We start from the raw sequence: 50,884 nt of genomic DNA on the forward strand, positions 1-50,884 counted from the left end.
ACCTAACCATGTCAAAACACATCTGTTGCACTCGGCTAACTGCCCTACATAGTACACAAAGCTTCTTTTTTCCAAAAATGCACTATTTGATTTTATATTATTTTTTTACAATTCAAAAATGCTATAAATCTATTATGTGCCTTTACCTTTCGACCTACCCATGTCAAAACACATCTGCTGCACTCAGCTAACTGCCCTACATAGTACACAAAGCTTCTTTTTTCAAAAACGCACTCTTTGATTTTATATAAATGTTTTACTATTCAAAAATGCTATGAATCTATTATGCGGCTTCCCCTTTCGACCTACCCATGTCAAAACACATCTGCTGCACTCAGCTAACTTGCCTACATAGTACACAAAGCTTCTTTTTTTCAAAAACGCACTCTTTGATTTTATATAAATTTTTTACTATTCAAAAATGCTATAAATCTATTATGTGCCTTCCCCTTTCGACTTACCCATATCAAAACACATCTGCTGCACTCGGCTAACTGCCCTACATAGTACACAAAGCTTATTTTTTTCAAAAACGCACTCTTTGATTTTATATTAATTTTTTACTATTCAAAAATACTATAAATCTATTATGCGACCTGACCTTTTGACCTACCCATGTCAAAACACATCTGCTGCACTCAGTTAACTGCCCTACATAGTACACAAAGCTTCTTTTTTTCAAAAACTTACTCTTTGATTTTATATAAATTTGTTACTATTCAAAAATGCTATAAATCTATTATGTGCCTTCACCTTTTGACCTACCCATGTCAAAACACATCTGCTGCACTCGGCTAACTGCCTTACATAGTACACAAAGCTTTTTTTTTTTAAAACGCACTCTTTGATTTTATATTATTTTTTTACTTTATAAAAATGCTATAAATCTATTATGCGGCTTCCCCTCTCGACTTACCCATGTCAAAACACATCTGTTGCACTCAGCTAACTGGCCTTCATAGTACACAAAGCTTCTTTTTTTCAAAAACTCAGTCTTTGATTTTATATTAATTTTTTACTATTCAAAAATGCAAAAAAACAAGCTACCTCTTTGTATGTAGACATACATCATTTATATTTATTAAGTTAATTATATTTTGTTTTCCATCCAAAGTTCCATTTGGCTGTGTAAATAAACTGGATTTTTTTATATTTTCAATAAATGTATAATATAGATTTATAGCATTTTTTGATAATAAAACATCGGTAACACTTTATAATAACTACACACAATTCATCATTTATTAAGCCTTTGTTACTTATTAGTTAATGGTTTGTTCATCATTAGTAATTTCTAATTTATCATCAGTAAAGCATTTGTTCACACAGTTATAAATAGTTTGTTCATAGTAAAAAAGCCTATATCTAAAATATGTTTATACATTATTGTTAATACTTAATAAATGATGCACTAATATGTTTTTGATTAAGTAATATTTCCATTATTTAACAGTTGTAACATACACATGCACTAATGATTAGTTAGGGTGAGGATACATATTTTATAAACCACTTCCTAATACTATAATTCATAATTAACTCAGGAGTTACAAGTGGTAAGTTAATGATATTTTGTGAGCTCATCTAAAGTGAGGACTTTTTATGCCTTGCAACACATTTCATGCATTTATTAATTTAGCCGACACTTTCACCCAAAGCGACACATGTCAATGAAATTAAAGGGCAAGGCCACATTGGTGGACGCCGGGGTTTGAACCCCCAACTTTATGGATTACTGCATGTTAACCCAGCTCCCTATCCACTACACTACCTCTGCCCAGTGGTATTACAACAGTCAATTCAAAAATATAATATAGATATGCGTGTTTTCTATGAACAAACCATTTTTAACTGTGTGTAAACATGATTTACAGATGAGAATTAATGTAGGTATAATGCTTTACAAACGAAGAATACAGCATTTAATAATACTTTACAGATGTTTAATAACAGTGTGTAGTAGAAGAAAACAGAAACTCTTGCATAGTTGTAGGGGTTTCTGTCTGGGCCAAGGTAGTGTAGTGGATAAGGAGCAGGACTAGCATGCAATAGCCTGAAAAGTTGGGGGTTCGATTCCCAGCTTTCATTGTTATGTCAATGGCCTTCAATTTAATTGACATGTTTACGTCGCTTGTCTGCTAAATGAATGAATGTGAATGTAATCTTTACAACTCATTTGAAAATGTGTTGCAAGGCATAGAAAGTCCTCACTTTAGATAAGCTCACAAAATATCATTAACTAACCACTTGTAACTCCTGAGTTAATCATGAATTATAGTATTAGGAAGTGGTTTATAAAATATGTATCCTCACCCTAATTAATCATTAGTGCATGTGTATGTAACAACTGTTAAATAATGGAAATATTACTTCATCAACAAAATATTATTGCAAAATGTATTAAGTATTAACAATAATTCATAAACATATTTTAGATATAGGCTTATTTACTATGAACAAACCATTTATAATTGTGCGTACAAATACTTTGTTTATGAGAATCAACATAGGAACAATGCTTTACAAATGATGATCAAAGCATTTTGTAATAGTTTGCAACTGGTTTATAATAAGAAAATGATTTCATTATAAGTGGTTGTTTCATTACTTATTAAGTATAAATCATGTACTTACAAACATATTTTTGGATAGGCTTATTTACTATGAACAAACCATTTATAATTGTGTGAACAAATGCTTTACTGATGATAAATTATGTATGAACAAGAAACTACTAATGATGAACAAACCATTAACTAATAAGTAACAAAGGCTTAATAAATGATGAATTGTGTGTAGTTATTATAAAGTGCTACCAAAACATCTATAAAATCAAAGAGTGGGCTTTGGAAAAAATAAGCTTTGTGTACTATGTAGGGCAGTTAGCTGAGTGCAGCAGATGTGTTTTGACATGGGTAGGTCAAAAAGTGAAGGTGCATAATAGATTTATAGCATTTTTGAATAATAAAATATTAATATAAAATCAAAGAGTGAGTTTTTGGAAAAAATAAGTTTTGTGTACTATGTAGGGCAGTTAGCTGAGTGTAGCAGATGTGTTTTGACATGGGTAGGTCAAAAGGTGAAGGCGCATAATAGATTTATAGCATTTTTTAATAGTAAAAAAATAATATAAAATCAAAGAAATAGTTTTTGAAAAAAAATAGGCTTTGTGTACTATGTAGGGCAGTTACTTGAGTGCAATAGATATGGTTTGACATGGATAGGTCAAAAGGTCAATTCGCATAATAGATTTATAGCATTTTTGAATAGTAAAAAATTAATATAAAATCAAAGAGTGAGTTTTTGAAAAAAAGAAGCTTTGTGTACTATGAAGGCCAGTTAGCTGAATGCAACAGATGTGTTTTGACATGGGTAAGTCGAAAGGGGAAGCCGCATAATAGCATTTTTGAATAGTAAAAAATTTATATAAAATCAAAGAGTGAGTTTTTGAAAAAAAGAAACTTTGTGTACTATGTAGGGCAGTTAACTGAGTGCAGCAGATGTGTTTTGACATGGGTAGGTCAAAAGGTGAAGGCGCATAATAGATTTATAGCATTTTTTAATAGTAAAAAAATAATATAAAATCAAAGAAAGAGTTTTTGAAAAAAAATAGGCTTTGTGTATTATGTAGGGCAGTTAGCTGAGTGCGGCAGATGTGTTTTGACATGGGTAGGTCAAAAGGTCAGGTCGCATAATAGATTTATAGTATTTTTGAATGGTAAAAAATTAATATAAAATCAAAGAGTGCGTTTTAAAAAAAAAGAAGCTTTGTGTACTATGTAGGGCAGTTAATCGAGTGCAGCAGATGTGTTTTGATATGGGTAAGTCAAAAGGGGAAGGCACATAATAGATTTATAGCATTTTTGAATAGTAAAAAATGTATATAAAATCAAAGAGTGCGTTTTTGAAAAAAAGAAGCTTTGTGTACTATGTAGGCAAGTTAGCTGAGTGCAACAGATGTGTTTTGACATGGGTAAGTCGAAAGGTCAAGCTGCATAATAGATTTATAGCATTTTTGAATAGTAAAAAATGTATATAAAATCAAAGAGTGCGTTTTTGGAAAAAAAGAAGCTTTGTGTACTATGTAGGGCAGTTAGCTGAGTGCAGCAGATGTGTTTTGACATGGGTAGGTCGAAAGGTAAAGGCACATAATAGATTTATAGCATTTTTGAATTGTAAAACAATAATATAAAATCAAAGAGTGCATTTTTGGAAAAAAGAAGCTTTGTGTACTATGTAGGGCAGTTAGCCGAGTGCAACAGATGTGTTTTGACATGGTTAGGTCAAAAGGTCAAGCCGCATAATAGATTTAAAGCATTTAAAGCATTTTTTTTACATTAAAAAATATTTATAAAATCAAAGAATGGATTTTTGGGAAAAAGAAGCTTTGTGTACTATATAGAGCAGTAATCCGAGTTCACCAGATGTGTTTTGACATGGGTAGGTCAAAAGGGCAAGCCGCATAATAGATTTGAAACATTTAACATTAAAAATTGTATAAAATCAAAGAGTAGGTTTTAGGGAAAAAGAAGCTTTGTGTACTAGAAAGGGCAGTAAGCCGAGTTCAGGAGATGTGTTTTAGTATGGGTAAGTCAAAAGTTGAAGCCGCATAATAGATTGAAATCTTTTATCAGCCTAAAAAATTCATAAAATCAAAACATGGGTTTTTGGACAAAAGAAGCTTTGTGTAATATAGGCAGGCCTTGTTTAAACACATTAAAGTTGGTTTGACACAAATTTGACCCTCGTAGTCAGTGCTAAATAGATTTTTCGAATGTGTCGAATATCCAACGTCCAATATAAAACCAACTTTACCACGGTGTGACAATTTGTGTTGTGTAATAGGCCTAGCATAGGGCCTACCTTATATAGCTTATAGTTTGTTAACAGTCACGGTTTTGTCATAACTCCCTCTATGCATTTTTGCATTTAGAATAGCTCTAAAACCGGGGGGCGCCAGTGCGTGGATATCTCAATCGCAAAATTAAACAATATTTCTATCGGGCGCCTACCATGGACTAGGCTGGGTGAAAATCAAAAGATTGCGTCAAAAGATTGAGCTTAACCATGGACCTCATGGTTGCAAAATGCAAGGGAACATGAATCAGCATATTATTTGCACAAACAATAACGGACAGTAGCTCTTCAACTTTGCCCGTTAAAATGTGTATGAACAGTCTCGCAACGCATTTCATGAAGTCCCTTTTGGACATGTCAGTTATTTGCACCACTGGGTAAAACGGCATTTTGTTTTAGACTACTGGCATTTAATTTGTGCATTGACAATAAAGCTGAATATCATTTGAACTAGATAACTAAACTTATGCATATGTAGAAGAAGAAACATTCACAAAAATCCATGACATGACCTCTCTTCTTGATAGCTGTTGAAAACTGCATGGAACTGACAGGGATTGTTTTGTTTAATAATAAATAAATACATTATGCTGCTACCTTCTGCTTTTCCCAAATACAATGTAGCCTACAGGTGTACCTTTCATCAGTCCAGTTGCAATGGATGGACTGTGATGAACTGCCCTACTTGTGATTGTTTAGAGATTTTAAAGGTTTTATAACAATGTTACAGATTTTTTGGCCCAGAAACAAATCTATTCACCTTTGCAGCGCCAGTAGGCTACTTTGTGTGCGGAATGTGTGCAAACACACATTCCAAACAAGCATACACAAAAGTTTCAAGAGTGGGGGATGGAGTAGAAGATGGAGACAATTTCATTAATATGATTTATTTTCGCGGAATGGATGTGCAGGACTGAGCGGCGGTCATATTTTGTACCGCTACGCGGTACATCTAGTTTCTATTAAAGTTCCTATGTCATCATTGTAAACACTACTGTGATCTTCAGAAAAATATGGTTAGGTCAACTTCCTATCATCTGTGAATTTCTCTGAATTCCAATGGTAGTATTTCCTCTGAAAATATTTGTTAGCCTACAACATAAAATTGTCTTTTTCTGTAGACAGTACAGAATTTAAATTTTCAGTACAATGTCTGATCTTATCCTCTGGCCATGAATATGTTTTGTGATGATCGGGATATAGAGAAGGGAGACCAATGTGGATATTACAAGTCGAAGATTCATTAGTTGTGTCCTTAGGCCTACCTTTTCAGGTCAATGCTTTTAAAGCAAACATGAAACGGTCCCATAGAGAAGATATAGCCTACAATGAATGGTTGGCTCTTGGCTTGACATGGGTGTTAGGGTGTCATGGGGTCTTAGTCATGATAGTGGTGATGTAATTGTAGCCTACCCTAGGATAAAATTCAATGTTTTGTGAATGTTGGATTGAGGGAGGCATCTCTTGCGTGTGTGGATCTAGTCCAGGGGTGGCCAAAACTTTTGAGTCATTAAATACAATCGATAAACTTCCTCCTACCAGAGGGAGGCAGCAATGTATCCCCATAGCATTTGTCTGCCGGAAACCATAAGAAGAAGAATATTACGCTTTCAGCCATTGGTCTATGATTGGTCGTTGCTCGTATATCCCACAATGCATCGCTAAACTACTTCCTTTTCTATTCGGCCATTTTCCGCCCCGAACGGTATGTGTTTTATACCCAGGTATAGGGACAAATTAATCTATGATAATCCGAGGTGTTTGTTTTATTACAGATATGCATAACCTCATTTACTGAAAGTATAACGTGTCCTGATAACATATGTGTAATTATTTCAGATTTAGCATGTGTGACAATGTTGTACTTGTAGAGTCAACGTTGAACAACATCAGTGGTCCGCTGCGTGTCTGGTCATGCATGAGTTGTACAATTCGTTGGGTTATATAGTTTCATATGATTTTAGAGAACTAGAGTAGAAGACTTTTATGAATTATCTAATCTGACAATCTGTTACGGTACAACAGAACAGTCCCATCCTAATAATGGCTCTTAAGTTACCTTCGTTAGCTAGCCAGCTAACATTCGGTTTCAAATGCATCCACGAACAGTCAACATGGCCTCGTTTGACGCGTGGTGATCATAACACGAGTGGTTTAGGATAGTGTCTACCTATACTAGTCCAGATGGTCAGAGTACTTAGTTGTAATAGTCTTCTGTTGTGGTATATTGAGTAGTAACTAGGTCTAGGAAGTTGAGCCAATAGTCTAGCCTGGTTCCTCCGCTTGCTGCTCTGTTAGCAGTCAAGTGATGTGTAGTGGTCGAGTGAAACGAATACATCTATAACGATGAAATACCTTTTGTCTGTGTAGGGAAGTAGGCAACCATGGCCCCCAGTCGGAATGGCATGATATTGAACCCTCACTTTCACAAAGACTGGCAGAAGAGAGTTCGAACATGGTTCAACCAGCCTGCCCGGAAACAGCGCAGGTAAGTGTTGACTCCGCTTACTACAGAGTGAAATTGTCGGCTTTACATTTACTTTGAATCATGTAGTCACTGTGTTTTGATAAAATGTAAATATTAATAGGCCAGACTGTCAACGGTTCCTGTTTTGTTTGAACTACTGATGAGGGATCATTGAAACTGTAGGCCTAATAGATTTTGTACAGTCAACACTCCCTCTACTTTACAGACGTAAGGCTCGTCTGGCAAAGGCTCGCCGCATTGCACCTCGCCCTGTTGCTGGACCTCTGCGACCTGCAGTGAAATGTCCAACAATCAGATACCACAACAAGGTTCGGTCTGGACGTGGGTTCTCGCTGGAGGAGCTGAAGGTATTATCAACATTGTTGGTCTACCTGTATGACTTATCTGTCCTGATTGTGGGTCTTTTGTACTGAAAAGGAGAATATTACAGATTGAAGGAGCTATACTGTCTTGTAATGGATCACTGGGAGTTCAGTTGGCTCTTGGTATGATTGTTCAATGTGCATTGTGCACACTTGTAAGTCTTAACGGGCCAGTGGACTAGACGGCTTAAAACAGTGACTTTTACCTGTGTCCTGCTCAAACTGTGGCCTTGGTGAGCAGGTAATTGGGTGGATTGGTCTTAAGACATTAAACTGTGCTGAAGAAAGTTCTCTTCAAAGCTAGAAGTTAGAGTTCTTCTTGCGCAATTAGTCAATTACTGTTGTGGGTGTTTGTACTTTATGGTCTCATCTTAATGTTAAGTAAATGTAAGGAGCATGGGACTGGGACAGTTGCTCACTTCAAGAAAAGCATCTTATTTAAAAGCTTTGTTTAATTGCAAAGTTGAGTATTTATGTGAGTTTGAATAATGTTAAAAATATACATATATATTCTGTTGTGCTCAACTCTTGTGCTCTGCAGTTGAGCATCAGTATAGAGGTAGTTTCTGCATACCCATCCAGTCAAAAAAATGAACTGAGCTATTGACCTAAGTTAAGTTTAGAATTTGTCATTCACATGCATGTTTGTATTTTTCAATCTGTAGTTGACCCTATTTTATTTCATAGTCTTACATATACGTTTTTTGTGCCTGTATTCCAGTCCAAATTAGATTTATTTAATCTCTTGCATATAAACAGTTTGTAGCCAGTTTTGCGGTCTGTGTTCAGCAGTCAAGTGATGACAAATCTCCGGAATCTCTGTATCTCTTTGATGATACCGAACCCTTTTATCTGATGACTGCCTGAATTTCTAAGACATCACAGAAGATGGCCTTCTGATAATCATTGTGATTACACATGTAGTGAGCATACAATTACTGGAACATGGTGCAAATCAATCATGTACCTCCTCTTCACCTCATCAGGCTGCTGGAATTAACAAGAAGGTGGCCCGCACCATTGGCATTGCAGTGGACCACCGCCGCCGTAACAGATCCACAGAGTCCCTGCAGCTGAATGTGCAGAGGCTGAAGGAGTACCGCTCCAAGCTCATCCTCTTCCCCAGGAAGGCCTCTGCTCCCAAGAAGGGCGACAGCTCTGTAAGTCACTTCAGCACTTTATCTTGCCCAACATCTGAGTGGTCTAAACAGAAACTGATCGGTGTTGCTTTTATGTTATTTTTCTTTTTTGGGGGACCTTGCACTTCATTAACCACTCAAAACATTATCCCTTTTGAAGGAATACAATTGCATTGTATGTTTAGAACATAAATACATCACGCACAAGATGCATGATATTCAAATATCAAAATTTCTCTAGAAAGAATTATTGGGCCCATATTCCAGTTAGAACTGGATTTGTCATCTCTTGCATCTAAGAGCATTTGACATCAAACATATTAGTTTGAGTTTTTTTATGGTTTCTTTTGCTTATTTGTCCTGTTCTTCTTGTATTCTGCAGTCAAGTGATGACAAATCTCCGGAATCTCTGTATCTCTTTGATGATATACTTGAACCTTTTGGCTGATGACTGCCTGAATTTCTAAGACCACAAAACCTCTGGGCCCATATTCACAAAGCATTTCATCTTGTCCCTAAGAGTACTCCTTAAATGCAGTAAAACTAAGTTTTCTCTTTTAAGCTAATCACAGCGATGTTGAGACCAATTTTTTTGTGAGGAAAATGATGACTTACGATAAGAGCTCCGTTATGGTTGGCGTCAATTCTCATATGCATGCTTGCTTGCTTTTAACCTCTGTGATTGGCTGAAGAGTGACAGGTCTGTGTCAGTAAGTAGTCATAACTGCATGAGTAGGGTACCCCAAAGGACGAGAGACAAAAGTGACAGACTACAAATGAAACTGTAACAGGATACACTATACACTGATGTGTATCTTTGCGAATTTTATAAAATTGACCTGTATGGTGACAGGTTTGCCCACATTTAGGTAACATTCTGACAATCAATATATTTGGGGGGGGGGCGTTGGTGGTATGCATTTCTTAACATAGTGGAATGATGCGAACTACTGCCCTTGACAACTACTAAGCACTTGCAGCTGCTGCTTTTAGCTTAAATACTTTGTGAATTGCTCTTTGTCAAAAAAACTAGGATTCCTAAACGACACAGGTCCATTATTCTGAGGTTCTTCTAAATTTGCCATTTAGGAGCTACTTTTAGCCTTAAGGTTCTTTGTGAATATCTGGCTCCCCCCCCCCCCCTGATTGTGATCACTATGCGTTTTTGTTGCTCTGATTTAGGTGGTAAAAAATATTAATATATTGCATCTTCATATTTTCACAGGCCGAGGAATGCAAGATGGCTACTCAGCTTGCTGGTCCAATTATGCCCATCAAAAATGTAAGCATGACTTCATTACTTTATGACTTCATTACTTTGCTCATCTGTGAAGAGGGTTCTCGCCCCTTTAGGGCATACATGAAATTCCACTCATGTGCACTTTCAATATGTACTGTTCAAGTACATGAAATATCATGTTGACTTTAATCTTGATATTTCGTTTTTATTCTCGACAATCAAAACTAGTTAGTGTAGTTATTGCTAAACCCAATTCTGAAGTACAATTTCACCAAATCTAGTCTACACAAGGCATTTTAAGTCGTTGGCCATCTAATTGAGTCAGACTGACTGTCTGGATTCAGTGGCAGCTACTTTGGAGCGGTTGCTCTCTCAACTAGTTTTGATGGACATGTCAAGATGAAATGTCTAGATTAAAGTCTGTATGGTATGTTTCAAATGACACACATGCTCTGGAATTACTGTACATTCTTGATCCTCCTTTTAAATCGGATGACTGGTCTCTCTTCAAACCACTGTTTGTGTGTTGTGTAACCCAGTCTTATACCTTTTCTGCTGTTGTATACAGGTGTACAAGAAGGAGAAAGCCCGCGTCATCACAGAGGAAGAGAAGAACTTCAAGGCTTTCGCCAGCCTGCGTATGGCCCGTGCCAACGCCCGTCTCTTTGGCATCCGTGCCAAGAGGGCCAAGGAGGCCGCAGAGCAGGATGTGGAGAAGAAGAAATAAGAACATTTGTTTGTACGAGACTAAAAATAAAAATCTGTCAACAAATGTGGGCTCTTGCTTGTAAGGTTTTAATGAAGCTTTGAGGTCAAGCTAACAAAGAATACTCTGAAGGTTTCCACAGTAACACCAGAGATCCTTGTCAGACCAATTGCCAAAGACCTAACTGCTAACTTTCACTGTTGGTTACGCCCCCAAGCCCACTCGATCTCTGGGATTTGAGAAGTGGTCTGGTGTAACAGGCTGTTTACGCTTGGTGCATGATTTTTTTGACTTGCTAAAAACATTGAGTCCTCTGTCTTTGTCCTCCTTGTAGTTGCAGATAAGTACAGTACCAGCACATCTGTATATGCCATAGGCATTTCTATTGCAACATAAATGTTTAAAATTAATTTTAAGAGTCTTAACAGGAAATTGTCCTAAAATATGATGCAGAACTGTCACCCATTGAAAAAATACTCTTAAATCGAGCAGGAAAACAGAATTTAATAGGTAAAGTATATACCTTACTGATTAGGCCAAACAAAAAAGTATTCCCTGCAGAAAATATGAAAACTGGAATAAGGATCATCATTCAGATACAGATATATGTTGGGAAGAATGTTAACATTTAATTAATGCTGTCGCCACCAATGAAAATCTTTGCCTTATACAATATAAGCTGATGACCAGGTATTACACTAAGTCCAAAATACATATAACAGAGGGTGGAGGAAGAGGAATCAAAGTTAAGTGCTGCTCTCAGGAAGACCCCATTATACATGTTGTCTGGGAATGTGTGAAGACTCAAAAGATCTGGATGGAAATCCAAAATTGGTTAACAAATAACTGCAGAATGCACGATAAATTAACCGCATCAGAATGTCTATTGCAAAAAAACGATCATCTGAAATACCCAGTGGGATGGCGGGTGATGTTCTCCTTAGTCCTTAACAAACCTATTTTAAAACATTGAAATGACACACAGGCCCCGACCTTACATGAATGGAGGGGACTGATGAGATATTACTTAAACATAGAAAAAGCAATGCATATGGACAGAAATAAAAAGCAGCAGTTAAATAACATATGGCAGGAAATCTATAATGCACAAGTAAAGAAAACTGATGAGCTGGCTTTGATGGGGAACATTTTGTGTTGTGTTTGTTAGGTGTGGGTATGTGAGGGTACTGGGGTAGTTGGAGGGTATGTGGATATGGGTGTAGATGTATGTTATGTGTAGCCTATATGGGTGGAAGCCATATTGTATTGTGTGACAGTGATTTGTTGTAATTGAGATTATGATGGTAAAGATCTAATATTCTGTTTGATATGCATATTGGGACTCCAATGTAATCTCTGAAACGCAAATAAAAACAATTATTATATAAAAATAATAATAATTTTAAGAGTCAGGGTTAGGTTTTGTTTTCCCCTGGTAGCTACTACAGTAATGTCTCAATCGGCCAGTACAGCAAGTAGTCTAGGCAATCTGAGGGGGGGGGGGGGAAATCACCTAACACAAACCTAATTGCAACAGAAATTATTTTTGTTTTATTCAGTTCATGAACCCTTCCCATAACACATACCAAAAGTTCATGAAAATCCAAGTGGTGCTAGTTCTAGAATCATTATGGTGCATGTTATGTGTCATAATCCAACAATGCTCAAAGTTCTATGGGTGTCATGGTGATCATGGAAACATTGAGCGTGTTTACATGCACTTCAGTATCCCGGTTATTATGCTTATCCCGGTTTGGATCTTATTCGGGATACAGTGTTTACATGAGCACAGAGAAACCTGGATATTCATAGAGCGTGTTTACATGATCAGTACTTGTATCCCGGTTACCAACAATAAAGTTCTACTGGCACCGTCTCGAGCGTTAAAGTTACTTAACATGTTATCAGTAGTGTTGTCACAATACCAAAATTATGACTTCGATACGATATCTGCCATAAATATCACGATGCTCCATACTGAAACGATACTACGGCGAAATCCTAAAATATCTGGAAAAGAAAGGACTCATACCTCCTCCAAGTGTATTGAATCATTTGCGTTGAATTCGGTGCACTTTTGTAGTGTGCAGGTCAACTCTGGGTTTTAAACTTCCAACATAATTATCATTTTTTATAGTCAGTAAAATAGTAGGCCTACTTTGTGTGATTAAGTCCTTTGTTATTTGTTATAGTTAATTTACATTGTGTTGTTTTGGCAATAAAGTAGCTTTAAATAGCCAAACTAGGCTAGATCAAGGTCAGTGTTGAAATTACTGCATGCAAATCACTGAATGCTATGCAGAGGGCAGGGTTGGGTCAGATTACTTTGAAATGTAATCCATTACTGACTACAAATTACATGCCAATTTTTGTAATCAGTAACGTAACCAGGATTACCAAAAACATGTAACGTAATCTGATTACTTTAGGATTACTTTTAGATTACTTCAATAAATATGTCCCTTAAGTAAAAGACACCACCACTGAATTGATGAAAGAATTCTCATTCTATTTTTCTGTTTATTATTTCATTACATCTAAGAAATCTCTTTGCTCTGAGTAAAGCATTCCTGTGTGAATTAACTGATCTTTTCTTCCAAAAATCTTAATGTAGCCCCTTGTTTTAGTGTTACCATTTACTTTGAGGTCACCAGGTCCCATTGTCTGAAAAACACCCAAAACTAATACATTTCTATAGCTATTCTCCACTTTGGGGGTGGTATTTTGGTGGTTGAAATTTTACCCATCCCAAAATTGATCACTTAGTCATCATGGATGTGATCATGGATCACTATTCTCCAAACATGCACAACTCCGCTTAACCTTTATAAGGGCACACCTGGACAATGAATTTAGCTTTTGCTGGATTTTTTTGACCCAGGGACATGGCCTGAGATTGAATGACACCATGTCCATTTCAATTGTGGGGGTGAGAAAATTATTCCTTTGGGATGTTTTTCAACCAGGGGGACCTGGTGACTTTCTCAAAGTAAACGGTAACACTAAAACAAGAGGCTACATTAAGATTAGGAGGAAAAGATCAGGCAGTGTGCCGAGAGACCTGCCCCAATAGTAAACTAGATGTACCGCAGAGTGGTACAAAATATGACCGCCGCCCAGTCCAGCACATTTTTTCCACAAAAATAAATCACGCTGAAAGGCCTATATGATTCTAACTGTCTCACTAATTTGCATTAGCCACACTCAATTCTCACTGGTATCTGCTAGACAACAAGTACCAAAACATGATTAGTTCATAGATTTCACATGTAAAATTCATTTTATACAACCCCACCCCCATCTTGCCTGTTCATAATTCTGAGAAATTCTTGAATTGTGTGCATGTGTGCGTGTACACATTTATGTTTATGTGTGTGTGTGTGTGTGTGTGTGTGTGTGTGTGTGTGTGTGCTTGTGTGTTTGCCTGCGTATGTGTGTTTGTGCATGTACATCTTGCCTGTTCATAATTCTGAGAAATTCTTGAATTGTGTGCGTGTACACGTTTATGTTTATGTTTATGTGTGTGTGTGTGTGTGTGTGTGTGCGTGCTTGTGTGTTTGCCTGCGTATGTGTGTTTGTGCATGTGCATGCATGCGTACATATGTCTACTGTGTGAGTATGTGTCATACGTATGATTACTGTGAATGTATGTGTGTGCGTGTGTATCTGTTTATGCACATGTGTGCACATGGAATGGGTTAACATGACCCCTGGAGGCAAACATACGGAAAAAATTGGTCATCCTAGGCCCTACGGTTCTCAAGATATTCACAGAAAACTGTGTCTGCCCTACCCTCCTTTCGGGGGGTCCAGTACAGCGGGGGGGCTACAGTTAAAAACAAAAAATGACGGTTCCATGCTATCCATGTGGGGTTACATGCCCACCAAGTTTCGCGTACCCCGGTCTTTCAGTGTCCCGGGAATCCTTGTTGGTGTACGGTCACTAAATGTACACATAAATTATTTTATTGTAAGGCCCCCCATCAACGAAAGTTCACAAAACTTGGCATGCATTTGGAGGGTGTCATAATGATCCTACACTTTCAATTTCGTGCAGTTTTGACCATGTCAGCCAGAGATATTGTGATGAAAACACCTAATTTTTTGCTTTTTAATTTTTAACTAGGTGGCGCTATACATTAAATAAGTGGTAATGGGATGGGTTGACGTGCCCCCTTAAGACCAACATACAAAAAAAAGGTGGACCTCCTAGGCCCTACGGTTCTCAAGATATTCACAGAAAACTGTCTCCGGCCACCTACAGGCCAGTTGGTGTATAGTAACATAAATTAATTTATTGTGTGGCCCCCCATGAACGGAATTCCACGAAACTTGGCGTGCATTCAGAGGGTGTCATAATGATCCTACACTTCCAATTTCGTGCAGTTCTGACTAAGTTAGGTCACAGATACCTGCGATTACAACACCTCATTTTTACTTTTTTGTGTTTAACTAGGTGGTGCTATACATGAAATGAGTGGTTATGGAATGGGTTGACATGGCCCCTTGAGATCAACATACAAAAAAAAAAATGGTCCTCCTAAACCTTACGGTTCTCGAGATATTCACAGAAAACTGTGTCTGCCCTACCCTCCTTTCGGGATGGTTCCATGCTATCCATATGGGGTTACATGCCCACCAAGTTTCGTCTACCCCGGTCTTTCAGTGTCCCGGGAATCATTGACGGAAATTTGGACATGCGAAAAAAAAAAAAAAAAAAAAATCTGACTAAACCTATATGACCGCCGCTTCGCTGCGCGGCGGTCATAATTATTTTCTCACATTCACTTGTATTAACGATTTTTCAATCTAGAGGTCCAGCGGGGATAGCGGATAGGGCGGGACTTACCAGCTCTATAGACCTATGGCATAGACCTACTACTAAAATTGTTTTTAAAAGCAAGTAGTAGTTTGTATTATTACAAATATTAACATTGCAAACGTAAAGAAAGTTATACTTTGTAGCCTAGAGGCCCTTAAATAAACAACCATTTTATAGATGACATTTAGGCCTACTCTTATCTTAATTTCTGTATGGATAAATGGCAGAGTTATATGTTAGCCTATAGACTCGCTGAGCAATGACAGTAACTAAGCTAAATATTGTACCATAAAAACAATCAACAATCTCTCTTCTCCTAGTAGTTTTCTAATGGAGACAGGACTGAATATGCCTACATGAAAAAAAGGCAGATATAAAAGGTAATTATGAAAAGCTGGTGGTATTGTTGTATACGTTTCCTCATTCCAAAATAAAAGTTACAGTTATCAAATGGTATCATGTGCCATTCATATATTTAGATTTTTAGACCCTGATTTGCTTGATGAGGTTCCAAGGACATCCAAATGGAGACATTGTAACCAGGAGTGTGTTGAGGGTTCAGAGCATGCAGATGAGGACAATGGAGAGATAATGGAGAGAGAGACAATTCAGAGATACTTTTGGACATTCCTACTTTTGAAAATCATCAATTAGCAAGTGATTTGCCCAGATTTTCCAACACAGACAAGTCTATGGATTCCCCTTTATACCCAGGGTCGGATGTGACATTGGCACAATTTATTGTCTTAATCCTAGCCTTTTCCCTAAGACACAGTTTATCTGCAACAGCAATTGAAGATCATCTGAAATTATTAAGCATCCTTTTACCAGCAAATAACATATTGCCACATTCTCTGCATGTATTCAAACAGCTTCTTAAAGACCCATCTGACACCATCAAATTACATTTCTTTTGCCAAGGTTGTGGGGCACGCTTATCAACACAGAACACAAATTGTCTTTCACTAGCCAATCAGATTCGTGACATCATACAGAGAGAAGGTCTTAGTGACTGTACAAATGCTATAGGCAAAACTGATTACAAACCAGGAGATGTGTCCTTATTGTGGAACTGTGACGGTGTTCCACTTTTTAACTCCTCATCCAATTCTCTCTGGCCCATGGTTTGGAGAGGGCAAACCTGATATGGCCACCTTTTTGCATTAGTTTGGCCAGGACATAAAAGACACCAATGCAAATGGCATTAAATGGGTCCATCCTGAAACTGGCATCTCTCAAATTTCTAAGGTTTTCCCTTTTACTTGTTCTTGCGATGCAGTGGCAAAATGTGCAGTTCAAGGTATCCATCAGTTTAATGGCTCATATGGATGTGGCCAAAGGGAGGGGTTATACAAGGGTATATCCTGATGTTGAGGCTGACATGAGAAGTCACAAGCATACTGTTGAATGTGGGGCGAAGGCAGTTAATGAAGGTGTGAACCATGTCCTGGGGGTCAAGTCTGTGTCACCTTTAATCTTATTGCATACTTCTACCGGCTTTGATATGATCAAAACATGCACTGTGTGCTACTTGGAGTCACAAAACAGTTTTTAGATCTTTGGTTTAACAGCAAATATCATAGTGAACCATGGTACATCAGTACAAGAAAAAACAGGATTGATCAAAGACTGTTGCCCATTACACCACCCTCTGATGTGCCCAGGGTGCCACGCACTGTGCATGTAGCACACAAATGGAAAGCCGCTGAATGCAGGAGCAGGTTGCTTTTTTACAGCCTACCAGTCCTACATATGATTTTGCCAAACAAACATCTAAAACACTGGTCAACGTTAGTTAACACAATATTTCTCCTTCTGAAAAACAAAGTCACAGAAATAGATTTGGCCAGTGCTTCAAGTTATATTAAAACATTTGTTCACCAGATCCCAGAAATGTATAGAATGTGCCATATGTCCTACAATGTCCATCAATTAACTCATCTTATTTGTTCTGTGGAGTTACAGGGACCACTATGGTCATCTTCAGCATTTGTGTTTGAAGGACATAATCAAAAGCTAACTAGGTTATGCCATGGAACACAGTCGATACCAAATCAAATAGTGTATCGCTTCAACCTATACTTCAGTCTTTGCCAAGTTTACTTGAGCAGTCAAACAGTTCAGACGACATCACCCATATAGTACATAAGACAGTCAATGATTGGATAGATGGCTATCCTTTGAGGTCCAATGCTGTAAGGTTGCAGGATATTTTTTTTTGGGTTGTCCACAACACAAAAAAATAGGTGAAGTAGAACACTCTTTGTTAGTTCCAATATGGGGACCCCAAGATGTTGACCTAATTGGTGATTACTACCATCGTGCAGTTTTGAGGGGGAAAATATTTACAACAGAGGAATATGGAAAAGGGCATAAACATAATAGCTGTACTGTCGAGTTGAGAAATGGAGACCTTGGAGTGATAACTTCAATCATTAACATACATAAAAACATACCTGTCTTTCTCATACAGCCATCTTAACCATCTTAAATTAGTCTGCCAAACCCAAGTGAGAGTAGCTGTAAAGTACAGTGACATAATCCGGTGGTATTCATGAAAATTGAGAAAAAGGTATATGTATCACTTCCACCGAATGGTACAGAGATAGATTAAGATAGATTATTGTCTTACACATAATATATAATACGATGTATGTATGTATGTATATCTAAGTAAATGTAGGCTGTACGTGTATAAGTCTTTATAGATATGTTTGGATATGTGTGATTGTTTGTTAAAGGTATCACTTCAACTAAATTGTATGATCTAACTGCATTTAATGCAGTGCCATATCTCTTTCCTCTCAACTGTAAAATGTATACAATAATTGAAACCTTTTTAAAAATAGAATACATTTGACATACCATGTGTAAGTTTTTATGTCTTTATGTCTGTGTTCTAGCTCAGTGTTTCTCAAACTTTTTCAGACCAAGGAGCCCTTTGTCCATAAAATAAATAAATAAATAAATAAATAAATAAATAAATCAGGTACCACCTGCTCCCGTTCCCCCTCCCCGAGCCACATGCTGCTACCCTCAGACCCCCACCTCTATAAAGTTTAAGGATATTCTAATTTTTTTTAATATACTGTAGGCCTATATAAATTACTAACCTGCCTGTTTGTATTCAGAGAACAATTCATCTCAATTCAACCACCGTTTTAGGTCTAATCACGTGCAGCATTTAATCATTATTAACCAAAGGCATCAGGCTTTAACGTGATATTCTTTGAAATAGTCTACTGTTTTAATAATACATAAACTAGTAAAGCACTCAGAGAGCGCAGACTTAGCTCTGCCCAAGGGTCACTGATGAAATAAATTACAGGTGTTCAGATCACCACCAAAATCTGTTCGGCCTGGGTTGGCCGTCTGAAAATTAAAATCCTTTCTGAACTTTCCAAGATATTATTAATTTAGGAAAATGGGCATATGACATAAAACGTAGAACAGAACTAGCAGTGTAGAATAGAGAAAAAAAGAAAGAAAGAAAGAAAGAAAAATAAATTAATAAAGAGGACCCCTTTTGAATAAGTTTTTTTTTTTTTTTAATTGCATTGAATTAGCTTTAGGACAACCTGAAGTTTACAGGACTTAACAGGGTAAAAATCCTATAAGAAATTTTGATCTTATTTAAAAATCCTATTAGAATTTTACAATCCTATTGGACAAGTTTGTAATCCTATAGGACTGTAACAATGAACATACAAATCCTATTGGAATATCAAGAAATCCTAAAGGATTCTTACAATCCTGTAGAATCATATTGGAAAAAATTAAAATCCTAAAGGTTTTTTGAGTCCAGGGGCCTCATTTATAAAAGTGTTGCGTAGAAACCATCCTTCATTTGATCTTAGATAATTTCTGAAATGATCGTACGTGTGATTCAGAGAACACGAACGTACGCACAAAAAAACATACGTATGCCACCCTTCCAGATGTGCCCATTATAAATCACAAATGAACATCAACTTGTGCGCAGCCGGATGGTTTTAGGTCTCTGCCTTGTAAACACCCCCTCATCAATACCATTAGCATATGTGTTAATGAAATCAATGGCCTAAAAGCTGTAGTATATGTAAAATTATATATTGAAAACATTGTATAGGCCTAGCCTATGCCATCTGATGTTAACTAGCCTATATGCATCAGTTCGAATAGCTTAACTAACTAGAATTGCGGTTCCGAGGAACTGCAAGAGTGGGTTTGATCAGGGGCATGGAACTCAGCCTCATCCAAGGATTCCAACGGTACCTCATTTATGAAAATCGGGCACACGGATCAAAAGTTATCTGCATTAACGCAACATCCAATAAGCTAAAACGCATAAATATAGTGGTTGCTATGCTGCTTGCTAGGGCAATCATGCTGGTTGCTATGGTGGTCACTAGGTTAGAAGGCCAGGCCTCCTGAGAGGCCTGGAGGGTCAGTTCTGAGGTTGTTGGCTGCTGGAACCGAAAAATGGACTGCATTTTCTTAAAAGACAATGTGACTGAATGTGACTGAACTGCGGGCAAAGTTTGCACAGAAATGTACGATTTTTCCCCCCCTCATCGACCTTGTCATAAAACTTGTTTAAATGATCACACGACGCCTCCTTGCTGCTTTGCCGTCTACATCAGCCTTTCTCAAACTTCTTTGACCTGAGGCCCAGTCAAGGCATACTTTGGAGTCATAGGGCCCACCTACATGAACCCACCCCTCCTCCCACCCCCCCATCAAATTGTAACGATATCACAATTATTATTATTATTTTTATACTATATTGCCTACATGCACTTCAAAACAGTCAATGTTTAAAGTGCTAAGATTGTTTACAAAAGTTTGTGAAAGCATGCACATCAGAGTACTGCTTTACTAATGTAAAATATAATTAGGCCTACACTAGTTTCATTGTTTTTGCATTGTTGCATGATTGATATGCTATTTAATTACATTTCATTTGAATGCCTGAATGTAAGAATTCAGGAAACACAATACCAGCTTTTAACATTTCTGTTGTTTACTAGTTTATGTAAATCACATAACACATGAACTGTTTACATACTACTGATAGCCCATTACTGTACACAATAATACTGTGCCCATTCATTAACATATATTAAACATCAGGCGTCTTGTTTACACATTTAAACCATATTTGCACTTCGAATTTCGCTTCCAAATTGTAGTAACTACATCTACGAAGTCTAAGGAAGATAACCATGTAGTCCGTTCATAGATAAGATACATTTTGACAGAACTACAGACTTCGTGAGCCTAGTAGCCCTACCTAAAAAGACTTCATTCACTTAATTGCAAAATCGCGGTTGGTCTGTTTACACATTAAAACCATATTTACACTTCGAATTTCGCTTCCAAACTGTAGTAACTACATCTACGAAGTCTAAAGAAGATAACCATGTAGTCTGTTCATAGATAAGATAAATTTTGACAGAACTACAGACTTCGTGAAAGTAGCCTAGTAGCCCTACATAAAAGGCTCCATATTCACTTCATTGCAAAATCGCGGTTGGTCTGTTTACACACTAAAACCATATTTACACTTCGAAATTCGCTTCCAAATTGTAGTAACTACATCTACGAAGTCTAAGGAAGATAACCTTGTAGTCTGTTCAACGATAAGATACATTTTGACAGAACTACAGACCTCATAAAAGTAATACCTAAAATGAGTGTGATAAATGGCCATCACGTAGCCTAAAGCATATAGCACTAGCATATGACAACAGCAAATAGCTAACGTTTACGTTAGTCTAACTTACTTATCGTTGACGTTGACCCGTTGACGTTCTTTTTAATAAACTGCCTGTAGACTTACACAGTTCTGAATGCTTTGGTTTACATGTAGATACCCTAATTATGCTACGGTGTAAGTGTGTTGCTATTTGGAGCCTTGGTAGCTATTTATTTTTACTACGTTTAGTTCAAGTGCTCTGGTTCAAGCATCGTTGTGTTTGGTGGGTCAGGTGACGAGCCGTCGGATCACAGCACAGCACCCAGAATGCATTGCAACACACCGTCTTAAAGGGACTCATCGTTAGGTCGGCTTTAAATAGCATACAGAACCTATAACAATATAACGTTGTCTGTAAGCTCCACAGATCGTGGCAAGACAATTGAATTGATTGTGGACTTCTTGCCGGGCAATGATGAGTAACTTAACTTGATTAGTAATGATGCGTGGATGTGCATAATATCTGTATGAAAGTGTGATTGTCAATGTAATAATCTAATGAACTGTACATATGACTGACTTTGAATGTAGCTAGCTGGGCATAGGACTTGGCTGAATGGAGTGGGAAAATACTTTATTTATTAATTTTTTTAATGACCTATATGAACATGGTTTGGCTTTAAAAAAAAGATTCGCGCTGTCTCATCTTTTTTTACATTACCTTTACACTTAGTGCTGGCAAGGCATTGAACTGGGCTTCATTCAAGGATTCCAACGGTACCTCATTCATGAAAATCGGACATACTGGTCAAAAGTTACATGCACACACCTTCATATACACAGACAGCCCAGCCCAGCCCATTAGACATTGCCAGATGGCTTAGAACTCTGCCAGGTGCAAGTAATCAACTCTAGCAGCAGAGCTCTACCAGGTGCAAGTAATGAGGTGCTGTGATGTCATAAAGCCCCAGCATTCCGCCATTCATTTCAATGGGGCCGAAAAATGCCGAAAAACGGGAATACCGCGAAAACGACAAGGGCCAGCGACACGAAAGCAACAAGCAAGTTACACCGGTTCGGGCCTGAATTTTTGGAGTTCGAACCGCGTCAATAGCTCAAACGGTCTAGGAGCAGTAGTTCGGCCAAAAAGTGGGTGAAAAGGAATAATAAACTAGAATTGCGGTTCCGAGGAACTGCAAGAGTGGGTTTGATCAGTGGCACGGAACTCGGCCTCATCCAAGGATTCCAACGGTACCTCATTTATGAAAATCGGGCACACGGATCAAAAGTTGTCTGCATTAACGCAACATCCAATAAGCTAAAACGCATAAATAACATGGTTGCTATGCTGGTTGCTATGGTGGTCGCTAGGTTGACATTACAGGGGTGGTTTCTAGGTTGTTGCTAGGGTAATTAGTTAGTTGCTAGTAAGCCATCTTAAGCTGACTGCATAAAGTGATTATTTTAAGAGATACATTTTCAAACCAGAACTGTGTATAGGTCATGGTTAAAAACGTATCAGAATCTCAGAAATAATCACGTAATGCAGCCAGTTTAAGATTTTTTAAGAAGTCAGATTTTTTAAAGGCAATCAAATTTCTGCTGACTCTCTTCTGGCTGCGGTTAAAGGCCAGCGCCTCCTGAGAGGCCTGAAGGGTCAGTTCTGAGGTTGTTGGCTGCTGGAACCGAAAAAAGGACTGCATTTTCTTAAAAGACAATGTGACTGAAGTGCGGGCAAAGTTTGCACAGAAATGTACGATTTTTCCCACCCTCATCGACCTCGTCATAAAACTTGTTTAAATGATCACACGACGCCTCCTTGCTGCTTTGTTGTCTACATCAGCATTTCTCAAACTTCTTTGACCTGAGGCCCAGTCAAGGCATACTTTGGGGTCATAGGGCCCACCTACATGAACCCACCCCCTCCTCCCAACCCCTATCAAATTGTAATGATATCACAATTATTATTTTTATACTATATTGCCTACATGCACTTCAAAACAGTCAATGTTTAAAGTGCTAAGATTGTTTACAAAAGTTTGTGAAAGCATGCACATCAGAGTACTGCTTTACTAATGTAAAATATAATTAGGCCTACACTAGTTTCATTGTTTTTGCATTGTTGCATGATTGATATGCTATTTAATTACATTTCATTTGAATGCCTGAATGTAAGAATTCAGGAAACCCAATACCAGCTTTTAACATTTCTGTTGTTAGTTTATGTAAATCACATAACACATGAACTGTTTACATACTACTGATAGCCCATTACTGTACACAATAATACTGTGCCCATTCATTAACATATATTAAACATCAGGCGTCTTGTTTACACATTTAAACCATATTTGCACTTCGAATTTCGCTTCCAAACTGTAATAACTACATCTACAAAGTCTAAAGAAGATAACCATGTAGTCTGTTCATAGATAAGATCAATTTTGACAGAACTACAGACTTCGTGAAAGTAGCCTAGTAGTCCTACATAAAAGGCTCCATATTCACTTCATTGCAAAATCGCGGTTGGTCTGTTTACACACTAAAACCATATTTACACTTCGAAATTCGCTTCCAAATTGTAGTAACTACATCTACGAAGTCTAAGGAAGATAATCATGTAGTCTGTTCATAGATAAGATACATTTTCACAGAACTACAGACTTCGTGAAAGTAGCCTAGAAGCCCTACATAAAAGGTTCCATTAACTTCATTGCAAAATCGCGGTTGGTCTGTTTACACACTAAAACCATATTTACACTTCGAAATTCGCTTCCAAATTGTAGTAACTATATCTACGAAGTCTAAGGAAGATAACCTTGTAGTCTGTTCAACGATATGATACATTTTGACGGAACTACAGACCTCGTAAAAGTAGTACCTAAAATTAGTGTGATAAATGGCCATCACGTAGCCTAAAGCATATAGCTGCTAGCACTAGCATATGACAACAGCAAATAGCTAACGTTTACGTTAGCCTAACTTACTTATCGTTGACGTTGACCCGACACGTTTATAAGTTAGACCATAGACTGATAAGGACGTCCATCAAAATCCCGTGTGTATCCTGTGTATCTTTCGTGCTGCTATCCTGTTGCCTTTTCCCTGTTGTTCCGGCAACAAGGTTTTTACACGATATTTGCCACATCCCAGAGAGTTGTTGTTTGGTGGGTCAGGTGACGAGCCGTCGAATCACAGCACAGCACCCAGAATGCATTGCAACACACCGTCTAGAAGGGACTCAGCGTTAGGTCGGCTTTAAATAGCATACAGAACCTAGCGCTGTCTCCTCTTTTTTTACATGACCTTTACACTTAGTGCTGGCAAGGCATTGAACTGGGCTGAATGGATTTGGAAAATATATATATATTTTTTTTTAATGACCTGTATCAACATGGTTTGGCTTTAAAAAAAAGATGAGACAGCGCTTTGCGCTGTCTCATCTTTTTTTACATTACCTTTACACTTAGTGCTGGCAAGGCATTGAACTGGGCTTCATTCAAGGATTCCAACGGTACCTCATTCATGAAAATCGGACATACTGGTCAAAAGTTACATGCACACACCTTCATATACACAGACAGCCCAGCCCAGCCCATTAGACATTGCCAGATGGCTTAGAACTCTGCCAGGTGCAAGTAATCAACTCTAGCAGCAGAGCTCTACCAGGTGCAAGTAATGAGGTGCTGTGATGTCATAAAGCCCCAGCATTCCGCCATTGATTTCAATGGGGCCCAAAAACGCCGAAAAACGGGAATACCGCGAAAACGACAAGGGCCAGCGACACGAAATCAACAAGCAAGTTACACCGGTTCGGGCCTGAATTTTTGGAGTTCGAACCGCGTCGATAGCTCAAACGGTCTAGGAGCAGTAGTTCGGCCAAAAAGTGGGTGAACAGGAATAATAAATAACTAGAATTGCGGTTCCGAGGAACTGCAAGAGTGGGTTTGATCAGGGGCATGGAAGGATTCCAACGGTACCTCATTTATGAAAATCGGACATACGGGTCAAAAGTTACATGCACACACCTTCATATACACAGACAGCCCAGCCCAGCCCATTATAGCTCTGCCAGGTGGCTTAGAACTCTTCCAGGTGCAAGCTTAAGCAATTAGAGCTGTGATGTCACAATCGAAATTTGAATTCTGAACATTCCGCCATTCATTTCAATGGGCCCAAAAAACGCAGAAAAACAGGAATACCGCGAAAACGACAAGGGCCAGCGACACGAAATCAACAAGCAAGTTACACCGGTTCGGGCCTGAATTTTTGGAGTTCGAACCGCGTCGATAGCTCAAATGGTCTAGGAGCAGTAGTTCGGCCAAAAAGTGGGTGAATAGGAAGATATAATAATAAGAAAACTTAAGAAGAACAATAGTGGGCTTGCTGGATCAAACCCACTAATAACTAGAATTGCGGTTCCGAGGAACTGCAAGAGTGGGTTTGATCAGGGGCATGGAACTCGGCCTTATCCAAGGATTCCAACGGTACCTCATTTATGAAAATCGGACATACGGGTCAAAAGTTACATGCACACACCTTCATATACACAGACAGCCCAGCCCAGCCCATTAGAGCTCTGCCAGGTGGCTTAGAACTCTTCCAGGTGCAAGCTTAAGCAATTAGAGCTGTGATGTCACAATCGAAATTTGAATTCTGAACATTCCGCTATTCATTTCAATGGGCCCAAAAAACGCAGAAAAACGGGAATACCGCGAAAACGACAAGGGCCAGCGACACGAAATCAACAAGCAAGTTACACCGGTTCGGGCCTGAATTTTTGGAGTTCGAACCGCGTCGATAGCTCAAACGGTCTAGGAGCAGTAGTTCGGCCAAAAAGTGGGTGAACAGGAATAATAAATAATAACTAGAATTGCGGTTCCGAGGAACTGCAAGAGTGGGTTTGATCAGGGGCATGGAACTCGGCCTTATCCAAGGATTCCAACGGTACCTCATTTATGAAAATCGGACATACGGGTCAAAAGTTACATGCACACACCTTCATATACACAGACAGCCCAGCCCAGCCCATTATAGCTCTGCCAGGTGGCTTAGAACTCTTCCAGGTGCAAGCTTAAGCAATTAGAGCTGTGATGTCACAATCGAAATTTGAATTCTGAACATTCCGCCATTCATTTCAATGGGCCCAAAAAACGCCGAAAAACGGGAATACCGCGAAAACAACAAGGGCCAGCGACACGAAATCAACAAGCAAGTTACACCGGTTCGGGCCTGAATTTTTGGAGTTCGAACCGCGTCGATAGCTCAAACGGTCTAGGAGCAGTAGTTCGGCCAAAAAGTGGGCTTATAGGAAGATATAATAATAATAAGAAAACTTAAGAAGAACAATAGTGGGCTTGCTCCGCAAGCCCACAGCATGGCAAAGCCATGCTGTGGTCTTGCTGGATCAAACCCACTAATAAGAAAACTTAAGAAGAACAATAGTGGGCTTGCTGGATCAAACCCACTAATAATAATAAGAAAACTTAAGAAGAACAATAGTGGGCTTGCTGGATCAAACCCACTAATAAAGTAAACTTAAGAAGAACAATAGTGGGTTTGCTGGATCAAACCCACTAATTATGTTTTTTCCAGCAAAGCTTTCTGGAAAGAGATCATATGCATCCATGTCCATTGTCCTCTGCTCGCTTTCATTCCTTTTGCTTGCAGTAATGTGAATAATCAACCTTTAGTAGCCTATGTTTAGGCCTACTTTGTAGGGAAAAAAAATTGGATAGGCCTACCTTATGAAGGAAAGACCTAGGCCTACAGCATAATCCTGTATGTTATGGTACAGTAGGCTACTGTAGGTTTCCAATATGACCCAGGGTAATATGCTGATTTAGTCTACAAAACAGAGGACTAAATTAAGCGTGATATGTCATGTAGGCTTAACGTTTCTTTTAGGATAGGCTATGTTTTTGCTGAAAAAGTAGCCTAGTTCGCCGGTCATTATTCATTCATTCTGCATATCTTTGCTATTGTTTTCTTTCAATAATGTCCAATGGCTTAAACATTGTCCTTTATTGTTTGCTTTAGGCCTACCTTTATATTTTAGCCTACATTATTCAACTCACGTACTGTCATCTGATATTGGGCACTGCCAGTCAAAAAAAGCAAACAGGTGCGTGCTCTGCACCTCTTTACGCAACTCCGACACAACACTAAATATGAAGATGCCTTGCTTTCAGAAGATAACTTCCGTCCCTTGGTTGTGTAGGCTATATATGATATAGAATATCTATAGCCTATATTGTATAGCTTACATTCAAATATTACCTTTCTGTTACGAAGCTGGGAATAGGCCTATGAGCGCAAATTAGGATGTAGTGGAGGCTAAACGCGAGTAAACACAGTTTATCCACCTCTGACATTTCAGAAATAGAGTTTAGGCCTACCCACCTCTTATTAGAGTTTATCCACCTCTCAAACGAGTTTATTCACTTTTAACATTCAAAACTGTATTATCCAATACTATCCTATATTCCCAATACTGTACAATAACCTCCACCATTATCAAACATGTTCTGAATGCCTTTTTAAAAAATCTCTTATTTTACCACTACATCCCTGGCACAAATGTACTTTTCCTCTCCTAAACGAGGGCAATTGGACATTTTATGGTCAATATTAGATTGGTGAGAACACTAAATATACTAGATCACCTCAATCATTCTGTCGTAGGTCTTGGTGTTTTTTTCTTTTAGATATTATTAAAAAAGTAGGCCTAAGCTATAATATATATCATGACGATTTTGACGGGAGTATCATGGTGCTTCCTTATGTTGGAATATGCGAAAATCGAAGGGATACCTTCTTATACGTGATTTCTGCAACAATGGTAGGCTAGCCTACTGAAAACGTTTGGATATTCTGTTATTTTCTGCTGTTGGTTAGATAGACACACATATAGGGAAAACACTTGATATTGAATGTATGAGCTACAATGCAGGCCTGTTAACTGTATGACAACAGTGGTTTATTTAAACTACATCATAAGAATGTATTTCGTCAGTCATCATGCTCATTTTAATGAGTAAGAATGAAAGTTCTGCTGTGTTTATTGCAAACAAAATTCCGCGATATCTCCCGCAATGTCTCCCGCAAAGTTTTTTCACTTTCTTAAGTGGGCTATAGTTCTCATTAGCAGTTTTATGCTAAACCATGAAACATTAAGCTGCATCCAAAAACGTCTTTAAAAATCTTCTGATATTGATCATGCATATGGCAAAGAAAGACATGAGATCGTTGGTCTTGGAATTTTGATCGCACTTAGACCTCAGATTACTTGCAGTACCCCGGCATTACCACAAGGAAATGGTCGTACGTCAAGTTTGAACCTGACGTGGAGATAAGCACTTTTCCACGTCAAAGACGGTTTTTATAAATCTGAGCGTTGGCATGGATTTGAGCGTCTAAGATCAAATCTGTGCGTAAGAACGCTTTATAGATGAGGCCCCAGAGCAATAGTCAAGTCAAGTCAAGTCAGATTTATTTTTAAAGCGCATTTAACATGCACATAGTGCAATCCAAAGCGCTCCACAAACAAGACACATAACAACAAGACAAAAGATGCCGGATGGAGCGGCGTAGTCGCCAGCGTACCCGTGACACCAAGACATACAACAAAACAAATAAACAAATAAAACAAAGAAAATATATTTTAAAAGGGGAAAAAACGATTTCCAAACCAGCTGAAAATGTCCAAGGGCAATGATGATCCGTGAAAACTGTGCACAGAGCTGTGTCTTCACAACCGATGCAATGCCAACAAAGTTCTTTAGCAACTGACCAACCCGGTGAATTCACTGGCAGTCTGGAGATAACGTTAACGTTAGAAGCTAGGCCTGCTAGACTGCAGTCTGGAGATGATTGAAGCACATGCCAAAGTACTGAGCGATCGTGTAGATCCGCAAATCGGTGGACTTAACAGCGACCGTTTGTTGCTCCGTGAGAATGCAGCTCTTCACCGTTAACGTTAGTCTGCAGTTGGCAAGGTAGCTCGCAGGTCAGCAACAGCTCGGCGGCCAAGGTAGATCTTTCGCAGAGTAGAGCATAGGTCCGGCTGTCCCGAGAGATCCCCTCGACCAGACAGTGAAGTGCACTGTTCACGGATGGATGGAAGGATGTCAGAGGCCCAGTTAGTCTGCAGTTGGCATGGTAGCTCGCAGGTCCGCAACAGCTCGGCGGCCACGGCAGATCTTTCGCAGAGTAGCCTAGGTCCAGCTGTCCCGAGAGATCCCCTCGACCAGACAGTGAAGTGCTGCACCGCTCACGAATAGATGGAAGGATGTCCGATGCCCAGCTAGGGCAAAAGCTAGCCATAGTAAGCTCCCAATGGACAAATGTCAACGACATCAGCTGACTTAGGAGTAAAAAGGACTAAGAATAACACGAAAACTATCAAAAATAGCGTAAATAAATAGGGAAAACATTTAACTAGACAAACCAATACAAAAAATAAACATGACATTACATAAAATTACGAACATTACATAAAAACAAACAAAAACATGATGCCAGACGGAGCGGCGTGTCTCGCCAGCGTCCCCGTAACCTAATAGGGAGGGAAAGTGAAAACCAGCGCCCCAAGTGGTTGCGTTCCTATCGAAGAGCAGCTTTAATGTTAAGTCCCATAGACCTATTTTAAAGAAAAATATTGTGAAGCCAAATCAGCGATGTTATCCACCAAAAATATTTTTCAGTGTCTATACAGTAATAATATTCTAACTGTGAAAATGTCAGACCCTATTTTGCCTTATTTAAGAAAATTGAAATTGCTCCTTTTGTTTCATAAACGAACTACAAAAGAAGTCACGTGACTTTACCCTTCAACGTTACCAGAGCCCGTTTGGTAATGTTTCTCTCTCCCTTGCTCCATAGGAGAGTGAGCCGGGATACTCCAGAGATGTGGTACGTTAATAATTAGACATTAGGCGTGTTTGACTTGAGGCAGATCTGTGCAGATCTGACTTGATGTGATGCATGCTGGGTTGAACACAATGCATACTGGGATAGACGCAATGCTTGCTGGTTAGAAATTCTGTCCGACTTCTGTCAGCCGGGGAGGGACTTACCACCGTGACACCATGTCACATGACCTTAAAATATCGCGGGAGTCTTAGCCTGCAGACAGATCTTGCAGTTGCCTTCCACGAGCTGCACGAGCTGAAACACGACCTCATGACGTCAGTTCAAAGACGTGATAGGGCCATTTGGGAGGAATGTCCTCATGACGATTTTGACGGGAGTATCATGGTGCTTCCTTATGTTGGAATATGCGAAAATCGAAGGGATACCTTCTTATACGTGATTTCTGCAACAATGGTAGGCTAGCCTACTGAAAACGTTTGGATATTCTGTTATTTTCTGCTGTTGGTTAGATAGACACACATATAGGGGAAACACTTGATATTGAATGTATGTGCTACAATGCAGGCCTGTTAACTGTATGACAACAGTGGTTTATTTAAACTACATCATAAGAATGTATTTCGTCAGTCATCATGCTCATTTTAATGAGTAAGAATGAAAGTTCTGCTGTGTTTATTGCAAACAAAATTCCGCGATATCTCCCGCAATGTCTCCCGCGAGTCACGTTGTAACCTGTACATATGTTTATTGTCCTATGAATTTTATAATGTATAAGAGAGGATAATAACTGGAATGTTTATTTAATTTCCTGCCTGAATATAATGTTGGTAAGAGGCTTCTAGTTGTATGAATATTACACAGAACTGAACGGGAATGAAATATTTGTTTGAGAGTGTATGAAAATGTAAATGTATTTTGGGTTGGCTGCCTGGTACCTGTAGGTAATGAGGTCACGTGAGAGGTGCACCTGGCCTATTCCTGAGGGGAGGGAGGTTTTAAAAAAGGTAGCTGGGAGGCCAGACGGGAGGTGTTTTTGTGGAGAGTAAACGTTTACCAGGGATCATAAAAAAAGAAATTGAAATAGACGCTGCATACAGGTTATTCTCGGCACATTTAGTGCGAAAAAAGGATTAACGCTTCTCCCGCTGGAGTGGCTACTGTCTGGGGGGAAACGAGGAAGCAGCGGGACATTTCGAACATTCAGGCCTTCGGTGTGGTGAGCCCGCGGTGTTTATTTTTCCTATGCTGTAGGCCTACAGTTTATTTTCGGGGATTTTTGATTACGGGACTATTGGATTATTGCATTTTTTTCCGTTTCGAGGAGCGACTCCTTTTTCTTCTCTGTTTGGACATTGTGCGCACCTGGAATTGCGGTAGCGCTTTATATGACTTTGGGGTTGGGGCTGGGGGTAGAACAAAGTGATCAAGTTTATCTGTACATGCTTGGACTGAATTATATATTTCTGTTTGGGGTAGGGGTTATTTTGTTAATTGTATGGGATTGGTTGCGAGAGAGAAAAAGCATAACGTGACCGTGAAGCCGCACTAAACTTAAATTCAAATGACTGGTGTCCGAATTATTTCTTTCTGATTTTAGTAGCGTTCATCTCATATTTAGAATTTAGGGTTGAATTGTTACATATGGTGCCCCGTGTGAGGACCCAGTTATAGTTGTTAATTGTATTTTACTTACTTACTTTACTAATTATACCATAATGAGCGGTAGCGAGTATGAGACTGAGGGAGGACGAGACCCTATAGATTATCGCTCTCCGCAGTTCGTAACATTTAGAGAGCCAAGACGAGAGTCTGATGAGGAAGTCTCGTCTTCAATGCTGAATGATTTGTATGTATTGTCGGAAGACGGGAGTGACAAAGAGGAGGAAGAGGAAAGTAACGACCTCCCACCCAATGCATTTGCCACCACAGAGGAGATAAAGGAAATGAGCACTTCTCTGGAGGACATGAGTGAAAAAATTAAAGCACTTGAGACAGAATTTGAGAAATCAATAGAAAGTTCTATTCGAAGGGAAGAGAGCCTTAGAGAGTACGTACACACTGGATTTAACCATATGCAAACTACCTTTACAGAGGCTACCCGAAAATTGGAGCAAGCTGTCTATGATTGCTTTTTGAGGAGGGATGAACAATGGAGGAAAGAGATGCAAAGAATGGTACTAGGTAGGCCAGTGCAGCCAAAAGTAACCTCCACTCCAAGGTCAGTTGAGGCCAGCACCTCCACATCTAGTAAAAGTATAGCCCCTGTCTATCACAAACCTCCAGTAAGGCTAGAATTTCCAACCTTTGGGGAGTCACGGGGAGTGACTGATGTTATCAGGTTTATAGAGCAATGTGAAGATTTCTTATCATTGAGACCTCTGCCTGATGCGGATATTATTGCCACCCTTTCGTCTGTGCTAAAGGGCCCTGCCCATAGTTGGTGGATGGCAGAAAGAGCAAAAGTAAAAAACTGGGATGAATTTAAGAACGCAATCCAATTAGCATTTCTTCCATCAGATTACCTCACAGAGGTGGAAGAGCGACTAAAGGAAATGGTGCAGACTCCAGGTCAATGTTTGCGTGACTTTGCTTATGATTACAGAGCCATGTGCCTAAAGTGGAAGCCTGACATTCCAGAGGCAGGATTAGTGCGCCGCATCCTGAACAGTTGCAACCCCACGCTTGCAGGTTGTCTTAGGGGAACAGTGCAGACAGTCAGCGACCTGGTGAGGGTGGGCTCAATCCGAAAGGTAACACTCTGAACTGATATAGCCCAAAAGGTGTGGCTACAGCAGTTTTGGCTTTGCTGTCTTCTTCCAGCATCACCTGCCAATACCCTGACTTCAGGTCCAGAGTGCTGAACACTGCTGCTCCATGAAGAGACTCTAAGATGTCATGTATTAAAGAGCACCTGGATAAGATGTTGGAAGACGGTGTGATTGAGCCCTCTGACTCTACCTGGTCTGCTCCGGTAGTTCTTGTCGGGAAACCTGATGGTTCATTCAGGTTTTGCATCGATTACCGGAGATTAAATGTGAAGACCCAGCTGGACGCGTATCCCATGCCTTTAATACATGACATCTTAGAGTCTCTTCATGGAGCAGCAGTGTTCAGCACTCTGGACCTGAAGTCAGGGTATTGGCAGGTGATGCTGGAAGAAGACAGCAAAGCCAAAACTGCTGTAGCCACACCTTTTGGGCTATATCAGTTCAGAGTGTTACCTTTCGGATTGAAGAATTCAGCTGCTTCATTTCAGCGACTCATGGAGAAGGTACTTGGGGACTTGCGAGGGAAACTATGCTTTGTTTACATAGATGACATCATCGTCTTTTCCCCCTCTCTCGACCGGCATATCCAAGACCTTGAAGCTGTTTTCCACAAACTCCAGGGAGCGAACTTAACACTCAATATGAGAAAATGTCACTTTTTTCAGCCTCAGCTGAAGTTTCTTGGGCACATTAGTGTCCATCAAGGGAGTGGAAGTGGACCCAGGAAAGATAAGCGCTGTAAGGGATTTCCCACCCCCTACTGATGTAAAAGAGCTACAGCGGTTCATAGGGATGGCAGGGTGGTATCATAAATTCATACCTCGCTTTGCAGACATAGCAGCACCTCTAAACTGCCTCAAGAAGAAAGGGGTCCAGTGGCAGTGACTGCCAGCGCAGCTTTGAATGTCTGAAACAAGGGCTGCAGAGTCCACCGATACTGGTACAGCCTGATCCATCCCTGCCTTGCCAGGTCCACACAGACGCCAGCGCCGTGGGTCTAGGCGCGGTGCTAACCCAGGAGGTCCAGGGGTCAGAGCAGGCCATCGCCTATGGCTCCCGAGCGCTAAAGGGAGCTGAGCTCAACTATTCCACATCAGAGAAGGAGTGTCTAGCGGTGGTCTGGGCAGTGGAAAAATGGAGGCACTACCTTGAAGGGCCTGCCTTTATAGTATATACTGACCATGCGGCCCTGTCCTGGGTGTTTAATTCCCCTAAAACCACTTCACGCCTGACCCGTTGGACGTTGAGACTCCAAGCATTCAACTTCAAAGTGACATATCGAAAAGGGTGTCTCAACCACTTACCTGATGCTCTCTCACGGGCTATCCCTGAACGGGCTAGTGTCACTGCCTGTACTTCACGAGCCTCAAGACCAGAACCTCCATCTTTCCCTGTCGATCTAGCTGAGGTAGCGCGCACTCAGAAGGCCGATGAGGCTCTGACGGAGTACTGGAAGTTGGCTGCAGAAGTCGACGTGTCCCGTACAGATAGGATTGCCTTCGAAGTCAAGCAAGATGTTCTGTATCGCCGTTTGCCATCCAAAGAACATGGTATCCAATACCAGCTTGTGGTACCTGAAAAACTAGTGTCCACAGTGCTAGTGTACTTCCATGACAGTCCCCTCGCTGGTCACCTAGGGAGACTGAAGACACTGCTGAGGATACTGGATGTCGCCTGGTGGCCCATGGTACGAAAAGATGTCTGGCAGTATGTGAAGCTCTGCTTAGTCTGTCAGCAGTATAAATCTGACAACCAAAAGCCTGCTGGATTCTTGCAATCCACCTCTGTAACTGAACCAGGTGAAATGCTAGGCGTTGACTTTATGGGGCCTCTCCCTAAGAGTAAAAGCCGAAACACATTCCTATTTGTAGTAGTGGACTACTATACCAAATGGGTGGAACTTTTCCCTATGCGTGACAGCAAAACCCCTCGTCTCTGCAAGATCTTGAGAGAGGAGATATTTACCCGCTGGGGAGTTCCCAGGTTCATACTTTCAGATAGGGGGCCCCAATTCACTAGTCAGCTGATCAGGTAATTGTGTGAGTCCTCAGGTGTTACCCAGAAGCTAACAACCAGCTATCACCCACAGACGAACCTCACGGAGAGAGTTAATCGGACCATAAAGACCATGATGGCCTCGTATGTGAAGGAACAACACAGAGAGTGGGACAGGTGGTTGCCAGAATTCAGGTTTGCGATCAACACAGCAAAGCATGAGACAACCGGGCGATCACCATCAGAACTGATGTGTGGAAGACGGCTGATGGGACCTGTGGAGCGACTCTTCCATCTAGCTCCGTCCCCTTCTCAGTCTCAATACTCAGCCATGGAGAAACAACACAGCCTGGCTTTGGAAGTTAGACAGCGGGTTCTTGCGGCCCAAAACAGACAAGCTAGGTATTACAATGCCCGTAGAAGACCTGCGCAGTTCTGTGAGGCAGACCTAGTCTGGGTGAGGGCGCATCACTTGTCCAAAGCCGATTCCAAATTTTCAGCTAAGCTTGCACCTAAATGGTCAGGGCCAGCTATAGTGCTGAAAAAACAAGGGCCATTAAATTACCGAGTTAGGTGGGAAGACCAGAAAACAGATACGGTCAATGTGGTGAATTTAAAGCCATATTTCGGGCCTAGCCCCTGTTAACCTCCGGTTGGGGGGGGGGGAATATGTAACCTGTACATATGTTTATTGTCCTATGAATTTTATAATGTATAAGAGAGGATAATAACTGGAATGTTTATTTAATTTCCTGCCTGAATATAATGTTGGTAAGAGGCTTCTAGTTGTATGAATATTACACAGAACTGAACGGGAATGAAATATTTGTTTGAGAGTGTATGAAAATGTAAATGTATTTTGGGTTGGCTGCCTGGTACCTGTAGGTAATGAGGTCACGTGAGAGGTGCACCTGGCCTATTCCTGAGGGGAGGGAGGTTTTAAAAAAGGTAGCTGGGAGGCCAGACGGGAGGTGTTTTTGTGGAGAGTAAACGTTTACCAGGGATCATAAAAAAAGAAATTGAAATAGACGCTGCATACAGGTTATTCTCGGCACATTTAGTGCGAAAAAAGGATTAACGCTTCTCCCGCTGGAGTGGCTACTGTCTGGGGGGAAACGAGGAAGCAGCGGGACATTTCGAACATTCAGGCCTTCGGTGTGGTGAGCCCGCGGTGTTTATTTTTCCTATGCTGTAGGCCTACAGTTTATTTTCGGGGATTTTTGATTACGGGACTATTGGATTATTGCATGTTTTTCCGTTTCGAGGAGCGACTCCTTTTTCTTCTCTGTTTGGACATTGTGCGCACCTGGAATTGCGGTAGCGCTTTATATGACTTTGCGGTTGGGGCTGGGGGTAGAACAAAGTGATCAAGTTTATCTGTACATGCTTGGACTGAATTATATATTTCTGTTTGGGGTAGGGGTTATTTTGTATGGGATTGGTTGCGAGAGAGAAAAAGCATAACGTGACCGTGAAGCCGCACTAAACTTAAATTCAAATGACTGGTGTCCGAATTATTTCTTTCTGATTTTAGTAGCGTTCATCTCATATTTAGAATTTAGGGTTGAATTGTTACAACGTCAGGCAGACTGTAGCCTGTCTGTCCGGGATGAGCTGCCCTCTGTTGTAGCTCCTCCCGGCTAGCCTCTGAAGATCACGTTTACGTAGAAAGCCAGACCAAGTCAGACTCAGTCCAAGTCGAACAAGCCTATAGAGCTGCACAGTCCCGCCCACAGCCGATGCCGGATGTAAAAATTCAATGCAATTTCTCCATTGACAATTGCGGTATAAGCCATAAAAACTTAACTGCACGTGGTAGACTTAAAACCAGCTACAGCTGTACTAAGCGATTGTATATGCTCCTATAGACACCAAGAGTTCATGGGGCACTAACCTTGTTTTGAGATAAATGCCTTTTATTAGCGATCTCTTGGATAAGTACTTCATTACCCACAATCCTGAACAATACCACAGTGATGCCTCTGATTGGTGGAAAGGCCGTTATGGTCATAGTTTGAAACTTTCTCAGCGAAAAATATTGACAAAGATGGCAGAGTCTTTTACTGCCTATGGCGAAAATCTTATGTGATTAAAAACTTTCTTGACGAATATTGGTACTTGTATCAACAAGGTTTGGGCTTTATACATCACACGAACTTGGTCATGGCCAATACACTATCAAATAGACCACTGTAAATATTAGTTTAAACACTCAAACTTTTCAGGTAGCCGACAGGCTAACCTTCAGCATTTCCGACATTGTATGTCATTACATAATGCAGCTAACATTAGCCTACATGCTGCAACATGCACAAGGTATGAAATATATTATGTTTTAGTGAGTGTCCAAAGGGGTCAAAGCCACTTTAAATCGGGTCACATTATTGACTGTTGAGTGTCCGAGAGTCAGTTTGTGGGTTTTGTAAGGGCCAGCATGAGGGACAAGACCTACAAAGTTGTGGTGAGTTAAGCAGGGAGGTTGGTAACGTTAATGCTGCTAGCAGTGCTAGTTAACATTAGCTAGGCTACTGTAGCCTTCATACTGTATGATTCATATCAATCATTAACCTAGGAATACTTCGTGCATTTAATGAACATTTTGTGTAATAATTCACGGCAATTAATAAACTGAATATGGTGGTCCAAGAGCAGACCATGCACCAGTCCATGCATCAGTCCGACTGAGCAGTGATGACAGCATAGGATGAGTCAGGTAACGTTACGAAGCACTGCCGTTAACGTTAACCGCTTTCACACACACACGATATAAAATACACGATGATAAATATAAAATTCAATATCAAAACACTATTATTTACACGATTACTCCTGAAATAACTGCTATTAACTGCACATTCACTATATAAAAATCACTGTTTGGAGGACAGGGTTCGGGTGCTGTCGCCGGTTGGAAATGGCAAAATAAATCGCGCCGATTTTGCCTATATTATTCAGTGAGGCGCGGTGGTTTATGGGATGAGTAGTTCCTTCGCTCGGAAATGAAAATATGTACACAGTCTTGTACCTTTGACTTTTTTTGGATTTTCTCTTCGTTTTTTCACTCGAAATGATATGTTGTATGCTTATGAGTTATGCCGTAGCTGGTTAGCCTAAGACATGCTGTAAAACTCTTTAGATACGGATTTTTCCAAACGTCAATGGGACAAATGAATGGGAATCTTACATCCGGCACCTAACCGCATTTTGGCTGTGGGCGGGACTGTGCAGCTCTATAGAGCATCACAGTTCCGCCCACAGGAGTTTCCGGAAGTAAGAATTCAATGCAATTTCTCCATTGACAATTCGGGTATAAGCCATAAAAACTTAACTGCACATGGTAGATTCAAAACCAGCTACGGCTGTACTAAGCGATTGTATATGGTCATATAGAGGGCGAAAAAATTGAAGGGGCACTAACCTTGTTTTGAAATAAATGTCTTTTAATCGCGATGTCTTGGATAAGTACTTCATTACCCACAATCCTGAACAATCCCACACAATCCGTAGCTGATTAGCCTAAGACATGCTCTAAAACTCTTTAGATACGGATTTTTCCAAAACGTCAATGGGAGAAATAAATGGGAAATTTACTTCCGGAAACTAAGCTCTCTCGGAGGAGGGGCGGGACTGTGATGCTCTATTCTCTGACGTTTCTCACGGTAGCATGGTTTGTTTATTAGCCTGGTTAGTGTGGTGGATTTCTATGACTTAACGGATGCATGTATGGTTTTTATAAACTTTTATATTACTGCAATTATTATGAGACTTCAAGGCCTGTACACATCTTAAACAGACCAGACCAGCAGTCAAGGAGTGGGGTGAGGGAGTTCACAGTGACACCTGGCTGGATGGTCGAGGAGGTGAAGGAGTTCACAGTGACACCTGGCTAGATGGTCGAGGTGAAGGAGTTCACAGTGAACTAGATGGTCGAGAGCAAGAGGATGATGTCATTGGATGATGTAATGGTGGTAACAGCAAGGCCAAGTAACAGGTGGCAAGATAAGAAGCCTGTTACAACTGGAAAAAAACAGAATCTGGGAAAAACCCAGAAGAAGACAGTTGTGCATAAAACGTATGCATGATGAGACAATGGGTTCCACCAATAGTCGTAACCTTGGTGGATGCTGATAGGCCAACAGGTGTCTTTCGAGGGTGACGAGAGGGCCCAACCCCAAGGTTAAGGAGTATAAAAGATAGGTTGCAGCCACCTGTTAGTCAGATCTCATCGGGGGCGCCAGCTGATGACATCTCACATCACATTATTGCTTGACACCTGGTCTGGACATCGTTTAGGCTGGACTATCACTGCAATACGGTGAATAAAGATCAACAGTCTTCAGAGATCTCCTGTCTGCATTGTCTCCTTCGGACGCTTGTTCCAGAGTGCTAATTAGTAAGTAGTTAAGTGATAAATTGTTCATTGGATTCGAAAGTGGACCGGTTTTTCCACGACATTAGCATTGATACTTAACACTTACAGCTAGCTCTTCATGTGAGTAGAAGCTAGGGTTGCCAACCGTTCCGTAAAATACGGAATCGTCCCGTATTTGCAAGGAAAAAGATGTGTTCCGTATTGAACTGATACGGAACGCATTTTGTTCCGTATTATTGAGAATCAACTCGTGCAAATCCATGACAGATCAGTATTATAAGTTAGACTATGAACGAAAAATACACAATTTGTATGAAATAAAGGGAAACTTTGCTGCTGTCATTTATCCCTCTCAGTTCGTCTGTCATCACTATCCCAACAGAGAATGCACTTTTCGTTTGAGCCACTGCGAGTCACATTACGCTGATAGCGTAGCGTGAGATGACATGTCTTGTCATGAGTTTTACAGTGGATCTGTGCAAGATAAACAAATAGGCTAGCCTACTTGCTGCAGAGACAGAAAAAAGCCAGAAATAAAATAAGGCTTCACCAAATTCAGAGCTTCTGGAGCTGCTTGTGATGTTCAATATATTTTTATATATATCCGCCAGTTCAGTTTTCAGAGTTATTTGGTTTGAGTATAATAGGCTACAAACAGTTATTTCTTTATCATGTGTTTTTGCATCGAAATAATTCTTGTTTTGCACCAGATAGAAAATGAGTAGGCTAGTGGCTATAGAATGTAGTATATTATGTGCGCATTTTAGTAAATAATAGCTCACAATTTTGTAAAATGATGCACTATTTAGTAAACTAGATGTACCGCGTAGCGGTACAAAATATGACCGCCGCTCAGTCCTGCACATCCATTCCGCGAAAATAAATCATATTAATGAATTTGTCTCCATCTTCTACTCCATCCCCCACTCTTGAAACTTTTGTGTATGCTTGTTTGGAATGTGTGCTTCGCTAGCGGCGGTCATAATCATAAATAATACATACATAATTTCAATACCCCCCCCCCCCCCCCCTAACTGAAGTGGATGCCGGTGTTCCAGTTTAGATGGTGAGCAGTTTAACTGGTGATATTTGCATATAATCAGTGAATATTCAACAAGACCCTGCCTACTTCTTAATCTGCTCTGCCTCGATAGTGCAGGTTTATATTAGGCTACATTTTCACGAAGTGAGACAATATAACGGATATCGCTGAAAACATCACCAGTGTATGTCTAATACATGTCCGTTTAAGCATTATCCACAAATATGACACATACTGAATGAATGGAAAAAAATAAAACTAGCGATCTAGCTGGGATTCGAACCACGCATGGACAAGAAAGTTAATTGAATTAGCTTCTACATCGTCTACACCACTACACTACGAGCCGCTGAAATTGATGCCAGATTTCTATGTATATATTGAACTGTTAGTCAAAGTTAACACAGGTTAACATAAGTGAGAAATATACGCCCATGTTAACTGGTGCCATCACAATTTAACATGGGCATATGCAAGCCTCAAAACAACAAAATAGGTTCATCTTTGCCTCACATACCAAAACCTAACTGATGTACAACAAACTGGCATGTCCCACTAACACTTTATTCCGTTTTGGGGGTTAATAATATGAAATACGTCAGTCATGTCTCGGTGAAGTTATGCAGTGAGCTGTCTAATGATTTGAAGTGAACACATGAAACTTATTTTTTCCGAGTTAAATATTATTTAATTTGTTGGTCCTAATTTGACGACACAAAATGGTTATCATGGTAGCATATATTTTGATGACAGATGTTGCTGTTTCAGATTCCCATGTAGCCTAAATTAGAAAATAGTTTAGCCTACTTAGGCCTACTGCTCGTTCAGCAGCCAAACATTCACTTAGCCTAGATGTTTGCTATAATGAATATCTTGATCGATTGACAAATAAGCTGTCACAAGACAACATAGACCTACATTCATTTAATAGGAACACCATGCTATTGCATAAATACAAAATAACCAGTGGAATTGGTTAGCAAGGTGGACTATTGCCTCTAGCTTGCTATTTTAGTGAGCAGTTCGAGGCCTAAGTGATCTTCATAATTTTTGCTTTCTGCACAAAAAACGTCTGATGGGGTCATTTGTTACTGTTTGTGATGCAAAATTACCGAGGCAAAATTAATCTGGATTATTCAAGGCATGCATTCGCTGTGTTTGCTCATGTTATAGGCCAGTGGTTCCCAAACTTTTAACAGGCATGTACCCCCTGAGACATTATGATCTTCCGGAGTACCCCCAACACCACCAATTGTTAACAAGTTTTTTTTAAATTGTTTTATTAATATTTATTTTTATCAAATTTAGTCGAGAATAGTGAATAGGATCATAAACATATGATACAAATCTCATCAATAGTCAACATATGATAGGCCTACAAATGTGCTGAATATAATGATTTTAAATAGATCTGCACCTAATCTCACACACAATCGTCTTGTTGAATGCAGTGATCTTATCTGGTGCTTGTCTTTGCCTTGTAACTGGAGATTTAACTCATTGAGCTTTCCAAAAATATAGCTAAGATAGGCCAGCTTCGTCAAGAAATGTTCATTAGTGAACGTGCTTGCAGATTCAAACATGCGCTCTTCCTCCAAGAAGAGGCGACTCGGAGCTCAAACACGCGACAGCACTTTACCTCGGGAAAGCCACCTTGCCTCGCTGTGAAACAGTACAGCCTTTTGGTCCGCTCCCATCTCCTCTCAAAGTGCGGAGAATAGACACGCTTTTAAGGGCCGGGTCTTGATGAAATTCACCATTCTCACAACCTCGTTCAAAATCTCATTCAGGTCGGGACTAAGCTGCCTTGACACGAGCGCTTCCCTATGAATAACACAGTGCGTTCATTGCGCATCGGGTGCAACCTGGGCCTAGGCTACAGATGAAAAAATAAATAAATAAAACTCCTGTTTTTCACGTCAGTTCGCGCCCCACCTGGCATGTCTCCGCGACCCAGTAGTGGGTTGCGACCCACAGTTTGAGAAACGCTGCTTTACCCTCTCTGTCTCCACTCTCGAATATTTTGTTAATGCGTAGAAAATAAGTTTTTAATGTGCAGTGCAAATGCGGAAGTTAAGTTACCAACGTGGGATAGAGAAAATGTTTGAAAAGGCATAGGCTATGACTTAGATCTTTTTTCGCGTAGGCCTACCCCCTGAAATCAGTCCACGTACCCCTGGGGGTACGCGTACCCCAGTTTGACAACCGCTGTTATAGGCTATCACCAGTTACATCAAGATAGCTAGTAAGCTAGTAGACTAGTCTAATAGACTAATAACAAGTGTTGCTCTCTGTGGCGTAGTGGTGATAGTGCTTACTGCTTAGAACATTTTGCCTCAGTGAGACTCATGTTCGAAACCCAACAAAACCTTCGCTGATTTACTTTGACACATTTCCTGTTTGCACAACATTTTGTGTGGATGCTTAAGCAGACATGCATTATACATAGCGATTCCCGCATGTTTTCGGCAAGATCTTGCTTCATATTCTGTCACGCACTGTAGGCTTGTGAAAATGTGAATCTCCAGCACTGGAAGGGCGGAGGCAGAGCAAAGCATTGTTAACAAGTAGGCAGGGTCTTGTTGAATATTCACGGATTTTATGCAAATATCACAAGTTGATATTTGCCCCCCCGTTCCTTATTTTCATATCAAAAAGTTGGCAACCCTAGTAGAAGCACAACACCAGTTATCCTGACATAAAGGTTATCACCACGCGGTTTACATCACGTTCCGTTATTACAAAAATATGTTAAGCCAGTTAAGCAAATTGCATATAGAGCTGCACAGTCCCGCCCACAGCCAAAACGCGGTTAGGTGCCGGATGTAAGATTCCCATTAATTTGTCCATGAAAATTCCCATTCATTTGTTTGGAAAAATCCGTATCTAAAGAGTTTTACAGCATGTCTTAGGGTAACCAGCTACGGCATAACTCATAAGCATACAACATATCATTTCGAGTGAAAAAACGAAGAGAAAATCCAAAAAAAGTCAAAGGTACAAGACTGTGTACATATTTTCATTTCCGAGCAAATGAACTACTCATCCCTTAAACCACCGCTCCTCACTGAATAATATGCACGAACTGCGCGAAATCATTTCAAAACCGGCTACAGCACGCGAACCCTTTCCTACAAACAGTGATTTTTATATAGTGAATGTGCAGTTAATAGCAGTTATTTCAGGAGTAATCGTGTAAATAATAGTGTTTTGATATTGAATTTTATATTTATCATCGTGTATTTTATATCTTGTGTGTGAAAGCGGTTAACGTTAACGGCAGTGCTTCGTAACGTTACCTGACTCATCCTATGCTGTCATCACTGCTCAGTCGGGCTGGTGCATGGTCTGCTCTTGGACCACCATATTCAGTTTATTAATTTGCTGTGAATTATTACACAAAATGTTCATTAAATGCACGAAGTATTCCTAGGTTAATGATTGATATGAATCATACAGTATGAAGGCTACAGTAGCCTAGCTAATGTTAACTAGCACTGCTAGCAGCATTAACGTTACCAACCACCCTGCTTAACTCACCACAACTTTGTAGGTCTTGTCCCTCATGCTGCTGACCCTTACAAAACCCACAAACTGACTCTCGGACACACAACAGTCAATAATGTGACCCGATTTAAAGTGGCTTTCACCCCTTTGGACACTCACTAAAACATAATATATGTGCTTCTCGCTCACATAATATATTTCATACCTGTGTTGCAGCATGTAGGCTAATGTTAGCTGCATTATGTAATGACATACAATGTCGGAAATGCTAAAGGTTAGCCTGTCGGCTAGTGCTAGCCTACCTGAAAAGTTTGAGTGTTTAAACTAACATTTACAGTGGTCTATTTGATAGTGTATTGGCCCTGACTAAGTTTGTGTGATGTATAAACCCCAATCCTTGTTGATACAAGTACCAATATTCAGTGATGTAGTACTCGAGTCCGGTCTCGGACTCGAGACCGGTCTCGAAACCGATTTCTGCTTTCTCGGACTCAACTCGGACTTGTTCCTTCAAAGACTCGGTCTTGACTTGGTCTCGGACCACAGTGGGAGGAGAAGGACTCGTAATTTCAGACCGAGTCCTCAAGACCAACGCATTTTTTTATGTTCATATAAAAAAAAAATGAAAATGAAATTTCACGGCAGCTACGTCTTTGCCCCTTGCGTTGGCCTTGGTGCCCCCTTCTTTCAATATTCTGCTTTGCGTCCGTTTAATAGCGATTTTTATTTAGCCTATAGCCTGTCAAAATAATTAGCATCACAGCGCAAACTAATTCAGTCTTACAGAGTGGAGAAAATGACATGGCAAGACAGAAAGTGCGTCCAAATTCACCCATTCTTCTCAGTTGAAATAGCCTACTCGCAATCGCTAAGCCTACTCATCACACAGACACATGTATCACGTCACATGAAAGAGCTTTTTTTCAGCTTTTAAACGATGTTAGCCGCTAACTGTTGTGGTGATCGGTTCGCGAGAAAAGTAAATAATATAATTTAATTTAATCATAACGTCTACATAAGGTGCTACACCCATCTCCCTACCCATTCATCTCGGTAGAATACTTCACGAACCCTTCGCTCAACACATGACAAACCATATATCAGAATAAACAGCAGACCTTACCGAACACAAAGGTGTAAAGCAGTCCCCTGTTCCAGAGTATTCCGGTTAAATTAAAAATGTAATCTGCAGCAAGGTCTACATTCATGTCTCCAACTTTGGTCTTTAGGTTTCAAAATGTGTTTAAATCGTTCTTCATGATTTCATAACAGGCCAAATACAAAATAAATGTTACAAATATTGCCTAGATATAGGTAAATATTAAAATCAGAGGATTTACAGCTGAGTAAAAGTTTGTGAAAGGAGTCTTAATGATCAAAAAATGCTAAGCATGCATCTAGGCTATTTGAGTTTCTTAAAGCTGAGCTGTGCTTAAATTGTTCAATACATGATAACAGGCCAAATATAAATATTAAATATAGCCTAGACATCTAAATATTAGATGATCAGATGATTTACAGTTCTATGTAATATGTCATGTTTCATGTTTTTGTAATTTTTCATACAGTGATGCAGGTCTACTGCTGTGAATAGGCTAAATACAACTTTGATTATTTTTATAGCCTACTACTGTATAGTTAACTTTGGCCTTGGTGCCCTGACATGTGGCCTTTGTGCCCCCCACCAAATATGCCCAACTGAAGGCCAAGTGGCCTTGCCCCTAAAATGGTGAAATTCCAAGCCTGGGCCTAACTGTTGATTATTAATTGGGGTGATTTTAAATCATGAATATGAAAACTGACATGTTTTTATGGTCTTGGTCTCGACTCCTAAAGGACTCGGTCTCGACAGACTTGCTTCCTCAAAGACTCGATCTTGACTCGGACTCGACTGTATTTGAAAACCAATGGACTCGGTCTCGACCCTTCAAAGACTCGGTCTTGTCTCGGACTCGGCATAGGCGGTCTCGTCCCCATCACTACCAATATTCGTCAAGAAAGTTTTTAATCACATTAAGATTTTCGCCATAGGCAGTAAAAAAACTCCGCCATGTTTGTCAATATTTTTCCACTGAGAGTTTCAAACTATGACCATAACGGCCTTTCCACCAATCAGAGGCATCACTGTGGGATTGTTCAGGATTGTGGGTAATGAAGTACTATCCAATAGATCGCGAATAAAATGCATTTATCTCAAAACAAGGTTAGGGCCCCACGAACTCTTGGTGTCTATAGGAGCATATACAATTGCTTAGTACAACCGTAGCTGGTTTTAAGTCTACCACGTGCAGTTAAGTTTTTATGGCTTACACCGCAATTGTCAATGGAGAAATTGCATTAAATTTTTACATCCGGCATCGGCTGTGGGCGGGACTGTGCAGCTCTATTGATCAGTTAGAGATTAAGCGCCCAAACATGTGACGTCACATGCAGCTGTAGTTCCTTCTCACCTTGTTACAACAAAAACTCAAAACAATTCAACTGATCCTAAAAATAAGGTATGACCACTTGAAGCAATAGAGGTGACCCCAGTGCCTAACATATGGAAGGCATTAAATTAAGATCCCAATGTGCACCGAGATATATTTTTTCTAAAAAAAAATCCCATCCACTCCGCTAAACTCTAGGAACGCAACCACTACATGGCGATAAGATTACTTTCCCTCACTGTAGGTTGTAGGCTAACGTTTGCGGCGTGCTTCTACTGTTTTGCGTTAGCATGTTATTACAAGTGAAATATTGTGGCTTCAAAATACCAAATGAGGTCTTCTTTTCACCAAATGTGGGCTGGAGACCTCTGTAAACGGGATTTAATTGTGTGATTCATAAGCCTAGAATCTTAGGTGTGTGCGACACACGATTAACAAGCAACGAGTAAATCAACTGTTGAATATCCAAAATCATTCTAATTTTACCGCACTCCTTTTTGGTTATGGGGTGTATAACAATATCTGTTAGCCTAATTTAACAATCTTAGCAGTAAAATATGTTTAGCCAAGAATCCATTTCATATTTGGGAGACCTTAGAGATGAGGAAAAACATTGTTGGCTTTAGTTCTACCTCCGGTAGGGGTAGGCTATCTAAAAAATTTGGGGCCATTGTCACTATCCTATTTGCTCATGATTAGCCAAAACATTGACTTTTGGTTTGCCTTGAGCAGTGATAGCTTTTAGTGCATGGGGTTCAGGACCAGATACACAAAACCTCTATTTCCCCCACTTTAAACATTGTTCAGTGTTGGTCCAACCATGTAGACTAATCATAGCTAACTAGCACTCATCAGCCTTATATGAAACTATATTCTCATAAAGACCTCTGAAGTTCGCCTACAAAAAAGCTGCTTCTCAAAATCTTTGAGCGGTATCTGGCGATTTTTCCAATGGGAAAATAACATGGGGAATTTGAATTGGCCTATCGCACCTGTTAAACTCTCGCGGGGATGAAAAAGTCTGAAATGCAGACGTTTTCCTGAACACACTTTTGTCCTCTGCCCTCGAGTGGATACTGTCAGAGAATGTCTAATAGTAGACGGGCTCTGATACTGTGGTCTCCGGTAAGTGTAGACGGCACACTTTGATTTTTGCTACCCCAGAGCTAACTTGCAATGCAACTTGGTAGGCCTAGTTAGCTTCAATTAACACCCGGATCTACTTATTTATATGGGCAAAGATGGCCGTTTGGTTTGGTAGGCGAACTTCAGCAGTAGGCCTACAGAGGTCCAATGTCACTGTGAGAGCTGGACAGTTCTTCAGTCAGCAGGTGGTGCTAGAAGCTCACTTATGCAGTATAGATGGTGTAAGACGGCCACTCTGGAGATGGTTCTCATTTTACATGAGTTGAGTTGAATCAATGTGAATGTGATTTATTACCCCCACCAAGGTGCACATGTTTCTAATTCGGTTTGTTTGTCAGCAGGATTACATATAAAACTACCAGGGCAATTTGCATGATACTTGGTGGAGAGGTGTAGCATGCACTGAGGAAAAACCCATTACGTTTTGAATTTGAATCGGGTGAATTATTTTTCTCTTTCCTTAACATTGCAGCATAATACGGAGCCCTCCGGGTGACATGGGAAAAAAAAACATGGGTTAGAAAAAAAAAAAAAAAAAAAGTGGGAAAAAAAAAACATGAAGAAGAAAAAAAAAACGATGCACTTTTGCGGGATCTCATTGCGGGATCTCGCAAAGTTTTGCGAGATCTCGCAAAAACTTTTGCGAGATCTCGCAAAACTTTTGCGAGATCCCGCAAAAGTTTTGCGAGATCTCGCAAAACTTTTTTTCTACTTTTGGAACTTGCTGGGCTTCCTACTTGACCCCAATAGGCCCACAAACCACTACCGCCAGATGGCAATCGTATCATGATACTCTGATTGCTCTATCACTGTTGCGTGTTGTGGGTTTTCTGGACACATTACATAGGCCTATGACAAGGGAGGGAGAGGGAGACACCTGAGTGCAGACACGCACACACAGCAGGCTACAATAAATTGCCTAACAGACAGCAGCCTAATTTCGAGGTATCACCAGGGTGCGATTTGTAGGGGGGGATGGTGAGGATTTCCCCAACTCTGGTTTTCCTATCCCTACCTCTGCTAAATTATTTTTATCTCTGGTGGGGACAAGGATTAAACCCCTTGATAGCGATGAATGCAACTTAACTGCTAGCCTACTTAAACTCTTGAAATCTAGCGATCTTCAGTGTCAATACATCAGAGTAGGCTATTCAGTAGCATTCGGGCAGACGGCATTTCTGAACGTCATCGAACACAAAAACATTGTAACATTTTCAGTCCCTCTCAACATTTTAGTGCGGGAACTTCCGCAGGGAAAACAGCGCTGAACCAAACATGAAACACGCTCAGAGCAGCATATCGTCTTACTTTAAACACCTAGTAGTTTGCGGAGGACGAACGAGAAAGCACTCGTTTGATAAATCAGCCAGGAGGCTAGGCCTAGTAGACAAATAACTTACAGAAATAATCTGTACAGCAAAAACAAATGTTGGTGGCGGGTATTTAAACTATCTAGCGGGTGTTTTAACAGCTGCAAGAAATAGAAGCTTATGGCCCATATATTCTGGTTCGTAAATTATTTTCATAAAACTTCAAGTTGCCCTATAACTTCTCTCCAAACTCTTCACTGCACTGTAGCCAATTAACTGACAGTATGATAGTAAGCTATTTATTTTCTGTAGGCTTCAATAAACACATTTATTTTTTCAACTTTTACAATATTACGCACTTGGCTACTGAACGCAAATCTGCAGGAGAGAGAATGCACGCAGCCTACGCAGCGTGTAGCGCAATGTGTAGGCTATTTGTATACCAACTAACACTGTTAGCCAATTCACTAACTCAAGACTTCAGTGTCATCATATACAACATTTTACATAACAAATACAGAAAGGATGGAGGCAGCAAAGGTAGAGGAGTCATTTCAGATGGGTCAAGAACAAGGTGAATTTGTATGTTTATCAAAACGTAGTCCAACCCTGCATTAGAGGAGCTGAGCACAATCGCTGTTTAAAGTCATACACAACGGTAAACTAAAACTAAGCTAAAGGTAAATGTTACAAAGTTGGCAAAATTAATATAGGCTATTATTAGCTATGAAATTATTCGTTCGTTCATTTTTTTTTTTTTTGGGGGGGGGGGGGGGGGGTTACAAACATATTCAAAATCCCCCCCCTCTGTTTTTTACACAAAATCGCACCCTGGGTATCACTAATACCTATTAAATAAATGTAAAGGACACAGAACTGTAAGCTCAAATTCAAAAACGTTTGAAGTCTACCCAAACATATGCAAAGGGAATATATATAAATTGTGTTGCATATAGCCAGCTTAATTAATGTCAATTTAAAGATTATGATTAGCAGTTTCTATGCATTTTTCCATTGATAGTTACAGGAAGCCACGTTTTGTTTAAACTATTGTTGCTTCTAGCCCACGTTACCTCCAGTTTCACTTGCTGCATGGACGCACACATCGCATGATCGATCATAAGCCCTCTATCTCCGATGTAGAACTCAAATGTGTCTTGACGCCGCCGTTTGTAAGATCAGATCAAATAAAACGTTCTAAATGGAACGCGATGTAAGCTGTTCCTTTCCAAGTATACTGTATGTGTGCTGACTGGGCTATGTCTATATAGTTGATGGCACCAAATGAATAAGTATTGTAATTATGTTATTGGTAGTCGGAGGAGGAGTTACACACACACACACAACTCGGGATTTACTTTTCACAGTTTATTCACAAGAATTAATTAATACACCACTACCTCCCACACACAACCACCCCGCATTCATACAACCCGCTTAAACTAGCCCTCTCTATGGCCGAGTTAAACTAGGGGAAGGGACTGGCCATTAACCCCGGCCGGGGGCTAAACTCAAAGCGCGCACACACACACACACACACACAGTAGGCCACACTAGACTGCAATAACAAGGCAATCAATAGACTGAGCTAGATCACAGGGTCCTATGACCTTAAGAAAGTACTGGTTTAGTCCGTACAGCAGCTCCAGCCTGGAGCGTTATGAGACTGACCGTAAGTGTCCAGAGATAATTCAGAGTCCGCAAGTAGCCTAATCCACAGAGTTCGCAAGTATCCACAGTGTTCGCAAGTAATCCACAATGTTCGCAAGTAATCCACAACGTTCGCAAGTAGCCATTCACTATATGCTGCAAATGAGCAGATGTGTGAAGCACCGGGCATAACTTAATTTCGCGGCTACGTGGAGCAGTAGTAGGTTCATTGTTGAGGAGGCCCATAGTTTGAGAAAAGCTGCAGATCATAGGCAGAGAAAGCATAATGCTCTGAGAACAGTAGCCAAAGGTTTTCCTGCAGAAACAGGTGCCTTGGTGCACGCACCCCGCTTTCACTTTGACTCCCTGCATTGTGGCAAAAACTGTCAGTCAGACAGTGAATTTTGATTTACTAAATTAGCATAATGCGGTAACAATTATCATTTCAATTCTATCCTATCTGAAATCTGCTCACTGCAGACGTTACAATGCAGACCCAA

At 40.1% G+C, this 50,884-nt stretch overlaps 1 protein-coding gene and 2 non-coding genes across 3 annotated transcripts; all 3 read left to right on the forward strand.

Annotated features, from left to right (window-relative positions):
• The first annotated feature begins 6,479 nt into the window (after window positions 1–6,479).
• Window positions 6,480–10,858, forward strand: rpl13 (ribosomal protein L13). The gene is made up of 6 exons (XM_076287856.1): window positions 6,480–6,562; window positions 7,228–7,345; window positions 7,551–7,692; window positions 8,694–8,867; window positions 10,072–10,128; window positions 10,655–10,858. The coding sequence occupies exons 2-6, from the start codon at window positions 7,242–7,244 to the stop codon at window positions 10,811–10,813; spliced, it is 636 nt and encodes a 211-aa protein (XP_076143971.1). The 5' UTR covers window positions 6,480–6,562; window positions 7,228–7,241; the 3' UTR covers window positions 10,814–10,858.
• Window positions 8,505–8,580, forward strand: LOC143126389 (small nucleolar RNA MBII-202). Its single transcript, XR_012987495.1, has one exon. It is a non-coding gene; the product is annotated as a small nucleolar RNA MBII-202 (small nucleolar RNA).
• On the forward strand, window positions 9,234–9,311 carry LOC143126388 (small nucleolar RNA MBII-202). The gene has a single exon (XR_012987494.1). It is a non-coding gene; the product is annotated as a small nucleolar RNA MBII-202 (small nucleolar RNA).
• Window positions 10,859–50,884: the final 40,026 nt, after the last annotated feature.

The sequence above is a fragment of the Alosa pseudoharengus genome, unplaced genomic scaffold (assembly GCF_046254945.1).
Source record: "Alosa pseudoharengus isolate Yale_2024_CS ecotype anadromous, Long Island Sound unplaced genomic scaffold, YU_APseudo_1.1 YU_APseudo_1.1_scf_16, whole genome shotgun sequence".
Classification (NCBI taxonomy): domain Eukaryota; kingdom Metazoa; phylum Chordata; class Actinopteri; order Clupeiformes; family Clupeidae; genus Alosa; species Alosa pseudoharengus.

Bases quoted from the DNA above. Each gene is read 5' to 3' on its own strand.
- rpl13 (XM_076287856.1), top strand. From the start codon at position 7,242: ATGGCCCCCAGTCGGAATGGCATGATATTGAACCCTCACTTTCACAAA. The intron at 8,868-10,071 runs GTAAGTCACTTC...ATATTTTCACAG, and splicing joins CCAAGAAGGGCGACAGCTCT to GCCGAGGAATGCAAGATGGC. The intron at 10,129-10,654 runs GTAAGCATGACT...TGTTGTATACAG, and splicing joins CAATTATGCCCATCAAAAAT to GTGTACAAGAAGGAGAAAGC.